The sequence below is a fragment of the Echeneis naucrates genome, chromosome 1, assembly GCF_900963305.1.
Source record: "Echeneis naucrates chromosome 1, fEcheNa1.1, whole genome shotgun sequence".
NCBI lineage: Eukaryota > Metazoa > Chordata > Actinopteri > Carangiformes > Echeneidae > Echeneis > Echeneis naucrates.
The window spans coordinates 21,604,888-21,676,976 of NC_042511.1; the positions used below are offsets into that span (position 1 = coordinate 21,604,888).

Below are 72,089 nucleotides of genomic sequence, written 5' to 3' on the forward strand. Positions count from 1 at the left end.
CAGCTGTGTGGCTACATCTAACAGCAGAGGAACAAAAAGCTTGGCCGGTCCAGTGTAGCTCTGTGAGCAGAATGTTTCTCCTTTTAGATACATGTCTCTGTCAAAGAGAATGTCTGGTTGTGGTTCAATTCTTTTGTGTGACATTAAGTGTAAAGCAATCCCTGAAAGAATAGGTTTAGGGTTAGTTATCTGCAAACAGAGTAGTTATTCTCTGAGCTGGAGATCAGAGCATTGGGACTTGGATACGTCAGATGTCCATTTAGGGTCAGATTAATGCTGCTTCAGATAGCCATGGATGAGAAAATATTGCTGAATTACAGCTGCTGTCAGTGGCCAGAGTGTCTTCTGTATCCCCTGAGGGGATTGTCTGCAGTGTCTTTGTGATGCAAGGCTCAATGTGCTGTGCAACAGTCAAGACCTGATGCCAGCCCTGGTTCATGCTGTTTTATTCAAAAGTACTTATACCCATCCAATCTTATAAGTTTGATACTTTCCTCTGTAATGTCAGATATTTAGTCACCATCAGTGGTCATAATTTAAACAATTGCTTTTAAAAATACAAATACAAATAAATTACAAATAATACAAAGTCACTGGTGCCCAAAGGTACAATGCATAGATCAAATTTGCTGTCCCTTTAGATTGGAGAAATACTGAAAACAGTTGTCAGTTGTTGACGGCTAACTCATAAAAGAAAATGTAATATATCTTAATTGAGTTTGTCTGAGCCATAACATGAATGTTGGTGAACTAAAGTTAATCTTTTCACAGAATGATTTATTGGGACCCTTAGTCATGGACACAGCAGACCATGTCAACATGACTGAGGAGGAAAATTCACAATTTGGAGTTAAATCTTTCAACTGCTGCTCCATTGCAGGCTCAATAAGTGAAGAGAGCCTTTTAAAGCTGGACGACAGCACAAAGCTGATTGGAGTTCAAGTTATTCTCATCCTTGCTTACAGCATTATCATATTGTTTGGAGTCATCGGAAACTCCTTGGTCATATATGTCGTCTACAAATTCAAGAATCTTCACACTGTGACCAATTTCTTTATAGTGAACTTGGCTGTGGCAGACCTGCTGGTGAATACGCTGTGCTTGCCCTTCACCCTTGTTTACACTCTTTACGATGAGTGGAAGTTCGGTCAGGTGTTGTGCTTCATGCTGCCCTGTGCGCAAGGCTTGGCCGTCCATGTGTCTACCATCACCTTGAACATCATCGCCCTGGACCGCCACAGGAGCATCATTTACCACATGGAGACAAAGATGTCCAAAGACATGTGCACCGTAGTCATCGCCATCACGTGGGCCGTCAGTGCCCTGCTGGCCAGCCCCCTCGCCATCTTCAGGGAGTATGGAACATTTGATCTGTCACCAGACAAATCCATTCAGGTGTGCACAGAGAAGTGGCCAGAGAGCAGCATAAACGGGAGCTTCTACAGTATATCAATGCTCCTGGTTCAATACGGCTTACCCCTGGCCATTAACTCCATCGCTTACATCCGCATCTGGAATAAACTGAAGACTCACATGGCTCTTGGTGGTCGAAATGACCGCCATCAGCGCAGGAAGAAGACCACCAAGATGCTGCTGACAATGGTGGTGGTCTTCGCTGTCTGCTGGCTGCCTTTCCATGCCTTCCAGTTAGCTGTTGACATCGACAGTACTGTGCTCTACATGGAAGACTTCAAGCTGCTTTTCACTGTATTCCATATTGTGGCGATGTGCTCGACGTTTGCCAATCCCATCCTGTACGGGTGGATGAACAACAACTACAGGTCGGCCTTTTTGTCAGTGTGTAAGTGCTACAGGCCCTTCAGCCGGAGCTCAAGACGCTCTGAAGGCCGAGACACACTACAAGGAGACGGCAGAGATCACACAGACTGCAAATCAACAAATGTGTAAACTAACCAGTGAAAGAAGATTCAGTGTAATCCATTTGTGGTCATGTGGAGTGTGCATTGTTTTTGTGTTGTTATTTTTTCTCAAAATGGGGGAAGATGGGAAGCATTTAAGGGTTTGAGGAAAAACAAACATTTTTCAACATAATTCAACATAACTTAATTACCATCAGTACTTCTAGGTCTAGGTCACACAAACTCCAGTAGCAAACATTAGTGCTCGTCAGCTCGAGTGTTTGTCAGTCAAACGATAATGGCCATTCCTCTTTGTTGATGCAGATTGCCTGTGTCTGACATAATGGTAATAATCATACATTTTATTCATTGAGCGCTCTCAACAATGCTCAAAGATGCTTTACTGGAGGTAAGTCAATAGAATACAGTAAAGTCATACAGAATGAATCAAATTATGTCAATAAAAACATGCTGAGAAGAAAAAAACAATATTAGCAAATAAGAAAGGATTTTTGCAACTGCACCTCTTGATGTATTAATGATTTGAATCTGAAAATAGATTTTGCAGATTTTACACAGAGCCCACTTAAAGATAAACTGAAATTGTCATATACAGATGTGCACCAAATTGTCTTTTACTGCTGACAAATTTTACAAATGCTAAGCATAACATGATCTTTTCACGGGTCTGTTTTCGGTCAATGTGACTGTCTTACTAAAGAATTAAATTCTGTGCTATGAGGTCTTAATACAATTATGCTTCTACTCGCAAAACAAATATAAAGTACTCATCAGTTATCAGTGAATCACAGAGAAAAACTCCTTTCAGTTTAATTCTTAATGGTCCATAGCAAGAAGGATAATTCACAATAAAAGTATGCTAGAAAACTAATAAGTAGCGATCCCATGCAAGACAAACTCCATCTATCATTTCAAATAAAACAAATCTGCATCATGTTCAAAATATAGAAAAAAAGCTCTTTAGATTAATTATAATGGTAAATGGTGAATCCATCAGTCCTTTTCCACTAACAGCTCTGTTTCTGCTTATTAATGCTGACATTACTGAGAAGTATGGAAATTTGTTCAAAATACACTACAGAACACAGTGAGACCTTGACAAGTCACTTAAAAAAGCAGTCTTGACATTACGGAGAAACCAGATAACCAATAAATTAAGTATTTATTTATTTATTTATTTTGCATCAGATCCAAGTCAAGTCAGTACTCTATTAGACTCATGAATGCAACTACAAACTACATAAAATCATCAATTTGAAAAAAAAAAAAGCTTAGTGGAAGATGTTTGTATATCACCTGGGGCCAAATGTATAAAGTGCAAATACGTGCTAACTAACAGGTTATTAAAACGCCCCCATATGAAGGCTGCATAATAGCTGCAACAAACCATACAATGGCTTCTTTGGTGTTGCTGGAAGACATCGTGCAATACAAGCAACAACAGACCTTCAGGGGCCGCATTTATTTTCCAGTCCAAGGTGATAACTGGCCACTGAGCTACCAGAGCTCAGGCTCCCAAATAATGTACGTTTTCTTTTTTTCCAATTTGAGTAACCATTGCTTGCTGTTCAAGGTCGGTGAAGCTGTACCTTCTTTAGTTGCTTCTTAAATGATTTCTCCTCAAAACTAATGCTTGTGCATGTGCACACAATTTCAGGATGACTAAAAAGCATGATGGTAAATCAAAAGACGTACATAGGTGTTATGTCTCATGTTTCCTGTTTTGCTTAGATTTCTAAACTCAAAGTCCTGAATTTCATTTATCAAGCCAAAGTGTGGCAGCATCAACATACTGTGTAACCTGCTGAGTAAGTCAGCAATTAAGCTGATTGTATGTGTATAATTAATAGCGGTTTGATTAGTCGGGCAGTATTAAATGAACTAATTGAACTAAGCTAAAAAATATAAAGCTGCATTAAATGATACCCATCACTAAAGCAGCAACAGTTTGAATACTTTTGTCATTAAGTCCACAGTCTTAATGCACTGGCAAAGTAAAACTAAATTCCTTACAGACATGTATAATGATTTACTGGCTGCAGCGTCTGGTAGACAAATGTGTTGTGGGGAAATTGTGATGGGCAGACGACAAATTGGATCCGGTTTTCCTTCTCCACGGTCACTACAGAGGGCCTGATTATGGTAGAGGTTGATGCATTCTGATTCATATGGATAGAAAACAGATTTGCAGAGCTGTGCGGTGATCTTCGTTGGAATTTAGTCATTGGATAATATCTCCAAATATTTCTTTATGAAGATGTGAAGGATGTGTAATGGTAGCACTGACTTCACCGACATAATGTTATTTGTCAGCAGTCGATTGGTTTGCAAAATTTACTGCATAATAAAATGGACGAATAAGAAATATTTTTATTGTGAATTTGTGGCATGAAATAGAGAAACTTGTGAAGTAAATACTACTAAATACATTACACTTCATTTCAGCCTTCTGTCATTTGTCTGGTTCTTTATTTTGGGCTTCATTTCTAGATGCAGAGGGTTTCAGTTGCTTTTGTGCATTTGCAATATGGGTTTAAAGAATAAATAATAATGATAAAGACTTTATGTCTCACACTCTCTCTTAACAGAACGGGCGTTATAAGACAGAGTTTTGTTTCCCACTTGCCTTTGTTTGCAGCAAGTATCCTAATTGACCCTACTTGCTTTTACAGTGATGATGGCGGTGCTCAGGTTTTGAAGAGCCCTTCCTGTTGACCAGGCCCTCACTGATTTACTTTGTGTGTACGTGAGGAGCTGAGGGACTGGGATATTAGCTCTACATCTCCATTTTAAGTAAACTATCCATGGCGTATTCAGCATTAAATCAATAATTGTTTCTTTAACCGCCTGAGCAGCTGCTTCTGGCACTAAATGGGGGGGGGGGTAGTTGCTAATCAAGTAAAGTGAACAATAGTTTTGAAGATAATTGAATTTATGCTTTTTGGCGATGGTCTTGTCTTTTGCTCTTCATAAGAGAAAGCACTTCAGCCCCTCAACATTACTCTTTCTTGGCGACCCATTCATTTCCTAACATATTATATATCAATTTTATATCTTGGGAATAAATATTGATTCCTTTTTAATGCAATTCTACTGGGAAAAAATTAAGTGCACATGGCCAACACACAGAAGAAAGGCTATATTTGGTTGAAAATTATGTCAAAAGGGACTCTTGTGTCTTTCTGTGTTCTTTAGCCAGTAGAATCAATTTAAGTGGGATGATGTAACTGTACATGATTTCTGAGGATGCACTAAAACCAAATTGATTCACCAAGCCAGCTACTCAGTTGGCCAGAAAATGTATCATGCTTTCATATGAGACATAAATTTAATGCCAAAGCACCAAAACACTGTGCTTTGTGTATTGAACAAACTACATTTTGATTTTATGTTTTTTGTTTGTTTGTTTGTTTTGGCTGTTTGATGAAGCTTCAAGACATCAGTGTAGGCTAACTTCTGTGGGGTTTTTTTAATTTCTGATCTAAATCAGTAATAATCCAAACCACTTTATGTTCAGAATTACAATGATTTAACTGCATAAATATATACATCCCAGATAAAGCTCAGACACTGGGCATCTCCTAAGCTCAAAACACTACTCAATTTGACTGCACTCTTTTGTTGTCATGAATGATACCACAGCTCCCTCCAGTGTCTCAACAGGACCTCTACCACACATCACCATCGAATACGGACTGTGGACTGCATTCCAGTGTGAACCTACTGTATATTAATACATTAATGCATTTTCTGTTCCTGACTGTTTCAACTCAACATTTCATTGCAGACTCTTGAGTAGTACCCTGATATGTTTCTTCGCTGACTGTGTACTGTGAGATCAAACAGAAATATGTTGTTTCTGTGGACCATTTTGGTCACCTGATGTTGTGAAAAGTGGTATTAGATGCTTTTAGGAGTTTAAAATGAATTTGTGCACTTTTGAAAACCCCATAGTGAGTGAATAGTGATGGGCCCACCAACTTGTGTGTCATTTGCCGCTAAAGCAGACTCAGTTGTGTACCCATCTGTAGCAGAGACCATTTCCTCCTCAGGCCATATACACCTTTCAATTAATGTAATTGTAACCAACTCCTGGATAAATACACGCTATCTGTCTAGGTTCATAGGGAGCAAGGAATATGAGTGCAATAACCACCACACACACCAGATTTTCATTTCACTGCAAAGTCAGTTTAGTTGGCAATAAACATTATGCAACATGACAGGAATGTATGAAAAATAAAAAAAATGGGCCCTTTAAGCAAAAGAAAATATCTGTATGTGTTTCTCACTGTTCAAGCGCTTTAAAGTTGGACATGGTCACTGTCAGTCAGATTAGATGAGGTTAGTGCCAATCCGGTTGTCTGGCACAATCCTACCACAAAGCAGACTGTTCATCTGTGATTTCAGAGTGAAGTGTAAATTGTGGTTCCAGGGATCAAACTGGGTAGCTCACCATTAACTGTGAATCTACTGGAATCCTCTGGATCATCCGCATGGATCTCTTTGCTCCACAAAGAAAAAAAAAGATCTGACCTGTATTTAAAAAACAGGTTTAGTCTATGTCATGATTTAGTCTGTGATTAATCTCTCTTCTACATTGCTCATGTTTCTTGCTCTGTTGTAGAATATTTTATAATTTCATAATATTAGCAATCAAAATACTGCTAAATTATTTTACCTGTATGAAATTTCATTTTGCAAATTCTCAAATGATATTTACTGCAGAATTATTTTATCCTGCTTATGCTAAGCATATTTTACTTCACACAAATCAGCACATAATCAGTATTAAACTAAGTTAGTTTAAACATTCATCAACAAGAAAAAAAATTACAAATTAACACTCCGAGTAAAATGATTCACATGTTTCAATTTAAGTAGAATATACTATGTTACTTTGAGATGTGTTCTTCAAACATTAAAAAAAAAAATCCCTTTAAACTCAATAGGTAACCAAGTCATGACACAGGTTACAGCATCAATGACCAGCAGCAGGGCTCGGCCCCGGCTCCGTGGAGAGCTTGGGCGACGCATTTACTGTTCGTTTCCAGCGCCAGGACTCCTCCTCAGCGTTCCTGCTCGTCGTGTGAGTGACTGAGACGAACAGGAAGTGCAAGCTCCCAACAATAGACTGAATTCCGCTTCTGATTGGCTGTTGATTGACGGTATGACGTCTGTTTGGCCGGCTGCTGTAACCGTGAGATGCTGCATTCAACTGTAGCTCGGATTTCTTCACATTTTACAAAATAAAACAAACTGATGAAATACTTATTTCTTAATTCTTTTTCTGTGAATTCACATTGTTAATACAATTTAGTTCATCTGGTGTTTTCACCTGGGTTACATAATGATCAGAGCAATCAATTCAATCAGCAAGTTAAAGGGTGATATGAGCCCCAGACTTTCCTTTCCCCGGCCACATTAACCAGCTCTGACAGGTCTTGAGGCGTCACCCAGGCCAGAGTGGAGATATAATCTCTCCACCTGGTCCTCGGTCTGCCCCAGGGCCTTCCCAGCTGGATGTACCTGGAAGTCCTCCTTTGGAGGTCAGGAGGCATCCTGACCAGATGCCCAAACCACCTCAGCTGGCTCCTCTCAATGTAAAGAGCAGCGTCTCTACTCTGAGGTCCTCTTGGATGTGCAAAAGCTCCTCACCATATCTCTAAGGAAGAAGCCAGCCACCCTTCTGAGGAAGCATATTTCAGTCTCTTGCACCTCTTGCACCTGTTCTTGCACCTGTTCTCATGACCATAGGTGAGGGTAGGAACAAAGATTTACCTAAAGATAGAGAGTTCACTTTCCGGCTCAGCTATCTTTGTGTTACCTCTCCGGGGGCCATCACCTTATCGGGGTGGAGAGGTTTGTGTGTCCCTGTGAATCTGGGAGCTATGTTGTCTTGAGCTTCTTGCTCCCGGTAGATGGAGTAACTTGGATAGGCGTGATTGGGAAGAACGGCCTCGCCGATCTGAACCCAAGTAGTGTGTTTTGTTGTTGGTTGGACTGCTGTGCTAGTCATGGCCTGGCCATAACAAACACCATGTTCGAGCATAAGGAGGCTCACAAGTGTACCTGGAACCAGAGCCCCCTAGGCTGAAGGTTGATTTTATTATTGTATCATCTGATCTTAGGCTGCGTGTTTTGGACACTCAGGTGAAGAGAAGGGCTGAGCTGTCAACTGATCACCATCTGGTGGTGAGTTGGGGCAAGTGGCAGGGGAAGCCTCTCGACAGACCTGGTAAGCCCAAATATGTAGTGCAGGTGAACTGGGAACCTTTAGAGGACCCCCTGCTCAGGAGGCCTTCAACTCCCACCTCCGGCAGAACTTTTCCAACATCACTGTGGAGGCTGGGGGCATTGAGCTCAAGGTTGATGGTTGTGGTTGATGTTGAAATTCTCCATTGCCAAAGCTGCAGCGGAGAGCTGTGGCCTTAAGGTCCTAGGTGCCTCAAGGGGCGGCAACCCTCGAACACTGTGGACACCAATGGGCCAGAAGGGCTGCAGCCTCAGCGGTGGTGGAGGCAAAGCAGCAGGTGTGGGAGAGGGTCAGAAAGGACAAGGAGAGGGACCACAGTTGTTCTGGAAGACTGTCCAGCATCTCAGGTGGGGAAAACAGGGAACCATCCGAGCCGTGTACAGCAAGGGTGGGACGTTGCCAACCTCAAATGAGGAGATAAGGGCGGTGGATTTTTAGGAACTCCTGAACCTGACCTACCCACCATCTGAAGCAGAGACAGAGCTGGAGGATGAAGGGAGGTCATTGGCAATTTCCCTGCAGGACATCACTGAGGTAGTCAAACAACTCCACAGCGGCAAAGCCCCAGGGATTGACGACATCTGTCCTGAAATTTGAAGGCTCTGGGTGTTGAGGGACTGTCAGGGATGACACGCCCCTTCAACATTGCATGGGGGGCGCGGGCAGTGCAGAAGTGGTGGTCCCCCTTTCTAAAAAGGGGGACCAGACGGGGTGCGACAACTATAGAGGCATCTATAGCACACTACTCAACCTCCCTGGGACAGTTTACTCCAAGGTGTTGGAAAGGAGGGTCAGGTCGATTGTCAAACTTCTGATTGAAGAGGAACAATGCAGGTTCCGTCCTGGCTGTGGAATAACGGACCAGCTCTTCATGTGAGCATCCTGGAGGGGACCAGCGAATATGCCCATCCGGTCTACATGTGTTTTGTGGACCTGGAGAAGACATATGACTGGGGCCCCCGGAAGTTTTTGTGGGGGTTGCAGTGGGAGTATGGGGTGAGGCATCACTTTTATGGGCCATCCAATCTCTGTATGCCCAAAGCGAGAGCTGTTTTCGGGTATTCAGCAGTAAGTCAAACTTGTTCCAAGTGAGGGTTGGCCTCTACCAGAGCTGTGCCATGTCACCACTCCTGTTTGTGAGCTTCATGGACAGGATTTTTAAATTAATGTTTCAACTGTTTAATAGAATGGGAGGAAGGGGGTATATTTAGATTTCGAGGACTTTGTGTGGACTGTAATAAATAAACTGTCTTTTGCTAAAAGATGGATCAATCCTGCTTCTACTAGGAGCCAGACTACATCAGACATCAGCCAGTGCTCCCTCTCTTATATCTTACCTTGATATTGCTGCACTTCAGTGTTCACAGACTGGTGTCCTGTTGTTCAAACACATGGCTGATTGTGGTGTGTCATTCTGGCAGCCGGTCGGTCCGGCTAACATTTCCTCTAAAAGGACAGATGACTAACCACGAAGGGTACAAACAACAGACCTCAATGTGGAGCTGATTGAAGCTCAAAAAGCAAAAAATAGACATGTAGTGATGTCAGGAGCCAGTTTCCGAGTGTCCCTCTGAAGGCCTGACCTGGACTTTGCCATTTTTTCCACCTGCTAGTCAGTGGATAAGCTCCGTATCCATCCAAAATTGCATTTCACCATGAAATACCTCTTTTTTTAACTTCTACTTCTTATTGTTAAATATCAAAAAGTTGTCACACCACTTATGCAGCAAATCATCCACCAGTCAGCAACTAACTTAACCAGTAAAACCAGTGTGTTTGGACTGTCTTTGCCCATTTTTGGATTAGTCAGGAGTTAGAGAGGTCACAGTGGGGTGAGGCTTGAGCACGACCACAACAGCTTTAAAATGACCCTTCAGATATCCGAGGGTGACATCATTGAGGCTGAGTTTTTCTTTATTTACTGTCTCCAAGATGCACTTTGACTTTTGCTATGTTCCAAATACCCATTACAGCCATAATGTGCATCTATATAAACGAACAGTTTGCACAGAAGCTCCCGAAGACAGTAAAACTGTCAACACTCAGCAGCCACCTTCTGAACCTCCATGGCTGTTTTCCACCACTGGTGACAGCTCTTAGAAAGCAAAGGAATCAAGCTTGATGCTGAACGTGCAGCAATTCTTCTGGAGTATTAAATAATGTTGGTGCCAAAGGAAATAAGTCTGGATGATGTAAATACCTCCAGGGGACTGCTCAAACATGCCATTTCACCGTAGGAATAGAGGCTCTTTATTGGAAAGACATCAAATTGAAATAATGTCGCTTTTGTTGTTCCTCCTGCTGAGCTCTTGGGAAAAAAAAAAAAAAACAAAAAACCCCACAACTGTTCAGATATCTCCTGCGAAATGTTGTACACAGAAGCAATTTACAGGTTAACACACTACGGTTACATTCAGAGAAAGCTGTATTTTTTTGCTGAAAGGTTATTGCACACAGACTCAGCTTCAAAGTGCACATGATCACTTAAACAGGCAAAGGACATTGGAGTGTGCGCTGAAGTGTGTGTCTGTTTGTATGTATGTGTGAGCCTGTGTAAGTGATTGTGTCTGCGTCTGTAGGAAAGGAATCTATGCAGATGGATAAGTTGTGATGAGGTCATGTCCCTCTGGTGGTCTCATTCTGGCCCGAGCGTGAATCTCGCAGTAAAGCTGCCCCTCCACAAAGAAATAGCCTTTCTGCTTGAGGTTGACGTCACAGTCGGAGCACACGAAGCAACCAGGGTGACGAAATTTGTCTCGTGCTTTAACCACCGTCCCACTGTGCCATAAAAAACAGAAATAGGGAGATGAGGAGAAGAGGAAAGAACAGAGAATGTATAGAAATGCTAGGTGCTAAATGTGCAAAGACATTTTGCTAGCAACGGCAAATTAATTCAGTTCACCGTTGGCCACATTCTCTGTCAGCGTTAGGTGAGAATGTCTTCATCACCTCTAACCGCGCTCAACAGGGATGTCATGGCGTGACACACAAAAATGACAGCTCAAACAATGACACCAAGATGAACAGACAGGAAGCAGCACGTAGTCTATACCAAATGACCAATAAGAATGTGATATTTTACTACAAACTAAAGCTAAATCAATAAAAAAAATCTATAAATGTACAAAGACTGAGGGGGCCGATGATATACACAAAAGCTACAACGACTACTGTTGTTATACGACTAATACAACAACAAATGTCATTCAGACTGACTAAAAAAAACTTAGAGTGCAATTTCATGGAATATCCTGGCAAAATAAACTCTATGAGACTTATAATGTTCATTGTTGAACTGATGGTGGTGTTGATGCATCTTTGTGTAAATTGTATGCACTTTACTGGGTTGCTGCAGTGGACTTCTGGTATTGTTCCTGTAATTTTCTCTCATCCTTTGTATGAATTGTCGCCGATGATTGGTTCTATTTTTACTCACACAATCCCATTTCCACACTTGTCACAGACGGGCAGTTTCTGCAGGTTTCCTGTGGGCGGAGTTGGTTTGGTCATGGGAGCTTTTACTGTCCTGGTCACAATGGGACGAGTGCCTGTCAACATGGGAGAGAAAAGGCACAACACGACAACACTGTACTAATGCACTGTATGACCAATACATATGAATCAAAACAAACCACTTCAGAGAACGAAAGACACACTTGTGTCCACAACATACAACTTTACATACATACAACTCTTTTGCAACTGAAATAATGAAGGGGACACATGGTGTGTTATACAGTGTGTGTTTTACAGATATATAATACAGGTTATGAGATTTATTCTTTATCTCTGTCAAATAATAATTCAAATATCACCATTATGAATTGTCAGATCAACACGGTCCTTTGAAAGTGTTTCAGTTCAGGTTTCAATTTCATTACTTTTCACACTTCCACTCGTTGTCCAGGGTGTAATGTGATCCAAGTGCGGAAACAGCATCCCAGTGTAGAAGCACTCAATTACCTTCACTTGTATGTAAAATACTCATCATGCAGAATAATTCATATCTAAAAAATAAATATAGTCTAATTACCTTTATTGATGTTAGGGCTTGAAAAGTGAAAAGTGTAAACTACTGTTTACTACACTGTGGGGAAAATTAAAGAGAGTGCAGTTTGGATAAAGGGGCCTTTAAAGCCCGCATATCTGATTGGTGAATGAAAGCAAGTGACATCACAGTTTTGCATCTGGTCCCGTCTCCTACAATCAGGTGAGAAAAGATAGAAAACGTTATGTTTATGTGACACAGTCGGCAGTCCCGACCAGACCCAAGAGTTTGTAGTAAGAATTGGTAAATATTTGCAAAATGTAAAATATCTAGGTGTTGCTGAGGAGAAACATGGTGTCCCCTTTGCCACCATTAAAGGTGCAAATAGTCCAGATTGTTCAGCCACCTGAATGGTGTCGACCTGTGAAATATATTTGTGTTGTGGAGGAAACAGTTTGTCCGGGATGAGGAGGAAGTGCTCACCATCACTATCAATAAAGTCCTGCAGGGCTTTGAAGGAGCCAGACTGTCGCGGCTCCTGAGGCTCCTCCTGGTCTTTCTGTAACATCCGGTACACATCAGAGTCCTCAATGCTGGTCAGAGCCTTTGAGCTGAGCAGTGCATTCACACACACACAGGCAGAAACAGACACACACGCACATATTTCGTGAGGAGGTATTGCCTCATGTTTGTATCAGAAGTGATGGATGACAGTATTAACTGCATTTCTTTTTTTTATGGCAGTCACCACAAGATAAATCATCAAACGAATAAAGGAGGTTGATTGATGAACAGTTTTGGCTGATATTTATCCACAACATGCCGTATATCAGGAAGCCTAATGAGATTGACATGGCTTCATGGGAAGGCCTAAGGCTGACACTGTCACACACCTGTGACCGCTCTGAGCTGTTGAGCTGACACTTTCAGACAGAGTGGCAGAGAGGTCAGTCCTGCAGAAAACAGGTGGACCAAGTCTGGGTAACAAGAACGTTGATGAAAAACAGAAATCCTAAAAGGAACCAGCTGCCCAGCTACGTATATTCACTGTCCTGTATGTGAGGGGATTTTTTTTTTTTTTTTTTTGGCCTCAGGGTGGCATCAGAGGCAACTATAAATAATGACAATACTCATTTACATTTATAGTCCTGAGGCATGTACATTTGAACATTAGCAGTTAGCATGGTAAGACATTTTAGCATGTTTGTTAGCCTTAATGTTTCGTACAGCTGTTTCATTAAACTGATGCTGGATGAAAAGTAGAGGGAGACTTAAGTTATTCACAATAAGACCAAATGAAATAATATATAACGCAATTGATTGAATACGATTTCAGATTTGTGATTGTGATCTCTATGGTAAAAACCTCTGTATAAGCCCAGAGACTAACACCAGGGATTGATCCCAGTAGCTGGAGCGTCTGTCCAGCTGCTGTTTAGACAAAGTCCCCTTGGACCAGGGACAGATGGATGATGTGATGGAGCTAAATAACTCCAAGGTCATGACAGTGATCAGTGATCAGTCACCTTTCAGGCTTCGGGTGGACGAGGCCTCGCATCTGGCCCTCCATGGCGTCCTGGATGTTGCCTGAGGAGTAGAGGCCTATGGGAGTATTGTAGGACGTGCTGACCACCTGACGCTTGTCATCGATGTTTGCTGCAGCGACAAACGGCTGAGCTTTCCGGTTGTGAGCTGTGCCAATCGGTTTATACTCCTGAACAGATGGGAAAGGACACACAGGGACGGCACTGAGACAACGTGAGGTGTAAATGTGAAGCCGAAGGCTTTCTTTATTCTAAAATGATATCTGTGAATCAGTTTCTCAAAACACAAACCTGCTGTTCTGCCTCTAGGTTGACTTTAAATGGGTGAGCTTTGCCTTCCTCAACAACACGAGGGGACCACAGCTTTGATTCATTCCTGGGAATTAAGCCCAGATCCTGGTTTAATAATTGACAGTACTTGTTGATTTATTCCTTTTGAAGCTGTTTGTGTGAGCGTGCAATCCCAATCCATAAAACATCATAAAAGAGCTTTAAACACTTGCTGAAATCTTAGTCTTTCTTGGTCACGCCATTGGTTCAAATTTTATTCAGTCATGTGCATGTCTAAACTGAAGAAGTGACAAAATGAGGCCAGATTCATGGGTCATAACTTTGTTGTTTGATCACTGATTGTGTCGGTGAATATTATATTATCTATTAATAAAATCCGCAAAAGAAATGTAAGCTCATGCTTGTGCCTGGAAAACAATTAAACTCAATGCAGATGGTTGGAGGAAAGAAAATCTTAAGCATAATATTAATCATATTAAGTGTAATATACAATCTTAATTTTAAACATAATATTTGGGAATACAAAAAATGTAAGTGCTCAAATATCAGGAGAAACGCTATACTGCTGCCATAAATATAATAGTTTACTGGATGATTTGGCTTTTAAAAATTATTCAAATAAAATAAGAGAAAATATTCACTTTGTCACAATATGTAGACATGCAGCGAGTGGAAATGCATTGGATATAAATGTTCTTGGTATGAGTGTGTGTAGATAGAACTTGAACGAAGCTGCACAAACAAGGACGTGACCGAACAGACAGCAAAAGGACCAACTGTACGACACTTAATCCAACACAGCCCCATAACAATGCACTTGGACAGTGGACACAACAGGTGTCCAACACGTAAGTGGAACAATATAAATTTTATAAACACTGTAATCATTGAACAGCTAGTGTAATAAATCACAAGCCGATTCAACTAGATCCAAAACCTGTTTGTGTGCATGTGTGTTGTGTGATTGTGTTTTCTTGCGGACAACCGTTCAACAGTCAGAGAGAGCTGACTGGTGGACTCCTTTATCTTGTTCTGGGCTTCACAGTGCAGCATGCCATTGGCGGGGACTCCTTCGATGGCCACGATGATGTCACCAGGACACAAGTTGGCCAATGAAGCTTTACTGCCAGGGGTGATCTGGACGAGAGTAGGGGAAAAGTGAGAGAGATTACTGTTTTGAAACAGCAGTATAAGATGGTGATAAAGGATGAAATGATGGACTAATTGGAGAAACATAAGAACGAATGATGATGATAAAGCTTACTGTAATTGTCTGTAGAAAAAATGATTGTCAGGCGATGAATGCATGGTACTGTAACTGCACAATCTGTTCAGTAGGATCTTTTCATTCATTCATCCATTCATCTTCTACTGCTTATCCATTTCTGGGTTGCTGCTGGAGCCAATCCCAGCTCACTCTGTGTGAGGGGCGGGGTCACCCTGGATAGGCCACCAGTCCATCACAGGGCCAACACACAGAGACAGACAGAGACCAACAACCACTCACACTCACACTCAGACCTACAGACAATTCAGAGTCATCAATTAACCCAAACATGATGTCTTTGGAAGGTGGGAGGAAACCCACACAGACACGGGGAGAACATGCAGACTCCACACAGAAAGGCCCCAGGCCGGGAAACTGAACCAGCGACCTTCTTGTTGTGGGGCAACATTGTCAAAATTAATTTTAGCTGCTGAGAAATTGTTAACTTGAAGCACAACCAGAGCATCTTTAAGAGGATAGCTGAAAACATCTAAACCTGTCAGATTTAAAATTTTAAATCAGTATCCTGAACAGATGAATGAAGGAGGAAGAGCATATAAAAGGGATCATTACAATGTGAAAATAAACTGGGAAACGAATGTTTCTTTTATTTCCTTATTTTTATTTATTTATTTTTTTTGGGGGGGGGGTTAGGGTTAGTTCTCTTGGTTCTGCTTCTCATCACTGGCACTTTGTGTCTTTTTACAGTAGCTGATGGCCCCTCCTTCATGTTTCTCTCCTCTAAATTACTGAACTGAATCTATACTTTATGTACTTTCACCACATGTACTGTCTAAAGCATTTGCCTCTCTTCTTCTGTTTCTCTTTAGTTGGTATGCATGTGTATAAACTGAGCATCCCCCATCACAGAGATAAAATAAACACATGCTTCTTCCCACTAAGGGACAGCATCCAGATGGAATATATATTCAGCTCGCCAGGAAGTGATCAAGATGAATAAGAACTCCCATAAAGACTCCAAGGCCACAGGGAATACCTCCGGAGGCAACTTCAAACCAAAGCCAACACTCCCACTTCCACTACACAGGCCGTGACCTATACACAACCATATTACATTACATATCAGACATAGGAAACTCTGCTAAACTGGGATGTTACACTGAAACTTGAATTAGGTCATCTGCCTATAAATAACTGTGGATGAAAGTGCTGAGGGGATGTCTCATGCTGCCAAAGAGGGAACAGTGATTTACAGTGGAGCATTCGTTGAAGCGCTGCAGCCTGACTGTATGTTCTACTGATGATGTCTGCTACCTGAATCTGTGCACAACTAAGCCCTTTATTAACTTCTTCTGTTCAGTTGTCTTTATTTGTTTGTTTGTTTAAAGTAGATTATCATTCCTTTCTACTTTCTTGTTTCTTATTTTGTCTTAAGATATGACTGTGGCTAACATTTTTTTTTTTATTATTGTAGTAAAACAATCTTTTTACATCACTATGATAAAATAAAAAGGAAAGGGAGATGATCCAAGAAACTAATCTGGTTGGCCCAACATATTGAAGTGAAATGAAAACATTGTATTCCAGCTGTTTAGCAGTGAACCTTAACTCTCACTCACTGTTTATGTATTAACATTGGTTCTAAAGGTCAGTTTGTCCAAAGAGAATTATGACCAAAAGCTTCAGTTCCCCTTAACTGTACAAGCATTTTAGCATCTTATAAGTCATTGTTTTGGTTTTAAACTCTTAGTAGTTTCATCTCACAACAGACAGCTGTCTTATATAGAAAAATAAATCAGGATCCGATAAAGTTAGCAACTCGTCTATGAACATAGTGAATCATGTAGCTTCTTAAGAGTCCGATATTTCCATCAGGAAAAGTTGGAGACCAAACAGAGCTAAAATTAGAATGAATATGAGATTTACATTCACTGAGTGTTTTTCCATATTTGCTGGATGTGCTTACATAGGACACACACTTGCAGCCATTTCTAGTTTATCTGGGTTTGTCATTTTTGTTTAGGTATTTAAATCCAGTTGGCAAAGAAAAACATTGGGAAATTTATGAGTGAGACATTAAGAGATGATAAAAATACAACATCAGATTTGTGTGGAGTGATGAGATAACCATGTTTCTGAAATAACTACACATAACATATATAAGGCCATATATCTGTCAGGTTTTCCACATTGTTTTTCACCATTTGACCTTTCATTGGCACTCCCTTAATGATGTCATCTTGTTTTAGTGGAGCAGTTTCTTGGCACTGACATACAGAATTATTCAAATACTTAGCAGCTCTAAAGATCTCATAAACTAACTCCTGCTTAAGCCTGGTTTAATCCACATTTGTGGTTTGTATACTGGGCAGCCCTTCTTGGGCCTATATGGTGTCAAAGTGGCAGGTTTTTCCTGCTGCCACATGTATTTCATTGCACATAGAAGGTGGGGCTCCTTGGCCATCATTGTGTTTGCAAAATAATCACCATATGCCTTCTGAGCAGCAGGACACTTCCAGGGCAAATTGTATGAAATCACAAAGTGATGAAACAGACCGGGGCTAACCGGTTAGCATGCTAAATCCACCAGAAGAAAGATGGGAGTTAATATTGCAGTTACTATCCACCTGTCATTCTCTTGCTCAGCACTGAATGTTTCCTGTACATTTGTAAATAAAGCTAACAACAGCAAAGCTACTGTAAATGACATGTACTACAGAGCATGTAAAACTTCTTGAAGTTAGCTAATTAAATGGGATTGTGCGATAACAATTAATATCGCCATAATAGTAGAGTATAAAAATAAGTAACATTTTCTATCATAAATCACAATTTCTGCTAAACTCAACAATATTTCAATAGAAATCTAGTTTTGTCTTTGTCTGTAGTGTCTACTGTTGCCCAGAGTTTTTAATGTAGACATAAATGTGTTCCCAGGTTGCTGAGAGCTAAATGACAGCAGAGCTGAGGACTCAAAGCTGCTCTGGAGCAACATTACAGGCTCGTAATGCCCCCCAGGACACGATGATGATGAAATAAACTAATCTGGAGGTCTGAATTCTGCGCTGTGCCCCACTAAGGCTGCTGTCCGCTGGAGAAAAAGATGACAATCACTTGTGTTTACTTTTCTCCACCAGCTGGGATCACTGGCAGGTTAGGAGGAGGATGTTCCTGACCAAAAATGGCAGCGAAGGGAGAAACAATCGCTCTCCTTCATCACATAGACAGTAAATACATTATAAGCTGTTTTTCAGGTAGATCAGTCTCTCCTTTAACACATATCAGTATATTCAAACAACTAATTCTTATAATAGTCCTCTTTACTGTCGTCGAGTCATACTGTATCTGCCTCTCCCTTGCCCTTCCTCTCCTTCGGCGTCCATCCCAGTCCTCCCTCATAACAGTTCTCATATGGACTCACTGAGTGTCCACTGACACAACAGGTGCGTGGCTATTGGGCAGAGCTCCTGGTTTGAGATTTAACTATGCTTTTGGTCAATGCTCCTCCTGAGATCTTTCCCTAAATATAGATGCACATAACCCCAACAGAGTGGGATTACTGTGTCTCTTCACATCTGATCCTGCATGTGGGACTCAGGGGATCCGGCTCACAAATGAGTCCAAATGCCAACGAAAGCATCACTGTTCATGCTCATTCAAATTGCTGTGTTTTGTTGTGCTGAAGCAAAAGAGAAGGGCCACCGACTCTGCATTACAATTGATTCCTTCCTCAATAATCACATCAATGATGAAATCATATCCTCATAAGGTAAAACTCCTTTAGTGTTTGAGTTTACACCTTTACGTCACTGCTGCTTTTATGTAATAATATCTGAATGGTGCTGCTCTGATATTATATCTCTGAGCACATTTGTCACCCCGTCTATATACCCTCCTCTTCTTATCTTCATACATATTTGGCATTCTTGTATTTGTTTCCTGCACTATTAGGTTTGTCTTCCTATGAATTCGATTATTGAGCCTTGACTGTCCTTGGAAAAAAAATGGCTACTACTGCAATGTACAAAGTACAACAACAAAAACATGCAAGAAATACAGATGTGCCTTTGAGAAACTGAGATAATGTAGTGTAATGAAGTGTTTATATATTTTAAAGCAATATTTTTACCACATGGAAAATCAGCATATTCATTTAGTGGCTGATAGTTTGATGAGAATATTAAGTCTAACTAACACAAGAAATACGTAAACAAACAAACAAACTTCCAAGCACTACTCATTTAAATCCTTCAGACTAAATTCATGCTGGTATTTAAAAATATTTAGCTGCGCTTCACATCAACAGGAAATGCCCTGTTAGTGCCAGGAAATGCTGCTTTTGATTCTCTGATGAAGAGCTGATATGTTGTATCTGTTATCTCTCAGCTCCAGCTGTGCTGTCAGTTACTGAGGATGATCTGTTACATGACGCGCTGCGTTGACCTAAGGCTGAGGTTTTTCCTTTTTTCTTTCTTTAAAAAAAAAAAAAAAAATCAGGTTTAATTGAGAATTGATTTACATGCTCTGCAGGATGGGAGTACATTTTCAGCAGGATTTTCCATGCTCCTAAATCCTTCGTCTGAAAGCCGCTCAGAGAAAAATGCTTGTGTCAGTGTGTTCGTGTCTGTACATGTCTAAGTACAGTGTAAGTTGCTATTTGTATCTAAGCCTCTTGCATTTAGTGTGGCACAGGTGCAAACCCCCAATACCACAGACTCTTTCTCAAATGGACTACAGACTGAAAGCCTCCAGGCTGCTCCACAAAAAAAAAAAAAAAAAACAATCACATTCACATATTCATTGTTTGGCATTTGAAGCAGAAACGATGCCTGACAACAACTCTGCCCAGACAACCATAAAAGATGTGCCAAGAAACTGAAGAAGAGTTTTGGGGAAAGCAAGTCAAATGTTTTACTTTCTGACGAAAACTGATTTTGCAAACTGAATTCTTTCTTTGACTCACTCACCCTGGAGATGGTCAGGGGCTGGTTGAAGTCCTTTCCTCCCACCAGGCGAAACCCCCAGGGGGCCGGACCGTTCAGCACCACACTGAGTGGCATGACCCTCTAAAGTCTTCGCCACTGTTGGATAACAACAGCTCAGACAGCCAACTGCACACTGCAGTAAAGAGCTATGAAAGTGATGGAGATTTTGAACCACGTTGAGGAGGAGCCGTTAAGGGGGAGGAGTGAGGGCAGATCCCTCCCCAGCGGTGAAGTAATTTATCTGATTTTGGGACCTGACTCTTAAGTCTGTATCCCACCAGCCCTTAATTGCCAGTTTTCCAAATTCTGATTCTGATTTTCTCTCTCACTGCTCCTTCATAAGTGTTTAGCTGCTCACATCAGGTGACAGCTCAGACAACACACTGCCAGCAGCTATGTGGACACTTGTAGACAGAGCAAAGATGTAAACCAGCACCCCTCTTGGTTGTAATCCCCGGGCAGCTCAGAGTCTGGCTGGCCTCCTCTGGCTCTGGTTGACAGGTCTTGCTGCTCCTGTCCTTATTTGGTCTGGAGGTTCAGCTCCACTCTGAGGCCTTGGAGGTCCCACTTGCACATTCCAGCCACTATTGATCTGGATGAGACCCAGGACTCACTCTGGTTAACAATCCAGTTTCATTTTGAACTAGACTTTTCACCACATCATTTGACCACAAATTAAATTTGTCATAAATTACTACTCTGCTCTGTTTATTTATTTTGTTTTTCAGATCTGCTATTCATCTGTATAATATCCAAATACAAAAACATTAAGTCAGATGTGTCAGGCTCTCACTCAATAAAGTTTCCATCATGCAAAATAGTGTGTTGGGTCAAGTTGTGCAAATTAAAAACTGCACCACCAGATCCATCACCTGCATCCAGCTTTGGAAGTCTTATTCTGTGCAAAGTGCTTCAAAGTGGAATAGATTAATCAATTATTGCTACAGTTACAAAGACGATTGGGGGGGGGGGGGGGGGGGGGGTTGGTAAATATCTCCAGCAGTGCTGGAAGTCCCATGAAAAACAGTCTCGTCAAATAAAATGTACCATGTTCTGCTGCTTGCATAATGTTTGCTGAAAACTACAAAACCCTGAGGAACTCCATGACTGTGACCTATTGTCAACAATATCTTTCATCAGGAGGACAAAAATGGGACATGGAGCCAAGTACTACTGAGCAGACAGATGGAATAATAAAAGCTGGGTCTTATTATGGATTTGTTGACACTAAGGAAACTATATTTAACCAGCCTTCTCCTTTTGCCCACTGGAGGTCAGCGAAAACAAGATTTTGAGCGGCTGTCTGGTTGTTATCAACTTATAGTGGATATCATAATTTATTATTTTTTTTATATATCTGTGGTTAACATTCTTAGATATATTTTTTTCCACATTCAGCATATCCAAGCGAAAACATTGTGCAATCTCAAAACAGTTGCCATGTCAGAGACTATCAGTGTTGTTCTATGTAGGTGTAAGACAGGCAAATGAGTATCACCAAATCTGTGTTTATAGTAAGAAACGCTGAAGGGTACCTTTAAACTTTTAGTTTTCCTTTTCAGTCACCACCAGACAGTTATCTCTATCTGTCAAGGTGAAAGAAAAAAAGAATATATTTCATCTACCAGCTGGATTTTATTAGCAATACAGCCTCATAAAATCATCCAACAAATACTATTGATATTGTATAAATACTAAGGTCCAAGAGTGTGCATTGAATTTGATATTAACATGAATAAGAGTTACATTTTCAATTACATATACAAACATGGCATAAGCCAAATGAATGTCTTCTGTCCCAAATCTGTTGCTATTGTTGTATCAAAGGCTAAATGAATGTTTTAGGGATGTAGAGTTTATGCACACACCGTCATACACTTTCCTGATGTTTTCTAGTCTAAATATGCATCAATGAATTTTTTGCATCACAAAAGAAGTTTACATATACATGGCTATTAAATAAGTGAGTTGGATGTAAGGCAGCAATCACCAACTCTACTTAATCTACCTACAAAAAGTTCAGTTTAAATACATCACCGATTTCTATGACAACAAATGACTGAAAAGGAAAAAAAAAAGAAAAAGAAAAAAAGTGGAAATTAGCTACAAAGATGCCAAAAAAGTGAAGAAAGAAAGAGAGGAAACCAAATGTGATGGTGGGTGAGAAAAAGCTCACTTTATAAAGAAAGTGGATGTTGGCCATTTAACAGCTCTCATACAAAAACAGCACAGACGCACAGTGTACACCTTCTGAAAGAGTGGATAACAGGGGTGACATGAAAGACAGTGAATGATCAAACAAAATATACTTTAAGGTGCTTTAACATTGGTTTTGTTGTCAGTGTCCATCCTTTGTGAAACACAAAATGAGAAACAACAACAAAACATACTCACTGAGGAGGACAAGCGGCGATGGAAAATGCAAATAATTCCAGATAGTACATGAACACATTAGCAGTGACACACTACCTATTCACTCTGATGACAGGAAAAACTGCAGTTACATGATTTTAGTTTTTCAATAAAATCCTATTTCATCGTGTCTGATTTAAATAAATTCCACATAAAACAAGACATCTGGTGACTCAACATCAACCCATTGTGTTATTTCTAAGCACCTACCTGCATAATGATACTAGACAATAAAATAACACATTCAAATGTGAGTTTTCTTCAGTCATAACATGTTAAAAAGCTACACAATGTTTCTTCCTCTTTTCCTCTTAATCTTATAACATAGTTTAGTCCAGCATTTGTCCTCTAATAAATATAATACCTAAAAGGTTGTTAACCTTTTTGCATACACTTCTCACACCAATGACCAATATCCCGCAAAAAGTCATAGTGACCTCATGTGTACAAAATCTGAAGTGAAATCTGAAATAAAACAAACACAAAATTGTGTTAAAAATTTAGTTAAAGTGCATCCATCCTAGTGTGAAAATGAGTAAGTCGAAAATATTTGTAATTTCTAATCTTATACTTTAAATCTAACGTATTAGGATTAGACAGTGAGCAGAACTTAGTCAGTAATGTATTTTATACTTCCTCATTTGCAGTGATTTAAAATAACTGCTTGATTTTGACTCATCAAATCTCTAAATTCAAACCAACAAATCAATACATTGGGTAACATAATATTGGTACATGCACAAGCTGTTCCACATGTGACTATGTGGAGAAACTCCTTTTACTGACATACAACAGGCCTGCTGACAGAATACTGTTTGTGCAACTCTCTCTGCACTGAATGTCTTTGTGAGCACAACACTGAAATGAAATGTTCTGAAGTTAGAGATACTGCCCAAAATGAAAATAAGAAAGAGATTGTGGTGATCTTACTGCCCTTAAACAGTTGAAAAAAAGAGAAAAACCAAACCACCTTGCACTGTTCACTATTAATGACTGTTTGCAAAGTTTGTTTCATCATTCCATCAGTTAAAGATTAAAGGTCTCTGACTGGAGCGCAAAGTTTGGGTTGTCCGTGATAGAAAAATAAGGATAAAAAGATAAGTTTAGAAAAACAACATTAGTTTGTAGAAGTCTTCCATTAAAGATGGCTAGTTAGAGCTAAATGTTCTGTCTGTGTGAAGCTGACAAGCCACACATGCACGGGAACACATAGATGTGCGAGAGGGTCTCTGTGGCCTGCCGCTTGGACTAAGAGTGAGGGTGAGGATTGAGGGCGTCCTGTATGTGGTGCTGCGCTGAGGGGTGATGAACCTGTCACAGAGACTTGGCGAAACTGGGGGGTGGCGGGGGTGGCTGGAATCATCATTGTAGCTGCTTTACGTAGTTTCCTGGGAAGGTTCCAAACAACTTGCTCCTTCGAGAGGTCCCTTCAGAAACAGAGAGTGGCACGATGAGATCTGCAGCGATAGTTAGAAACTAACACTTCCGAGCGACATTCACTGTAGAGAGAAGCAAAGGTCAAAGTGTCTCTGGAGTATCCGACTGACACTGTTCAGTTGTGAGAGACAACGTCCACGTCAGAGACACGCTAACAAATATGTGGTGGGACCACACTGCCATCTAGTGGGAGCTGTGGAAATCCCATACCGGCAGATAAAGCAGAGATTGTGGTGGATCAAAGAGGACAGAATGAAATATTGGAATATTTAATTACTTAAATATGTCAGTAATTAATTAAATACCAATTAATTTAATGTAAAAAAATATATAGTTATTTCACAATTTAATTAATAATTTCATGGTCCTGTGTTGCAGTGCTTCAGGAATTTATTTTATCTGTCAAACCAACCCATCATAGTCAGTGGGCGGGGCTAACGCAAACCAAGTCTAATCGATTGCTTTAGTGGGGCCTGGAAGTCTTTCAAAACATTGCCGCTACGGAGGATGTGCTTCAACTTTCTCGTGAGTTGGTGACAGACATTTTAGACCTTGCAGAGTACGTGGAAGCAGGACCTGCTGACCCAGAGCATGTTGTGTGTAAAGCAGAGGAATTTATTGAAGTTGTGGCGTTATTTCCGCACTTTTCGACCAAGATAATGACCGCAAATTTAGAAGTAGTACTCCATCGCTTCACTGGCACCAGGGCTCAACAGGCACAAAGACCAGGACGTTTGGCATTTAACATACCAACTACAGTTCTGGAGCACTGAGTTTTTTTCGGTATACCAGCTTGTCAAATTGCAGCAATGCTCAGAATGTCAACGAAGACTATTAGGAGGCGTGTGCAATAAAGCGGTCTGAGATATTTACAATAAATTCATGAGTTTTCAGTTTATGAATTGCTGGTCTCCTCGTAGTGGTTAGCACTGTTGCCCCATAATAAGAAAGTCCCAGGTTCGGTTCCCGGCCTGGGTTCCTTCTGTGTGGAGTTTGCATGTTCTCCCCGTGTTTGCGTGGGTTTCCTCCGGTTACTCCAGTTTCCTCCCACCATCCAAAGCCATGCACGCATAGGTTAATTGGAGACTCTAAATTAACCGTAGGTATGAATGTGAGCGTGAGTGGTTGTTGATCTCTGTTTGTACTTGTGTGTTGGCCCTGTGATGGACTGGCGATCTGTCCAGGGTGTAGCCTGCCCAGTGTGTGCTGGGATTGGCTCCAGCAGCCCTGCGACCCGGGTTTGGATAAAGCGGATGAAGATGAGTGAGTGAGTGGTCTCCTCCGGTTATTACGCCTAGCCTAGCATTATTCGTTGTTAATGTTTTTGTTTGCAAGAGTTGTGCATGTTCCAGGTAAGAATATGGCCAGGATGTTCATCCTTCCCGGGATTATTTCGCCATAACATACATTATACATTGTGGCCGTATTATTAACTGGAACATGCACACCTCTTGCATTGAGGCCAGTGAAAATGGGAAGCGTTTGTGTTATACTTGGCAGAAATATTAAATCTGCATTGAAATTCAATTGTGTCTAAGCTGAAACAAACACAAAAAACATTGGATCAGTTTTGGATCCATCTTTTGTTGTTGAATGTCAATTTTTCCAGAATCACCTTTGTGTGTTGTGAAGCCAGTTTGTGGGGAAAAATCTTTAATATGGTGAACATCAATGAGACAGGGCTCTGACTATTATTTGTATTGCTATGTTTAATTTTTTATTGGTATATGTGGTCCTATTGAAGGTCTGGGTCCACAGTTTGTCACTGTGTGTGTGTGTGTGTGTGTGTGTGTGTGTGTGTATATATATATATATATATATATATATATATATATATATATATATATATCTATCAGGTTCAGGTGGAGATAGTTTGAACTGTTTTATTAACAGCCGTGTGGTTTTGTTTGGTGGTTCAAAACCTGAGAGCTCCTTCTGAGCAGTAACATGAATCTAAGGGGATGTCTGATCATTAAATGTGTAAAAAATAAGAAAAAACTAGGCTACACATATATGTAATAGTTACATATAACTAATTATTTGTAATTATTTTACCTTGGCTGTACTTGGTTGGTTATTGTATGTTTATGTTTGCTTGTCTTCATGTGCATTTCTGCATATACTGTAATTGTACTGAGAGATATAAACCCTTTGAATGGGGTCACTTCAGTGGCTTCTCTGGCCCCTTTTATTTTTTCATGGAGATGTTTTCAGAAAAGACATTTATTACTTAGAATCAGCCCCCCAATATTAGTTTTTATTTTTATATTTTTTAATTAAGGGATGCATCCCCTCTTCTTACCAACAAACCAGCCATCATCGCACTTCTCCATCACGTCAACAATGTCTCCCTCCTTAAGCTCCAGCTCGTCCTCGTTGCGAGGCATGTAGTTGTACAGGGCTTGGTACCTGTGTTTGAAAAAGTGAGATTTGTGACTCTTTATCCAGCATTTTTCACTCATTCCCTATGTTCTTTTGCAACACAAATATGTTAAAACGTCATGCAAATAAAGCAGCTACAATAACTGGTAACAAGTGCTTTTCTACACTTAAGCCAAAATAGACATGTATTTATTGGAACAGTTCATAGCAATGTGTAAAGATCATAATAACATTAATAATGACTTACGGGTCTCCTCCACCATGGAGGGCATCCTGTACTAATCGCTGAGAGAAGGAAAAAGAGAAAAACAAACACAAAAGGTAAACCAAAATGTGGTATTTGTGGGGCTTAAATGAGGGTTTGAGGATTTTGAAGCTTAACGCTTTGATGTTCTCACTGAGAGATGCTAAGAGTTTAGTAAAACAGCATACTTTAGCATGCATGTTACAGAATATGTGACCATCAGTCACATATCAGTCATGAATGACAAGGCTATCTCTAAAGGTTTCCTCCCTGCAAATAGACATGAGAACAGTAAGTGCAAGGTTGAGTGAAGACATGCCCCCCTACCCTTCGACCTCTAATGGGTGACAGATAGGACCGCCGGGACAAGATGGGGCTACGAGGAGGTTTACCACCAACAAGTGGATCCTGTTTAACAGGCAGAAAGACCAGAAGCAACAGCAACCGAGTCAGCAGCTTTTAACTATGAGCTGAGGACACGCACTGTGGGCTAATGACATGCTATAAAAAAAATCATCCATCAACACAGATGTCATATATGGAATCCTCCTGGACACAGCACACACTAATTCAAGAATATTCTCTGCTTGCCATAAATCATCACAGAGCAGTTCATGTTAGCCTACGCTAAACGTTAGTTTGCAAAACACGTAGTAGTCTCTGATAGGTTACGTAATTAGCTTCAACTAATTATGATTCATGACTCCATTAATAAAATTTTGATTGTTTGCTTAGTTTATGAAAAGTTCATGAAGGACAAAAAATGGCTGTCACATTATTTCAGATATAGAAGGGCCCTGTCAGGTTTTTGCCACCACAAGCATGACCAGAAACAACTCTGTTATCTCCACATTCCAGCGTTACCTTGACCTTGGAAGACCTATGTCCTGGATGGGGTACAGTGGGGGGAGTTGGGGGAGAGCGGGTAGTAGGGAGGGAATGAGAAGCGGGATTAAGGGGAGACAGAGGGGGAAAGGGAATAGGAGACTCTGAGTCAGGACAGGATGTGAACAAATGGGATGGACAGGGAGAGTTTGATGGTTGAGGGACTGAGTGCTGTGTGAAAACGTTTGGAGAGGTTTGAGAGGAGCGGAAGGGGGATGGGGAGATGGGTGGAGGGGGAGAGACTGGGGGCAGGGGCGATGTTGTGAGGTGAGGAAAGGATGGGGGTCGAGGGGAGCAAGGGGGAGATGGAGGGATGGTGTTATGATCGTGCTGTTGTGAGTGTGAGGAAGAGGACAGAGGAGGCGGAAAAGAAGAAGTAGATGATGAAGAAAAAGGAGTTATGCAGGTGGGAGGTGCTCGTATGGAAGGTGAGGAGAGGCCAGGGTGAGAAAACCGTGTCACAGTGGAAGGAGGGACATCAGCCTAAGGAGGCAATGACACACACATCAAAACTGAAGCTAAAACACATAATGCTAACTTAAGAAATCCTTTCATGGCTGTACCTCTATCTGTGCATGGAGTCTTTGATTTAAAACTCTTGCATCCTCCTCTTTCTCTTGGAAAGCTTCATCCTCTTCCTCAATGAACAACTCAGTAAATCCCTTTCCCTTGACTGATGCTGGTCTTTGAAACTTGGTTGGTTCTTCATCATTCAGAGACCTTGGCTGCTTTCCCCAGGTGACAAACAGCGGCTCCACCGTTACAGGCTTGTGTACCTGGACCTCTAACTGAACGCTGCCTGTTTGTTCGCTGGCCGGAGCGACTGCTGGGAGTTTATCTGTTTTCTGATGAGATCCTTTTTTTAACTTAGACCTGCCCTGGGGTTTATTGGTTGGTGTAGCTGGTGGGGAATCTACTGGAGGCAGTCTTGAAAAATCAACATTGTCTATGCTGCTAGAACCATCAAGAATCAGAAACAATAGCTCATCATAAGGGTCTTTTACTCGCAGCTCAATGTCAGAGGTTTTGCTGCCCCTGTTTACTGATGCAGTGGGCTTATGTTGACACTGTGGACTTTGTGTGGGTGATTTTATTGGCTCTAGTGGTGTGCAGAAAAAAACCTCTGGCTTAGTGATGCAAAACTTTCGGGCTGTTTCAGTGAAGCTCCTATTGCTGCTGTATTGTTGAGAAGAGCCCGTTACTGGAGAGGTAAGTGAGAAATGAAGAGTAGGAGGAGGAGGAGGAGGTTGGGAGAAAGGCACAACAGCTGCGGTGTGACCTAAACTGAGTTTTTCTTCTTTTAAAGGAGTTCTGGAAAATGTGTAGGGTTGAAAAGTAAAGTCTCTCAGTGTTGGTGCAGGTGAAGGTGAATGTGAGGGTGAAAGTGAGGGCGCCTTAGGCTCCAGAGCCTTTAGAAAAAGCACATGGTCAGGTGGAAGAGGGGGAGGTGTGGGTGGTACAGGGGTGGTGCTGAAGGAGGGAACAGGAGAGGATGCCGATGGGACCATTGTGAGGAACAGCCACTCGTCTGTGACAGCTTGGAGGTCAAGCCTTCTCAGTGAGGGTTGAGGGGAGGGGAGGTCATGGGTGGTCGAGGATGGAGGTAGATGGTAGAAAGGCTCCAGGAAAGTAAAGTGAAGAGGACAGAGATTGATTTATAAAAACGTGAAAGACATGCACAGCATGTGTTTGGTATGTGTGCTCGCCTGAGTAGTGTTCAACAAGCTATGATTACTGTATTTGCTCTGTTATGCAGATCATGCATTTATTTGTTTATTTAATATTTTATATATATTTAATGTATCGACATGTTAAATAATGTTCTTTGAGTGTTGAAAATGAAAACATTTGTTTGCTGTTGTAATGTTGGCTAACATTTGTAATAAATGTAAATAATAATAAATATAAATCAATTACGAAAGAAGCTCAAGGTGATTATTGTTTTCAATTTAAAGCAATTCAAAATTAAATAATTAATGAAAATGTGTAACTTTAGTGTACTGTATGTTTGCAGCGACTTCCATACCTTGACGGGTGTACTGCTTGGTGTCTTTTTGCTAGGGCGACCATGTGGCTCTATGTAGTGGGCGGAGCCCTTCGATGGGGAGCGCTTGATGATGTCAACGTAAGACACAGGAAAGATGCCCTGTTTGGTTGTGTCTGGGATCTTTCCTTCATACCAGTTCTGATCCACCTGCCTTATCACAATCACTCGCTCGCCCTGTACACACAAAGACACACACACTCACATCACTTTAATTTATTTTCTAATCTAATAATTAATAATTGTCTCCACAAAACATAGATGGATAGAACACTGTGGAAATTAAGAAGACATATTCAAGACATATTGAAGATTAAGAAAATCTGTAAATACTCCTATTTGGTAAGTTTGATTTGTCCTAAATAGTGTACATCCCTGCCCACTTTAGGGCAGGAAGCTTTTAATTTTTCTTTTTAAATACAATTACAAATTGTAAATAAAATTGAAAGACTCCATGAGTATCAATAACAGACCGCGTTTCACACAACCTCTAAATACCAAGACTGCAGAGGAGATTTTCATCTTAGAATTAGGTACCAATGGCATGTATATAAGCAGGCTACCTTTCTGAGAGAAAGCTCCACATTTGTGTCAGCATTGAAGTTGTAGCGTGCCACTGCCTCTCCAATCTCTCTGACCTGTGCTGGTGGAGGAGGACGGATCGGCTGCTGCTTCTCTGTGGACGGCATCTTCTGTGTGAGTGAACATTGTGAATGGGAGGAGATGAAGTATGCAGTAATTAAGGCTCAACAAATGTACACTCTAACATATATAGAACCAACAAACAGACTGATATGTTTGTTGTGAATTTACCTCTACATATGAAATGGGGAATATTCCCACCCGTCCACGATGCTCTCCTTCATACCAGTTGTTGTCTATCTGCCTGATGATGTTCACCGCATCACCCTTTTTAAAAGTCAGCTCCCTATGACACAGTCATATGATTAAAGGATCATTGCAATCAACCTGGATCGACTGCATAAGGATTAGGAAACTGAAACCAACAAGTCACAAGCACAGCATCAGTTCATTAAATAACATCTGATGCAGATTGTCAGCCACCACAATGAAGTGAACTCCAGCACAAAAGAAAGCAGCTAAAGCAACGCACACCTTCGTAAAATCTCAAAAAAATTTAAATAATAAATAAATAAATAAACAAGCAACTAAATAAATAACAAAATCTATTAAAACTATTCAGGAGTGGCTGTGAAAGTAATGACAGTATCTTAAAAAGCAAAAAAGGTCCATGCAAGAAAACGCCTGTCAATGTGAAAGAATAACATTTACAGCAGCAGACTGGAGATGTCTAGATGTCCTGTTAGACACTCATGCAGAAAGCCTTACACCTGTGCATGTACTGTGGTTTTCCTGTACTCACTTAGCTGTTTGTGCCTTAAAATCAAAAATGGCTCTTGCAGGCTGTTTCTGATGGAGGAGAGAGAACAGAATGAGTTGTGTCATCTGTTTATGGGAGACCTGGGAGATGAGAGTTGCACACAGAAAGCCAGCAAGCATTACCAGGTATAACATTACACACAGCTTTTGATGTTTGCCAGAATATATGATTGTGCTCTGATGTTGTAAAACTGAAGAAAAAAAAATATTTCAGGTTGAAGCTCGGCACGCTATTTTCTTATGCCAACAATCAATTAATACATCTCATTTAAGTGTAAGTGAAAGGTGGTATATCAAAATGGTGATGATGTCTGTAGTGGAGACTGGTGCTGTGAATACTAATGACCAGCTAACGTTGTACCTCTCTGTCCGGAGTAGGTCTTCTACTCTGGGGGGTGTGGCGTCCATCCATAGTGGAGTAACTCCTGGACACATCCTGGTCTATAAATGGTAGAGACATATGGCAAAAGTCACAGGAGTCACCAAAGTAACTACAATCATGCCACGTGTATTCTCAGAATAGAAAAATATGCTTTAGGAAGTACTGAATGGTAAAGTGATGACACCATTCCAACAGGCAAATGAGGGAATGAAAGTCTGGGTAAAAACTGGTGATTTATTTCCATTACATGGGGAAAACAAAATGATTGGACTTTTCCCACAGTATGACACAAAGAGATGCATGCAATCCTTCAAAACGAAACAAGGAAAATACAGCCCAAAAAATATGACAAAACCATTTTCAGACATAAAAGCAAATGGTTTAAGGCAAAGAAAATGACCATGGGACAAGGAGGTGGCTCCATAAATCATTCTGAAAAACAACCAAAACAATATTCAAATTATACAGAGGAATATTCACATTCATTTACTTCATTCAGAGTAACACACCATAAATTCTCAAGTATTAATTCAACTACTGAGAAACTCAACCTTCATTTGAGACACTGTTCTCAATGTTTAATTCTAATTCTATATTTTATATATATTATATATTTTGCCATTATTTCTTTTAGCATTAAGGTACTTCAACCTAAAAATCAGGACCCATCCAGCAATGGTGGGTGGATAGTTTGAAAGGTTGGTTCAAACTGCATAATCATTCTGGTAGCTCTTTGATGTGACTCTTCATCACGTCATTAACATTATACTGAATGAAAGAATTGGGTTTCACTTGAGAATTTTTGGTGGCCAGGTGTGACCAGGTAGCTGTAGGTTGTATGAATACGTGGAAAAGTGCAGTAATGGGTGTGTTGGCTGAACATCAAGGGGAGTAGGGCAACAAGCGCAGGCTGAAAGACACTAAAGGTATGTGATTGATGTTGTGATTTTGTATGAATAATGTACATGTAGAGAAGAAAAAAATCTGTGTGTAGGTATATCTGGCTGGATGACAAAGTGTACATACATATACTTAAGTTGTGATATGTGCATTATCTCCACCTGAGTAACAGAGACCATTTCCATTGCCCTGCTCCTCGCCATATTCATTTGTGTTTGAGGTGTCTGAGTGGCGTCCATAACAGGCACTGATTGGTGACTGTAGCTGTGGTGATTGTAGTCGTGGCGTGGAAGGATCTTCTCTGTATGAGGCAAACCCAGTGGGGCTTCCATCTGGGTACAAAGATGCAGAGGAATAACCTCCATGCCAGCACCCCCTCCTCCCCCGCAGTGAGGAGCTTCGCTCAGGCACATTTGGCAGCAGTTCGGCCAGTATTCTCCTCAGGATACTATCATCAGGTGCCCTTGTGCCTCTTTGGCCTCTTTCTGCTTGAATGTGCTCATATATGTCTCTCAAGGCTGCATCTAGTGCTTCATAAATGGCCTGCTTTGACTTAGGTCTGCTACCTCGGCCTCCGCCACCACTGGTTCTTCTAGAGGTAGGTGGTGAGCCCTTTTTCCTGCGGAAAGGCACTGGGCTGACCAGGAAGGCCAGCTTGGACATCGCTAGCTGGGACTGTGAAATCTGTGTTTGGGAATGACTGCTGCAGCCCTGCTGTGAAGGTCTCTGGTGCTCCTGGCGTGCTCGTTCTCTCTCATGGCGAAGCATGGTTGTGAAACGGGTATAAGAGGCTGGGCAGTGGCCTTTGCAGGTGCTGATAAGATGGCGGTGTTGGTAACCCTGACTCTGGCCTAGATTTTGTTGACTGGGGTGGTGGTGATGGTGGTGATGGTGGTGGTGATGACGAAGGTGGTGGTGGCGGAGGGTTGACGAGCCATACAAGCTCTCAGAGGAAGTTAGCGAGCAATGGTCAAAGTCACTCTCACTGCAAAAGGAGGAGCCTTCCACCTGGATGAAGTCGCTTAGCTCTGATGCCACAGCATCTTGTTCACTGTCAGAATAATCCTGGTTGGCATGCGGGCCACGTGGGACGAGAGGAGCTGGAAAGGACAGCCCAGGGCCAGGCTCTGGCCCACGAGGCTGGCCCTCAGGTGGGCTACGAGGTCGATGCAAGTGATCCATTCTGTGAGGTACTGCTCCGCTGTTGCCGTTGTCTTCCTCTAGTAAAGATTCTATGGAAAAGCGCCGTTTTGGGAAGCAGGGTGTGGCCCCACCACCACTGCTGGCTCGAGAGGATGAATCACCTGGTGTGGTGGTTCCTGACGGCACCTCACTGTCACCCAAATTAGGCATTGATTTGGACTTCTGAATGAGACGCTCATATTCAGAAATGCGGTTTGGCACCATATCACGTGGCACCTCCACGCCCCAAGAGGGTGCCCAAGGAGAGAGGCGATGTCGGTGCAGGTGAGGTTGGCGCTCGAGCTCCAGGATACGTGCACGGACTGAGCGAATGACTTCGGATGGGATGAGCTGAGCTCGGTCAATCTGGTGCATTTTGCGATAGAGCTGGAGAAAGCCTGGTGAATCATGGGCCCGTCGCCGATGGAGTCGTGGCAATGAGCGAGCAGAAGTCGATCCAGCTGAACCTGAGGTATTCCCATCACACACCAGTGACCCAGCACTTTCTGAACGGGTAGCGTTGTGCCCACCTGAGCCAGAATGTCCATCATTGAGTAAATCATCACAGCTGCGGGATTTGAGCTTGGCAGGGGATCGTGGTACCTCCTCCACACTCCTCCATCTCTCAGCATCCTGGCGTTTAGTCTGCCAACTGTTCTGACAGCAAACAGACTGCCTGGAGGAGGAGCTTCCTTCCTGGCTAGTATCCTCTTGGCAATGGTCAGGGTCAGAGGGGACTGGGGGTAGATAGGGGCGCTGATACGGACCTGGGGAGGTCAAACTGTTTGAATACATGTTGCATGTGTCCCCACCTTTCAGATGTCCAAAACAGAGCAGCGTGATGAGAGAGAAGGAGGAAAGCAGGTTAAGCAATAATACACAGCAAAAAAGAGGGAAGAGCTTTAGAGGGGGAAGAATTAGACACAAAAAAGGCGGGGAGAAAAGATAGTTGTGTTGGGGTTTCTTCAGACTTCCACCAACCGCATTCGAGGAAATTTCAGACAGATATTACAGTGCAAATAACACAACATATAACATAGCTTCTCTGTTATTTGTGGTGACCACTGTGCATGTAAGGGGAAAGACAAAGCAAAAAAGGTAACAGGTGAAAAGGAGATTTCCATGTATGCATGCAGACCTTTGGCTTTGGAGGGTGAGGATGGTGAGGAACGGATGACAGGTTTCTTTAGGCTGCTGCTGGGTCTGTAGGCATCCACTGGCTTAGGAGAAGTAGCGGCTCTGCTTTGAGACTTAGCATTCAATTGGGAACTTGACGGCTCCGACTTCCTTCTCTTCCTGTAGTCACTTGCAGCACTGCAACACAATGAGGCATGAGGCATATGAAATTTGTATTGAAGATTGTTTTGTGAAAAGCCAGTTAATCTACACACAAAGACTGCTTGTAATCATGTTTAAAGAGCACATTCGGTCGGTAAATACAGACAAATGAGCTTTACATCTATTGTTACTGTTACATGCATTGCTGCTGTTGCCAATATTCATTTTGTTGGAAACATTCATATTAAACATCAACAATCTTTGGCACAAACAAAACTAAAAGATTTTATGTACGCATGTCGTATTTCATCCTATTATGCTTGTCCAAACAAGATGAGACAGCAGAGTTACCCTAACTTTTCTTTTTCAAAATGCCAAAAAAAAAAAATAAATAAATATATATATATATATATACCAACAACCAAAAAGCAAAACATTAGACCTTCTATTGAAAACAAACCCAGTGAATGTCACTTCTTTGAATTATATGGCCTATTCATCACATCCCATTTCTGCCCTTTCTGTTCACCGAGGAAAATGCGACTGAATAAGCAGACCATTGATGAAAGGCAGCCGGATGAGAGGAGGAAGGAGGAGGGGGGTGTTGAGGGAAGGATAGGCTGTGAAGGGCAGAATCAATGGATGTGCTGGGTTAATTTATTCTGGCTCTGCGAGAGGGAGTTGCAAAGTACCCTGCCTTCAGTGACAAAGAAAAGCAAATAAAGACTAACACTAATCCTTGCAAACCATTACTAATAGCAGCCACAGAGCCTATTTGCACCAGAGACAGGGCAAGAAAGCACACAGTTTTGATTCCGTGCTGAAAAACAACAACGGTTGTGGAGAGGATAGAGGAGGGGGATGGGTGAAGCAGACAGAAATAAAAGAAACAGAGGTTACCTTGCAGGTCTCTCCGGAGCCTTGTCAGCAGGAGTGATGTGCAGGGATGTCTGAAATAGGGCAGACAACAAAAGAGAAAAGTGAGCTCCACAAGAACAAAGACTAGAGGCAGTGCAGCTCAAAATGCACAGCCTGCATGCGGTTGTCTCTGTGCTACACTCAAAACTCCGCCAGTGTAAGGTGCTGAGATAGATGCTGGTTCCACATGGCACACCTGATTGCAAAGAAGCCTACCGGTGTTAATGCAGAAGATAAATTTCTACGCTCTCTTGCTGCAGAGGATGATGGTAAAGGTGAGAGAGCAAAGGATGTTATGGGCAGAGCTTGGGGGGGACAAATGTTGCCCTGTAAAATCTGGCATGGATCAGCTGGAATGGGTCTTAATGATAAAGAATGTTTAGACCTTTGGCAAAGGGCTATGGAAGGAAATACAATCATGTCAAAAACAAACAATAAAAGATGTCAACATTTTGTTTTGAGCTCAAAATGAAATCTAGATTTTTATGATATTTTCACTGACACATAAGCAGAAAAACAAACAAAAAACAGCAAACAAACTTACATTTCAAAGCTTATTCAAAAGCCTCACAAAACAACCACGTATGACTTGCTTGCTATGTTGAATTTGTGAGATTAAAAAACACAATTTTAAAATTCATGAATGAGATTACCTCAATATGCTGGCGAGCGGAGATGTCTGGATTATAATCCAGTCGTTTTTTAGGAGGCTTGAGCCCCAAGCAGCAGCAGTGAGCAGGAAGAGGAAGAGGAGGAATAGGAGGCAGGTGAAGATGAGGTGAAGGAGGAGAAGCAGTAGTGACATCAAGGGGAGAAAACAAACAAACAAACAAAAAAAAAAAAGAAACGTGGAGAGAGTGACACCCATTAGGGAATCGGAGTAATCACAGATGGGCTAGTTTACAAAAGGCTGCACATGTAATTTGCAGGTATTATGGAGATGTAGGCACACAATCTATGTGCATCACACTTTCACTTACAAACACAAGCACACACCTGCACATCAACACGCTAGTTCATATGCACAGTCTATTGTTCTATACTAATCTCAAAATATCAGCATTATATTTCAGAGTAGTGGTGCCAAAATAAATGGGGCCTGCTACATCACACACACACACACACACACACACACACACACACACACACACACACACACACACATACATACAAAGATGTGTCCATGTACCACACACACATGCAGAGTGTGACAGCAAGCTAAAGCAGACATCCGAGTGAAGCGCAGGCTGCAGTGTTGTATTCATTTGAATCCTGAATACTGTGATTTAGTGCGGATGCAAACTATTGTCAACTCAGTTGGCCAAAACATGTGACTGCCAACTCAATAAACACTCAAACACTGTACATACTGTGAGAGGCTGTCCCCACAGGACCGGTCAGTGCTTGAAGGGAAACCATCTACATTCTAAAGGCTTATTCAGTGATGTGAAACATCTAGAATATTGCAGGTAAAAATCTCAACACAAAGCCAAATGTGACTTTGGAAGATACTGAGTCATAGCAGCCCTACATGTGACATTTGCACCTGAACATTTTGAATAAGCCCAGTCATCACTTCATGTCATGCTCTGGAATGGACAGTGGCTTGTCCTCATGACACTTTGTAAATCAGTCATTTTGGGGTAATTTGATCCAAAATCTGCAGTGAGAGGCAGTCCCTGCCATGAGTCACTAGGATGTTATTACACCTACATCCAGCAGAAGGCAGTAAAGCCATCTAGTTAATAGAAACAGGACATTCCTCCACACCACAAGTGAATATAAACAAAACAAAAGCAGTAAAGGCAAATGATTATATGAATAACAGCCCAAATAAATTAATTTACATGTTAGCATGTGGAAAATAAAGTGCATTGACTGAGATTCTTAGAACATTATTTATCAACCAGTGATTTATTAGTGTTGACTCATTGATAAGTGCAGTCCTAAAAGACAGAAAACAGGTAATCTATAGCATTTGGAGCACACTGCTTTTGAAGCTCTTTAGAAAAATCAGTGCAATAAAGAACCAACTCAAAAAAACAAAAAAAAAAAACAAACAAACAAACAAACAACAAAAAAAACTGTAGGCTTTCTTTGTGTTTGTATGCAGTCTTTTAGGGCCTGCAAGCCATCAGACCAAAAAACCCAGCAACACAAAGACATAACACAGCCTGTCATAAGGGTTGGGGAAGGAGGGGGGACACAGCACCCAAGAAGTACCACATGCCCAAACAACTAACCCCACCCAGTCTATTGGTGGAGACATAAAACACAACCTCATGGGTGGGGTGGATGGAGTGGGTGTATGCCTACAGCAGGACTGTGGTTGAGGGAATAGCTATGGCCCTGACTTACCGGCCGCCCAAACTCCAGTTCGGAAAAGAACTTATACCAAGGCTCGTTCTCTAAATCTATGTCATCATACATCTGGGAAAGCACAACAGTGACAGAAAGAGGAGGCAGAAGAAAAGACAAAACAAGTGTGGAAAGAAGTCACACACAGGCAAAGACATGGACCTCATGGTTAGGAAGGGGCAAAAGGTGGCACAGGGAGATGAGCACAGGATGAATCAGGATGAAGCTTGATACTGGCTAGTGGGAATGAAAGTGATGAACCCATTTACTACTGATAAATACTAATGAGAAATATTTGGTTTGTTTGTAATTTTAAAGCTTTATAAAATGTGAACCATGTCCTATATTAGTTGGAGGTATACAATTGAGGTCCATTATCATACAGTAATTAAACTGTTTAGTATGCAACTTCAGCAACAAAAGACAAATAAATTTGAAATGCATAATAAAATTAATAAATAATAATAATTAAATCCAGGACAGAATCCCAATGTCACAGTGAATGAAAATCAGTATGCGACTTTGTGCAATACCCACTTAAAACTTAAAACAAACTTATCACCCTCACTCTAGTGCAGGCTTAGTGGATGACACATCAAAAACTGAATTTCAGGGTGAAAGTGAAAGGAAACATTTTTCCTCAGATGGGCTCATAACGTTTAACAATAAGAAGAAGAGCATATTATAGAACTGTTGGGAGAAGACATAAGGGATTATTTGCATGGGGTTAGGTTTCATTTTGCATTGGCAAGAATAGTGTGGTGTCAGCCAGCCAGCAAACTGACCCAAGCGCTACACACCGTGTTACTGTCACTTACTTATGTAACATGAGGGCAGCAAACTCATCCACTTCAATTATCTTTTTTTTTTTTTATATAATAACTCTTTCCTGCGACTCTTACATTTACATAATCTACATCAAATTATATATTGCTGTTGCTGGGTTTTTTTTTTCTTTTCAGGAAGCAAAGACATAAATTAATCTCTGTTGATATCACTTGTGGGATTTCAATACCAAACATCACACAGAGGGAAAAAAAATCATATGAGATCAACCTGCAATAAATTTTGTTTCCATAAAGTGCAGCAGGCAGTTAAGTCAAAACGCTGGTTTCTACTGTGCAGCAAGTTAATAATCGACTAATTTCTTGTTTAAACTTTGACAAGCACAGCTCTATCTATTTGCTTCTATTTATACACTTCAGTGCACACTACAGACAAAAGGTTTGCTCATGTTCATAGAGTTTTGTTATTACTGTAGAGATGATGCTTTACTACTCTGTCTGATCTTCCAGACATCGTCCCCACTCAGAGACAGTTTTTTATGCCAAATGAAACACTGCCAGGAAGTATTATGTAGGTGTTTTGGTGTAATATCTCTCTTGCTAAAAACAGAGTTCAGCTTTGAGATAAATGAGTCACCCTGTAAAAATAAATAAAGAATGAGACCTGGAACACAAACTGCCAATCTCACCAGGGCTGTGTAGATACGCACTGACATAAAAAAAAACTTAAGAAACAGTAGCACTTTTAGCTCTGAATTGAACCACCACAATAAAGGACATTTTTGGGTTGCCATCTTACCATGGAGAATGGAGAATAAAGATATGCAAGAGATGTTAAACATCAGATTAGCCAGCGTGGGTTCAGTTCTACTTCCTACAGACTTCCTACAGAGCTGACTCATGCATTATTGCCCTAGGAGCACTCTCTGCAGTCATCAAAACATCTGTGAAACCTTTATAAAAAGCTTTTCTTTTTACTCTTTTGCCTCATCTAGAGCACTCTCTCCATTATCCTGTCCTCCTCTCAGATACTGCCTGTCTATTATTTTTGCCCTCCTACTACACAGTAATTATCGCTGCTGTCTGCTTTGTCATTCAACTCCATGCAGCCAGCCAGCGAAGTATAGTATAGGATGTGGAACTGGGAACATTTGCATTTTAATGCCTACATTGTCTGCCAGAGCCAATGCCATGCAACACAGTAATGTCTACAAAGACTTTGGGAACCAGTTAGGTAGATGTAACATCATCTCAGCAGTGCTATTTCACTTCAACATCCTAAATGTGTAGCCCTCCTTCAAGCTTCAAGATGGATCTTTTTCAATCTTTTAAATTTAACAAGCCCTATTACAAAAATAAAGTGAATTCATTTTATAATCACAATAACTTGAATATTTTTCACGATATTGGTGTGTATTCACTCAAAGAAGCAAACATCACAGACTTAAAATGTAAAATACAAAACCATTGTTACATTCTGAGCTGATTTCAAATTTGGCTCCTAAAGGTTTTGCAGGTTTTTCAAACATGGAGGAAGGCACTAAAAGGATAATGACTAGCAATCCTTTGCTGGCAGATATCAGAATTCATTATGATCAAATAAGAGAACATATTTTAAAAACACTCACTGGTCTTTCATGCTCCAGAATAGAAGACTTCCCAGGCTCATATTCAAAAATACTCTTGGGCTCTGCACGGTACTTCCTTGTGTCCACTTTCCTGTCAGGAGGACCCCATTCATTCCTGGTGCAAGATAAGCACAATACAACCAGAAAAATTACAATCATTTATTTATTTATTTATTTATTTTCTTAAAACTAATACATGTCAATGTACCTTGGAATATGGTTTATTATAGAGATAAACACAAATATATTTAATCCAAATGAATTAGTTTAAGTACAAGATAAATTTTGTATTGACTGACTCATGATGGACATGAAATAAATGATAGAAATAGGTTACCCATACATGTCTGGGGAGTCTTTGTCTCGGTCGCTATCTCTGGCCCTGAGCTGTAGGAGTGATGGCATGGGTGGAGGTGGTGGGGGTACAGGGGATGGGGAAAGCTCCTGAGGCCCCAGATGCCCTCCATTGTCTGAGGGGCTCTTGGATAGTGGTCTATAAGTGTGTGTGCGAGGAGGTGGGTGCGCCATGGTGGTGCTTGAAGACAGGCTCTGGTCATCTGTTAAGGGCAGGACAGATGAGAAGCAATATGGCAGAGTGAGCCATAGAGGAGGGAGGAGAAAGAACTTATTGCATGTAACATAACTTTTGGTACACAATGTAGGTCTCACCATTGTTTATGACAGCATATGTTGCATTGTATGTGTCAGAATAGTCATCATCTGTGGAAGAAAGGAACAACTCCTAATTGGGAGACAAACAAGCACACTGCATAGGACATAAGCCGGTAGTTTCCTCTATGGGAGGAACAGCACCTTCAGTCAGCTTAAATACAGTCAGTTACAAAGTAATTTCCAATAGTGACCATTTTTCACAGTGGAGGGTATCAAAACCACCCAAGAAGCACAATGCACTGCTCCGCCCATTCAGAAGCTCAACTGCTAAAAAAAAAAAAAAAAAAACACGTTTTTTTTCTAATGTGTGTTTTTTGAGCTTTCATCAGGGAGATAGTAGCTCACAGCAGCAGCAAATGAATCCGACCAAAGTTACTAAACAAAGGTGCTTCACACATTTTAGGAAGACTTTTCAGTGCTACAATATGAGATACTCAAAGAATGAATAAAATTGTGTGGGAGTGGATTACTGCTATATAAATCCACTAGACAATGCAAATATTGAGGGAGCTGTGGGAATTCTGACCATCACAAGCCTGGATATATATATATATAGATATATATATATATATATATATATCTATATATATATATATATCTATATATATATATATATATATATATATATATATTTTAGGCCCACATCATCATGAAACAGCCTTTGCATGCCTGTGTGTGTGTGTTATGCAGTAGGAAGAGCCTGAGCAGCTTAGAACAAACAAGCCTTTTACTGATTGTGTGATTCTGTCAAGGCCACGAAATTAGAGCAGATTTCCCAGGACAGCTCTGTATCTATTAGAGGTTTCTCTCAATAAGTGCCTCCTCTCCAGACTCTTGCTCACATCTAATGAGTTCTGGCTATGAGTGTTTTTAGGTCTTTTAGTTTAGCAAGAACTGGTATGCAAGATGCACACAGATACACAGGCATTAGTACATGCATGTATGCGTGAGCAGTTACCCTCGCAATGTGACAATCAAATCACATCAAATAATCAGTCATTTCTGCCTTTCACTGATTCCTCAAAGCCTTACCTGCTTTGTGAACCTTGTGGATCTGTTTGAACATTGTTTTATACCAATCCTTAGGCCTGTCCACCGTCTGTGGAGAGAGAAATAATCGTAAAGATTTACGTTCTGTAAAGTGCTGCATTAAACTAGATGGATCAAGTCAGAAACTAGAACGGGTTGCTGTTGTTTAATGGACAGTAAAGAGCAGGGAAAAACAAAAACACAGTCTCAGCCTTTCTAGACATCTGCATTTCACTCAAAGAGCATTTAACTTGTGCTGAGAGCTGAATGCATTATTTATAAAAGATTCCCCTATTGTCATGAAATTAAATATTGTGCTATTAGGGAATGGTGATTAAGCTTGTTCACAATAATACTTTAGCATGACACAAGGACAAGTATATCATCTTTATATTAAATCATATTTATTACGATTATATTAGACAAGTTTAAAATGGGGTTGTCATGGTTCTCAGTTTTTGCCTATATAAATATAACCAAATAATCAATATTATTGATTGAACCCCCTTTTACTATTGAAAAATTAAACTGATGAAGCCCCTTCATATTTCACGTTTTGCGCTCTTTAGTCAGTTTATGTCTTTCACTGCTTGCTACCAACAACAAACTTGTTCTCAAAATTTTTATGTTGAATATTCAGCATAGAAAATGCTACAATATACAGATATGCAGCCACCACAGCCCTGACAAAACATAACAATTAGTCTGTTGTTTAATTACTACAGCTGTAAGATGCAATTATTGCCTCCCATTCAGAAATTCAATGGCAGAGGATTTGGTTTCACAGCGTAGAGGAAGCCATGGTGCAACAAAAAACAAGAAAAATGAAGCTCTGGTGCTGTGCCCAGAAAATCCTGGTATGTGTGTCTTTGTGTATACAGTACAGATCTAATCGCCACTTCAAAAAAGAGCTATCAAATGGCAGAGAGGTTTAATCCTCTCTTTATTCAGTTGCACTAAACAGTGTTGGGATTCTGCTCAGAGTAGAGGTATTTTGCTTCCACAGTGAAGGAGTGTGTGTGACTGTGCATGTAGTACAGACACAGCCAATTACCACTTCACTCTCCAGGGTTACCAAACAGAGTGGCCACAAAAATGTTTGTCCGCTCACAATAAGGAGCATCTGTTTTTCTTCTTTCCTGATTTTATCCTTTTCACCTTTTCTCTTTGCTATTACTGCCCATCACTCGTTCTTCCCATTTTTTTTTTGTCTCATCCTGTGGTTCAGTTTGTCTGCCTTTAACTGTCACTCTATAAGAAATGGAGAACTGAGTGAAGTGTTAATACATGAAAAGTCCTAGCAGAGATAACACAGAGATGCACACTTTGACTGGAAAGAATCAAGGACATGGCAGTTCTAAAGTAAAGACCTTGTCTGAGCTCATCTTTATAAGTAACACAGAGGGCGGTAGAGGAGATACAGAGATAGCACAAGTGAGAGAAAGGGATTTTAATATGGGCTCAAAAGCTGCTGACAGCTGAAAGTAATCCCCTCTCATGAGCATGATCACATATCATGATGACAGAAATGAGTCTGAAGACACCCCTTTGCTACTCTGCAGCACTTAACCAAGTCCGACAGCTGCTGCAAACCCATGCGTTTAGTTCTGGTGTGTGTTTGACCTCACCGTGCGGATGGCGATCGGGATGCCTGACTCGTCCACTGGGCCGATACCTTCATAATGAGGGGCTTTGATGACTGAATACTTTTTTTCTTCTTCTGAAAAGCGGGCAATGGGCACAGTGCTGCTGATGCTTGTGTGGCCCGATACCATAGACTCTCTGGTGAAAGACTCGCTGCCCTCTAGACAGACAGAAAAGGAGAGAGAGGAGAAACCCATATCAATTGTAGATTGAAATATTAAGAAATAATTTGGCTGTTCTTTCTTACGCTACTGTATAGACATTATACTGCAAATCTTAGATAGTACTAGACTACAAATAAATCAATTCATGGGTTAACATGGAACAACGATAATATTTGACTTCATATTTCAAATGCCAAGTGTCAGATCAATTCACAAAGATGCTGTGAGTGAATTTGCACACTTGTCGGCCACCCCCCCCCAAAAAAAAAGATTCAGATGAGAATCGCGATTCTCACTGACTATGATTCAGAATCGATTTAAAATGTCCCAAAATCTATTAAAAAAAAAAAAATCGGCACAAATCTGCAGGCTGCCTGCCTCCATTTTGTATGCGGGACGTCCGCACGTAGCCGGTTGTGAAACATACGCATGAGCGGTAAGCACCATAACAAGGAGGAAACTACAATAATAGAGGAAAGAGAGATTCAACCGGCCCTGTCCTCGTTGAAAGCAAAGATTTGGACTTACAGTTGTACTTATAAGTTTACATACCCTGGCAGAATTTATCATTTCTTGGCCATTTTCAGAGAGTATGCATGATAATACAAAATGGTAAGTGGTTGGGTGAAGCCATTTATTATCAAACAGCTGTGTTTACTATTTTTAAATCATAATGACAATAGAAACTACCCCAATGACCCTGATCAAAAGTTTACATACCCCAGTTCCTAATACAGTGTATTACCGCCTTTGATATCAATGACAACTTCCAGTCTTTTGTGGTAGTTTTGGATGAGGCTCTTTATGTTCTCGATGGTAAAGCTGCCCTTTCTTCTTGGCAAAAAGCCTCCAGTTCCTGTAAATTCTTGGGCTGTTTTGCAAGAACTGCACGTTTGAGATCTCCCGAGAGTGGCTCACTGACTTTGAGGTCAGGAGACTGAGATGTCCACTCCAGAACCTTCACTTTATTCTGCTGTAGCCAATGACAGGTCGACTTGGCCTTGTGTTTTGGATCGTTGTTATGGTGGAACATTCAAGTACATCCCCTGCCCAGCTTCCAGGTTGATGAGTGTAAATTTTCCCCCAGTAATTTCTGATAACACGCTGTATTCATCTTGCCATCAATTTTGACAGTTTCCTGTGCCTTTGTAAGTCACACATTGTCATTATGATTTAAAAAGAGTAAACACAGTTATTTGACAATAAATGGCTTCCCCCAACCACTAACCAGTTTTTCTCTTATTTTTCATATTCCCTGAAAAATGCCCCCCTAAACCTATGAGCACAACTGTATTTTGGTTTTTACCAAATGCCCAATATATATGATAATCTGTCATAAAATTAAGTTTTAAACCACTGCACCATTTTTATTATACAGAAGCACTCTATTATTGTTCCAACATATTTTATAGCTAGCTACTTAGAGTAGCAGCTGTGGTCCAAACACATTGGAAAAGGCACTTTCCTTAATATAAAAGAGGCAGCATATTTTAATGCACAATTATTTTTCATAAATAGACTTTGTAAAGAGGTTTATGTTTTTATTTTTAATTTTATTTTTGTTACTTAAGCAATATGTGATATTGCTTTTATGCAACAGTTGCAACAATTCCATCTAAGCATGAATAAATGTTTAAAATTTTATAAATGTGAAAGACACTTTAATGTCTCCGATTGTCACTCTCTTGCAAAGCAGACTGGAGTAGATCATGAGGATCCTTTGCACACCTATAGATTGAAGCAGAAATCATTATTAATCAAATCATTTTGAACCAAAAATCAATTTTGAATCAAACTGTAGCCCCAAAATTTGGAACTGAATCAGAATTGTGAGATCGTAAAATATTCCCACCAATAGTATTTTATTTGCTGTTTATTTGAAAAGTAGCGGAATGACTTTCTGACTTTATTGTGCATTTTTCTATAACTTGATGTCATGTTTTATCATTTAGACGAGACAAGAGTGCAGTAACTTACCTGAGCTTCTGCTCTGCCTTGGGAGCCCAGTGTGGAGTTGGGTGGGGGGAGGAGGATATGACATCGGAGAGAGAGGTCTCTGTGGATGGCTAGCACTTCCATTCATAGCATGAGACAGGACCTGGCCCTAAGAGTGACCCACAAGCCACAAAGAGACCATAAGGATACTGACACAAATGGAAGCCAAATGTATACAATCTACAATAAAAACAGTGTTTAAATGTGAAGAGATTAGTCATCAAACATTCATAGAAGCACCGGGTCTGATATTGGAATGGGGAAAATGTAGAGAGATATTGCATCTGACATTATTCATTGGAAGTGCTGAATCTGAAGAGTTAGTTTGGGGAAGGTGCTTTTATTGAATCATTTCACTCTAAAAACACAAAGATGAACAACAGTGAACACAGACAGCTACTTCACATTAAGATACATTTCACTATAAATTAGTTTTACAAAAACAAAACAGTAGATTTTACGTGATTTTAGTTTGATAAATACAGTCATTCAATTTAAAGGCCTTCGTGTTCACATCAAGAATTCAAGACAACTGACAAAAAAGCAGTTTTTTCTTTTTCCAGTTTAGTACTTGAGAAAAATGACAGTGACAACTATTGGTGTTACTGTAGCTAAAGTCCCTGAAACATATCCCAGTTTTGGATCAGGCAAACTCGCAAATATTTCCCTTGTTGAAAAAGCAACAAGGCCAATGGACACGTGTAGGTGGGACTAGGTTTATGAACTGGAAGTGTGTTTTAAAAAAGAATCACCATGCACCGAAGATTTTTGTCACTTTACAATATGGATGAAAGACAAAAATTAATAAGATATTTTGGTTTGAGAGCTGTGAGGCTTGGAGGGAATGGTGACAACAAAATGAAACTTTGGCTGTCATGATACACACCAATTTAATTAGTTGTTTTGAGATGAACAAAATACTCTAACATAATCTAATCTCATCTAACCCTGACCAATATTTCTACACCCAGGGCATTATGGTACACTTATGACAGGAAACTAGTTTGGTACTCAAGTTACATTATGAAATTCTTAAATTCCCACGAGGAAAGGTCAGTCTTCCAAGATGCTAACCACATGCATTCAGCCAACAGCTTCCAATGGGCTCGTTCACCCTGCTGCAACCTCTCTGAAAAAAGGCTCATTGTGAATTTTTGACATGAACTGGCCTTAAGGGAGAGTATAATTCAACTGGACTGCAAAGAGGGCATGAGAAAGAGAAAGATAGACGAGCACACATTGAGATCCAATGAGTAGACAGACATGGACATAATAAAGGGAAACACAGTGGGTTGAATTTAACTGTTATCTGACAGGTAGGTTGGAATTGGTGGTTAGCGGAGAGGTAAAGTAAAACTTTGGAGCAATAAAACTTCAGCCATCCAGGCTTTGCTCAGCCATCCAAATTAGCTGGGTTGAGGGAGGGAACCATTTGTTTTTGGTAAAAATGTGTGTTATGGCAGTGACTCGGATAATTACGTTAGTGACAGTGGCTGCTGCAGCAGTGGAGGCCACAGAGGTTGTTAGCACATCATCAGGGCCAGCAGTGGATGTGTAGGCAGAGACATGGCTGAGGGTGGGCGATGGCGTGGGTGAGGCAATAGGCGAATCCAGACTACAGATCTGCAGCTCGTCGAGCAGACCGGCCGTGGATGACGAATAGTGGCTGAGAGCGGACACTGTCACGGGGGAGGCCGAAAGTGACATGGAGCCACCGATGTTCACACTGCTGAATGTGGTAAAGCTCGGCCCGCTCACAACACCAGCTGAGCTGCCAACTCCAATAGGAACATATGGGGTCGGTGATAGGGTCTTTGTCATTAGACCTGACTGGTTGAGTGAGTCTGAGCTGTGGCAGTGGGAGAGATGTGCTGAAGGGCCAGGGGATGGAGGCCCCTGGTGTTGGAGGGGAGAAAGAGTTGAATGGAAAGGAAGGAAAGGAGGAGAGTGCTTAGTGATATCACTCACTGGCCACATTGTCACAAAAGTTGTGTGGAGGCAAAATGCAAGCCTGACAAAGGGTACAATGCTGTTGGGAAACCACACAGACATTTCACGAAGCTGTGGCATTGTCTTCTCAAAAATTATATTTGTTGTGAAGTGAAGATGCTCTGTTAGTTCAAACTCTGCGGAAGGCAACCAAGTACAAAGCTAGTAACACTGATATGCATTAATTATAACACAGTTATCACACACATATGTAGAATCACAGTTAGTTTGGATGCATGACAGAACCTGGATTAAACAAATGTAAGGGCAACAAAGACGAGCAGAACATGAAGTACACTGAACCAGAAAAACCTGATAAAAGGTACATCCTGACTATAGTACAGCAGATACTTGTGTGTGCGATGGACCTTGAATGATGTGATGCAACCTGTGTTAACCTTTAGTCACCCTTTAATGTTGTCTTATTGTGATGTCAGTTTACACAACCATTAGTCTTTTCTCCTGTTACAGTATGTAAACTGTCATGTACCAACAATTCTGCAGGAGTGGGTCTCGGTGGTACTGCAGGAGGACCCTTCATCAGCTCCACCTCAAATGCAGCTGGTCTTGGGCTTTGATTTGGGGCTTGACTTGGGACCATGACTTCCATTGTGGGATTTGGAGGTTGAGGCTCTGGATTTTTTTGACTCTCTGTTCCCAATTGGACAGAAAGCGAGGCCTTTTGTGTCAGGGGTGGACAGAGAGTGGGATCCCTTTGTGGAGCTTGGAAAGTGGGTGGGGGGGGACTTGGAGTTTGGGTCTTAGGTTGGTTATCAAGGTAAGAGGTGAGGTGAGCAGGAGGGTCAGGAATGGTAACGGGGGTTAGTTTGAGGGACGACACTTTACGCTCCTGTGTCTGTGTATTAGTGGAGGCAGATGCACAACAGTTGGTGATATCATCTAAGACAGTGTTCTGGTAATCTTGTTTGACTGGATCTGCACTAGTCTCAGAATAAGAGTAAGAAGATGTGCTATTAATAGTGTAACACTCTTTTAAAACTGAGCTCTTGTTCTTAGTTAATGCTAACATTCCAGTGCTAGCATCATTGGCCAGGGCAATGAGGGAGCTGTAATCTGGTGGATTAGGGCCAGTGGGTGAAAAGTGGAAACTATCTCTTCTTGGGGGTGGCAGTGGCAAATGACTGATATACTGGTTGTCCCAATTAGAAAGCAGCAGCCAAAATAAGTTGGAATAACAACAACAAAAGAATCATCAGTGAAACGTGACAAATCATCAAGTTACATACTTAATTTAGATCACAATCTCTTAATAAAAAATAAGTCAACCAGTGTCAGTATAATGCGTGAGAGACATTTTACCTGTGTTGGTGACTTCTTGTCCTGCAAGTTAGGTCTGACACTCCGGAAGCCTTTGGCAGCAAGAGACGAGCTGCTGGCGTCTCCATTCTTAAGGCCATCTGTTACACTGCGGGACCGCCAAGAATCTGATGATAATTTAAATATAATTAACATCAACCACTACAGTGTTTTCATTTAACTTTTGTTAACGTTTGTTGTTCCGATTAGAATTTTCATAGCCTCTTATGTGCAATGTCAAGAGACTACACCAAAGTTCACCAAGAGAGACAAAGAGAGATTTACCCAAGTCTGATGAGTGAGAATCACTCCCTGAAGAACAGAGAACACAGCAAAAGATAAGTAATGTGTGTGAATATAGTCACAATTATCACTGCAAATAAAACCACATTGGATTATATCCACAATAGTTACACAATATACTGCCTTCTCAAAAAATGCTTCTGAGATTTTTTTTTCTTTGGGGGGTGGGGGGAGAGAAAAGATAATGCGGCTAAAATGGTAGATAGGTTTGAAAAGATGAAAATGAAAACACAAAACAAGAAAATATAGGTGAAACCCAGAACAGAGATGGAATTTATCCCGAGGTGATACACAAGATGTTACTGCAATTTGAATACTCAAGACAGAAGTCCACAACCACTTATTCTAAGAAGCATCTCACATTTAATCAGAGTAAGTGTTTATGACTTTACAACTATGATTCTCCTCTTGTAGCTCACAACCAGGTCAAACATTCACACATTTTTTTGTCAACTTTAAGCAACCAAAAACCACAGCAATGCTTGTGATAAACTAACAGGTAGCTCAAATTCAAGCTTCAAGATGATGTTTTGATAGACAACATTAACAGACTGGGCATAGAGCAGATTGCTGACCAGTACGTGCAGTAGGTACAGAGGAGATGACAGTTTTGGCTATAGCATAGAGCAATGAGCAATAAAGGAAGAATGCCAACTGTTTCCCATTCACTTCCCATGAGAAGTATAAATGCTCCTCAGTTGCATTGCATAATGATGGTTAATTGCTGTTGCATATTTATGAACTTATCTATTAACCAAAAAAGACAATTTTTGAATTTCTATTTTTGCACAGAATATAAATTTTAGCACTTTCATGTTGATCCATCTCTTTTGTTGCTTCAAATTTACAAAGACAAAAGGTTATCAAGGATGGTGCCCAACTTCTGCTCTACTTAACAGCATTGGGCCAGCTAAGCTCCTTAACTGTATGAGAGAGGTAATATGCTCTCAGGCAGTTCCTTAATATTGTACAAAGGAATTTGGCAGTGCCAGAATGCCTACATGGATGCTAACCAGGTGCAGGTATGGCAATAGAAGAAGCTGGGTACAGCTATAGCAGTTCAAGTCAATAAAAATCATATTTTAACTGTGTAATGTGAAAAGCTTGTGGTTTTTTATCTTGACTTATTTTAAGATTTGTGATTAAATAAAGAAGGTTGAAGGGAGTCATATGCATTCAGCAGAGTTGGCTTCGGAAAAAAATTTAACCACTAATCAAGAAGCAGAACCGCAGAAGGCTAGCTGTCTAGAGAAGACACAGGCCAATCCAAGTACATTTCCACATATCAAAGAACTTCAGATCAAGTGAGCTGTGCTATGTCTGACCAATCAATTCTGACAAAAGGAGAAATAGCAACAGAAAAAAAAAAACCAAACAAACAAATAACAGAAACAGAGCCAGGAAGGAAAAAAAAAAAAAACAATAATTAAAAAGCACTTAAACAACAGGAAAAGCAGAATAAACTGAACATGGAGTGGAAGAAGTGGTACAAAAGAGTGTGAGGGCATGACAAATGAGAGCTGTCACAAAGAAGGAAGATTAATGTCAACAACCAGTAAAATATGATACCATTTACGACTGATTAAGGAAGCAAAACAAACACAAGATGAAAAAGACTCAGCAAATAAAAGAATTATACAATGAACTGATTGGAAAAAATGGTCATCTTACAGTCCAAACATTCCTTAAGCATACAGAGCCAGCCACAGACTATTTGCAAGTTTATCAGATATGCCAAAAGCAATATCAGATTGATGAAGGCCAAACATGAGCCTTAAAAACAAAAAGCTACCTTAATAAGACTTACCTCATATTTTAAAAAGTTTGGGTCCTTTTCTGGTCTATTTTGTTGTCCTTTCTTTAGGTTTTTAGGTTATTCTTGTTTGAGCATGTATTAATTCATTGTGTGATTGTGAATGTTAGTACCTGTAGCTAGATTTGGTGAACTCTGGACCCTCTTCATGGGAGAGAGTATGAAAGACAAGGCCACACTTTTGGTAGCACATCCTCCACTATCTGAGGAATCACAGTCAGGCAGGTTGGTTCATGGAGGCAGAAGCAGCAGCAGCAGCAGCAGCAGCAGCAGCAACAGCATACATGCACATGCATATACACAAACACACAACTTAGACAAACACAAATGCATCCAGCCAGAGACATAACACAAACCAGTGGAGGCAAGACATATTAAAAGAGCCCAAGTTTTACAAATTGGGTGGTAGCTGATAGAAAATGAGTCCAGGGTCTGTGGTCAAACTGGTGCACAGAGCATTAATGAAAATGGATAGTTCAAAAATGCCAGAGGTTTGGGACAAGAATTGGACAGGGATTTTAAATACCTTGAAGTTTTAATTAAAAAAAAAAAAAAAACAAGACGCAAAACCACCAACCAATTGACAATAAAATAATTACCATGAGGTATTGTTTATAGTGGATAAGTTGATTTGGCTAAAAATTATAATACCTCTGTACGAACACACTTTTGACATTCACAGGTAAGTTCTGTGATAAAATAAAAAAATAATAAGTCATCAGGAGTTTTGAACACAAACAATGAACAAGGCTATTTTTGTGTTGTGTTCCATATATGTTATACAGATAAACAACCTAAATAATCAGCTTAAGTGTCAGGACAGAAGTTTGGAAATGTATTGAAGGTGGAATACATCACTGTTATTAAAAGCAGCAACCTTCAGATACTTTATGATGCTTTTAGCCACAATAACTGAGGCCGAAAATGGACCAACACCAAAATGGTGAAACAGGGTCAGGCTTAGAGTTACAGACTCATGGCTGTGGCAGAGGAAAAGTAGCAAACATAGCAGCTTTTAAAATAGCGAGGTGGCCTATAATGCCTCAACACATAATATTGACTTATTTTATTATATTTTTATTATTTTATTATTATATTTATATTTATATTTAGTATTAAATGTAAACAATGGCTTAATGGCTTTCTGTTCAATGAATAAACAAACATTGACAACATAATCATGGAGAAGAAAAAGAAAGGAAAAAACAAAAACTTGGTGGTTTGTGTGTACTTACCTGTATTCATATTGAAGAGCACTTCTTACTGATCTGCTGCAGGGGGACACACTTTCCTGTAAAACAAATAATTACATTTACAGTATGTGTTCCTCCTGGGGATACTGTGATTAATAATTAAGTTATAGTATTTCTGATTATTACCCCAATTTTTATTTTCATATGTTTTAAATTCAAAGCAGAATTATTTTTGGAAATCTGTCCGTTACCTGCTGCCCAGTCGGTCACAGTTTTTTTTTTTTTATTATTATTTATTTTATGCTAATCTGAAGAAAACCTCAGGACATGAGGATGTGACAAGCCTCTGGTAAATGGGCTTCATCAACAATAGCATGAATAATAATAATGTGAAGTGAACTGAGCTAGCATTTCATTTTCCTTGTCAGGCTAAAGTGGCATCAGGCTAAGATGACAGACCTAAGATGCGCCCTGTCTTTTCTTCACTTTTTGCCGTGTGTCCGGGTGTTATGACAAAGACTGCCCTCCCTTCCATTCCCTAAAGCCCTAAATTGACCCATGCTGTGAGGGTCTGGCATGCAACATACTTTTAATGAATGTAATAGAATAGATATGAATGATGATTGTTATTCTTCTACTGCTCATAAGCTTTATCGGGCAAGACTAACATGTAAAATGGACAGAAAATGACTTTATCGGCTTGTGATTTAGTGAAATTGCAAAGGAGAAAGATCTTCTCATCTCATTGCAGGACTATAAGGTTTGCCATTTCCACATTTTCTCGTGAATTATTGTGCAGCACAAAAAATAATAATTCCAATACATACTAAAATGTAAAAAAAAAAAAAAAAAGGAAAGAAAAAGATCGTTTCGGACAACCCTGAACCCATGGATCTGGAAACATAATTTCTTCCAGCTGAGTGAGAGGCTTAATAAGCTTAAATTCTTTACAGCACATACATGGAACATAAATGGCACCGATAAATGACAGAGAATGCCATGTTTACTTAACTGTACCCATATGTAATACTTTGCTCTTGCTATCTAGAGATCTTCTGAGAACTGTTGCAGTATGGTGTGCGATTTATATGAAGAGAGCACACATCAAAAGGCACTCTGTCACTCTGTGTCATTATGAGATTTAGCGTGTGTGACAAACACTAAGTGACAACCCATAGTAGCTACAACAGGGATCATAAATGCCTGGTATGTAAATATCAATAACATACACATGCTGTTATTGTGCATGTAGATGGCTCCAGAACCCTTTGACTACTCTGAAGCATTATTACTCAGAAGATTTCAGCATCGTGATTTCCACAGATCACAGACTGAAATAAAAAGATGACATGGTCACAAAAAGGATAACGTGACAAATATAATTTGCCTATATACACTGCGCAATACAAGCAATGACAAAATGACTTAAAGTCACATGAATCCAACTGTACACCTGGGTTATTAATCATAGGTTACCGGGCAAATATGACATTTCCGTTGTAAATAAAACTTAAGTAAATACAAATGACTTCGCTCTCCCTCTTTCTACATTCAGATATTTCAGTCACATTTTGCATTTTAAGCATGATCTAAAACGACTGAGAAATTCACTATAGCACTACAATGAGTTGGGGAGGCATTGCACACCAACTAAAAAAGGATCTGATAGTTGTGGTAATCTCTGACCAATACATTTTTAGAGAAAGTATGCAGCTATATCCTAACATGAATTTGGAAACTGCTTCTGTATTTAGTTATACTGACGAGTGGCCCAGCAATCAACCTCATCAATAACATTCCTGTAAAAGTAGTTTCTTCATGATTGCACCTGCTGTTTTCCTAGGTCAGTCACGAGAATCTTAGCTTTCAAAAACACATACACATAGTTAATCTGTATTGTATTGAAAAGTTCTGAGGTTACTATAGATTTCATAACACTACAATTTTTTTGTTGCACATCAGATGAATTAACTAAAGATCTGTCATCCCCATCCCATTATAACAACTGATTTAGACCAATACTAAACTTTCTTTTTAAAACAAAAGCAACGCATACATTACAATGGAATACAGTAAAAATTATTGCTTCCTACTGTGACAACAGTGCATGTCAACACACAATAGCAGTTCAAGCAATCACAGCTTCAAGCCACCATCTTAGAACAAGAGGCTTCTCATTAACACTTGAAGCCGAGAAGAATGTAAATATTTCACCAGCCTATAAATACTCTATTCTTATTGCTGCTTTGTAAAATAAATATATAAATCTTGTAAATTCTGTGGCTAGTACTCTATGCCTTCATTATCGCAAAGTAGTGATGTGAGCAATCAAAATGTATTACTTTTTCCAACACAAACTGGCTACTTAATATTGAGTTCAGCTGGCTGCCCTTAAATAAACTTGCATTCATGCTACTTTACATATACCATACAGAAATCTCATTTTGATATTTATTAATAAATCCTCATCCCTCCATATATACAAATAGCTTGATATCAACATCTTAGGACCTCTAACCGCAGTTAATGCTGATGAGGAGGAAATACTGTTCCATTTGGGACGTTGTGGGATACTTCCAGACCCTCAAGACCTAGTCCTTACCCACACACAGTATGCCCTCGTAAATCTATCTCTGAGAAACACACATGGGCACTGGGGTAAATCATGAGTCTGGCGTCGGGGGCTGTCGGCGTCCAAATGATGGTCAGATTATAAACAGGATCATGTTTCTTGAGGACAGATCAGCGGCGACACAGCAGCTGTGGCCATGGTGTAATGTTATGGCTGGGTACACGAAGAGAGTGCACTAAGCTCTACACCTCTGAAGATCTCAGACTGTCTTCCCACATAAGACCTTTTTAAGCTTTTAAATGCAAAATTTGACCATCAGCATCAATTTGGCATGCATATCGATGACAATATGAGCATACAAATAAGAGAAGCACCATGTCATTTCCCAGAATGTGTCTACATTGAGTTCTGAATGAACATAGTAAATTACTTTATTATAAACAAAAGACATTTTCTCTCTGAGTTGTTTCCATTTTCTTCTTTTAGTTTCTCTGACCAAAGCTTTTTTCTTTCGAGTCATTTTACATTACTTCGTAGTGGTTTATCCACCATCCGTAATTTAGGTGTTGGTGAGCCGCTCTGGAGACTAGTGTGTATAATTACTGAGTGTAATAGCTGTGGGACCACAAACACACAAGTCAGATATGTATAAGCCACAGAAAGCCGTGAGGTCCAACACCACGAGGCCATCAAGTCTTATTAGTCTGTTGAGTGACCAACTGGGACCCATTTGGTTTGTATCAGTGGACTAATAGGCTTTGAGCACTGAATATTTAGACACTAAAGACACTTTTGTGGCTGTGATAGGATGCACCTCATTCTGTCTAGTTTTGATATTGGTTTATCATGACTTGGCCAGTTTCCTTGGTTCAACATCAAAAATTTTAATCTGAAGACAATAGATGAATCACAGTGAAAAGAGGCTTTCGTGACAAACCAGGGCAAAATGAACACCACTAGAGACCAAGATGAAAGCAGACCAGAGAATGGAAAGAACTGCTATCTTTGCCCTTATTAGGAAGGTTTTTATACTTAAATAATGTGCGCGCACACACACGCGCACGCACAGTGTGATTATCAAAAGAAAGGAAACAAATAAAAGGGTGGAATGAAAAACAAACATGTCCTCAAAGTTCAATGGCTGGGATTCCATTTCTCATTGGCTGCCTGCCTTGGTAAATGCAAAATAAATAACAATAAATACACAAAAATTATAATAACAAAAATCTGTCAATCAGCATTTTAAAAAAATGAACATAATCCTTTCTCATTTTGTACAAAGCTATGGATTATAATTCACAACTTGATCAGAAGATAACTGTCACTGGCAGAAACCATTCAAAGATCACTTGAAACTTTTCAGCAGACTCATATCTTCGTGTGATGATATGATATGATGAAGTATGAGAAAATAATTTTCAATTCATTTTTTTATGCCCAGTTCTTTATTTGACCTGGAAATTGCTTGAAGTCTGACATATCCAGAATAACAATGCCTAACATAGTTAACAAAGATTTCCTCTCAAATCTTTCACTGAGGAATTTCTCCTCCATGCATAGTTTGTCCTATTTACAAAACAAGAGAGATACAAGAAGTACGCATATTTGACCAGGACACTTATGAAATGGTGTGCCTGCATCTGCAATGGGACTAAGTAAATGCCTTATTGTGGAATAAACCATCATATGAGTCAGCACAAAAAATTTATCAGTTGTTACAATAATCCTACGAATTATAAAACTCATCAAAACTACGTCAGTTTTTTGTCCCCCAGGTAATAATTTTATAGAATTATTAAATTTTTTACTATAAGATAATTATTAATATAATTAATTTTAATAATTTCTAAGTGCCGTAAGATGACAGAAGAGAGTGAACAGTCACTGGAGATGAGGTGACTGTGGCCTCAAGGTTCCTGACCCTGGAGTGGTCAAGTCAGACTGAGACACAGCCACGGGACATCAACTGATTAAGCTCCTTAGCAAATCTATTTAAAGACCTCACCAAAAACTCATAGAATAGATTCTATTCAGCTGTTCCTGTAAAGAAAAGATTGACAGTTGTTTACAAGCCTATTAAGATTTCAAAAAATTATGGCAAAAATGTCATTGGACACGAGATGCAATATTAATTTTCAATACTGACTCGCCGTAACCAACATCAGCTACAAGCCTAAGGATAAAACCAAAGCACAAAGCAGAGCAATCTCTACAATCTTGCTTTAGTAATCACAGAGAACAAATCCCATTTCAACGAGGAAACAAGCTGTCCCTGGAGATCCAACATAAATCTCAGTCCAGACATAGCTAGCCCTATTGCCAAGCTGACTGGGAGAGTGACCCCTCCAAAAAAGGCAGAATTTTGAATTGCTTCAATCCTTAATTACTGAATTGGAGCCAAGTTATTTTAGTGGTGCATTTTTGTGGTAAAAATGTGGGACATGTAGGGTTGTGATGTCAAAAAAAAAAAAGAAAAAGAAAAAGAAAAAAAGGAAAGAAAATCCTGGGAATCAAAATAGCAGTCTCACTATGGCTCATTTCCCAATTTCCCATTGTGCTTCAAGTATTCATCATTGACCTCAAACAAACAAGTTAGCACTTCAACAAGGGAGAACACCTCCTTTACACTCACATCCTAAGGCTTTATTTCTGCATCACAGTAAGCCATCAGACACTGACAATTTTGACTCTTTATGTAAAGCCACTATAAGCAGAAGTAACTTGATAACGCTTTCCATTCCTTCTAAACCCCTAAGCAATAGCATTACATCAGCTGCTGCAAAGACTACTTTCCAAATTTTCTTTCACACCAAGTTGTTGAAATGATACTGGCTTAACAATCAGTATCACAGTTTATCAGTAGCTGTTTAGAAGAGTGGATTAATTGTTTCATAAATAAGGAGGCCATGCTGGAAAATATACTCATTTAAATTAGCTTTATTTGTAAATGTATCCAAAGATCTGTAATCCAAGTCTTCTGTGTTCCTTTTTGGTAGCGTTATCAGATTACTCCCACAGTGGTCTCGTCAATCAGCAAACCTTCTGACATCCAAAATGAAAAGGAAATTATGTTTTAAATCGACACCACAGGGTGTTTAACAATTGCAACAGCACCGAGACATGTGCTAATACGTGTGTGATCCTCAGGAATCATTTTCCTACTTATATCCTGGTCATTGGCCAAAAAAGCAAACTAAGAATATTAAACTTTTTTTTTTTTTTTAGAATTGCTGAGTTAGTAACCACCAAGTTTTGAATGCAAAACTAATACTTCAAATTGGTCTCCCTGCAAGACATAGTTGTTGTGCAGGTCATGTTATTTTATCAGCACAATGTCAGTGTTTTACCATCACATTACTGCCACTATTTGAACAACAGTCATTTCTAACAAAGTCTCTGTTATCACCTTTGTTTGTTCAACCTTGCCACTCATTAGCAGACCCCCCCTCTGGCCATATGAATGGATAGGGGAGGTCAATACAGTGACCCTGCATGCCCAGTTACCCTCCATACTGCAAACAACAGAGGCCCATGTGTTCTGCAGATTGCATCACAAGCCCACTAACGAGCAGAGCCATTGGCCTGAGAGCACTAATGCAATTATGCAACACAAGGCCTGCTACTAGAATTGGATGTGACAATATATGGGTTTGTTATCTGTCCATTTCTATCAAGAGCTGCAGATCCATTTACTGTATACTTCTCTGATGTTTGTGTAGAGGAAGAGAGAGAAAAAGGGAGCACAGACAAGAATGACATAAAAATGCAAATGAGACATTGAACACAAAAATATCTAGATTATGGAGAGGAGGGTTGTTTATAAAAAAGGAAATATGATTGATGAAGCATTAAATAAATGGCATAGAACGGCTAATATCAGCATGGAGTATTATGTAATCTGTCTGTGAAAACAAAGCATCACTAGTCAATAGGGCCTCTACAGCTGCTCCTGTTTCATCTGTCTATGTGGTATAAGTGTATTGCTCAAGAACTAATGACAGAGTAAGAAATTAGGAAATTAGGTTTCCTTTTAAAGACTAAAGGAGAATGGTGAAGCTGTTGCTATAGGAAAAAAAATGTAGACTGTACATCATACCCTTCCACAGCCTACTAAAGTTCTTTATGAAGGTCAGGTTATCACCCTCACCTACACAAATCATGACAAAAAGAGGGCAAAATACAAACAGACGTATAATAGAGACTGAGTAAACAAAATAGAGATAAAGCACCAAAAAAAAAAAAAAAAAGACCAAACTCTTCCTTGCAAATGAGAACAAATAAGTACAAAGACAAGATTTTCTCTTGTTTGTTTCAAAGACAAACAGCAGTAAGAAAAAAGGATCTCTTTAGTCTTTTTGTCCTGCATCTAGGCAAGGCATATCTCTTGTGAGATGAGGGGGTAAATTAAACTCAGACCACAGGGGACGAGTGGAAACTGACAAGATTTTTTATGCTTTCACTTGAGATTTTACAAAGAGCAGATTTGACCAGTCATTTAACAACGCCCTCGCAACTTTTCTGCATTCATTCACAATGTTGCTGGCTGTTTCTATTTACCAGCACTTTGAGCTATGAATTCAACCAGCACACTAGGGCAACATTTAAAGTGGATTCTACAAAGCAAGAGGAAACATTTTCATAAAACAGTAAAAATTAAAAGAACAATGTTTTTGAAGGAGAGGCATATGCTGATCTGCTTTCATACAGCATCCATGTGAAAATGAAAAGACAACTGGTCACCCAAATATTTGTGCTTGTAAAACTTCAATTGTTCAATCACTGATCACCACAGGGGGAATAGGGGATTGAAATCTGAAATCAATCACCATCTCTTTAGTTTTGGACACGCTGATGTACAAAAACTGATGACTTACACCAACCCGTAGAATCAGTCAGTGCAGGGCTGTTGTCCTCGTCCTGACAAAGCAGCAATACAATGGCTACGTCATCAGAAAATTTAACAAAATGCCACTTCTAATGCCAACTCTGACATATACTTGTTTGTATGATGAACAAAATTGGTGAAAGAATGCACTTCCTATGGCGGGACACGAAAGTGTCAGATAAAGGCTGATGGTACTGTAAGGGTACCAGCGGTCAAGTCAGAACTGATATCAGGTTACCATATTGAAAGATTTGATATCTTGGAGAGAATACTAACTGTTCACTATGTCCCAGTTCACTGTTTATTTAGAGACCATGTTTATTTTAAGTTAAAAATAAACAAATAATGTCAAAGTAGTTGCACATTTGATGTAATACATGTACTAAGGAAGCAAGGCTATCAGCTGGTACTAAGATTACATTCTCCATACATAGTCTGGATTCCCCAGGTACCAGTGTTAAGTGTCAAGCACAAAGATAAGAAGGAACTTGATTAGCAGGGTGCTATATTTACTGCCATTAAAAAGGACCCTTTACCCTCTAAGGTGGTTCTGTGCGTAGGGGAAATCTGTTAAGAGATACTTTCATTTTAGGAATATAAACGGATTTGCGTAACATTAAGAATATGACAACCTCATCTATTTATGCGTGGGCTTCAATTCCATAAATTCCAGAAGTCCAGTGCACTTTTTTAAATGAGGGCAAATGAATAAACCAAGTATTGTTGATGCAATACTGCAACTTGTACCAGTGAATGTTTTTAAATATTTACATTATTTAAAAGGGTATCTTGTATGCCACACCAAGAAAGATGCCTTTTTACTGAAAGTACCAGAGAGACAATAATTCAAGATCCTAAAGGCAATGTTGAAATGCTTTTGTCCTTTTATATATCAGCTTTTTAAACAAATATCCTGTATCAGCAGGGAATGAGGAAGAGGACAGCCAAAAAACAGAGATCGGAAAACACAGAATTGATGTTTTTAGTTTGCTGAAAAGTGGTAATTTATCTCCTAAAAGTCCAGTTGAGCTCCCTGATTTTCTGGGAACACACAAGTCAAAATATTCAACATTTTACTCTACATATATATATATTAAAAAAAAAAAAAAAAAAAATACACTGTGACTTATTTTGGCCTCTCCCCAACAGAGTAAGCACTCCCTAGCTGAACATCCCGTATGATACAGATCCAGCCACACAAGTCTTTTGGAACTAAATTTTTCTGCATAAATTTACAGGGAACAAACAAACGTTCTCTCAATATGTCAGGCCCAGAATAAAGGGAACCAAGAGAACGACGCAATGAACCAATGTTGGGAACCACCCCTTACTGTGTACCCACGGGGTCAAGGTGACATTCCACAACACCTCTGAGACTGGCCCTAATGGAGGGATTGGTACATGGCCTTTGTTGTGTGGGAAAGAGGAGACCACAAAAAAGGGTGTAACAAGAGACAGAAGTATGTAAAAAGGAGAGAGGAAAAAGAGATTCTGGGACAGAATTCTGGAAAGGTAAAGAGGTAAATGTAAACAGGGCAGAAAGTGTTATAGTGACTGAGGTGAAACTTTTCTTCCATTTAATTTTTCAAAAGACATTGTGAATTTCTGCTGTGTAAATGTATGAGTTTACTGTTAACATCTAGTTTTAAAGTCTCCTTTAATTAAATTAATTACATTTAATTAATAAATTAATTAAAGACTTGTGTTTTGTCAGAAGGCAGTGATAAACCTACAGCGTATTTACATAGAAATAGAAATCTATAAAACTGTAATCCCAGTTATTTGGTGATGCTATTTCGGAGGTGACTGCGGAAGAAACCACAAACATTTTACTTGACACCGTTTCCCCTGTTCACCATCACAAAAATTCCTGCCTTGGCCTGTAATTGTGGGTTTTGGCAGAACAGATAAATACAATTACATTTTCAATGTTTGGGTTGTAAAAACTATTCAAGACTCTAATTTGCTTTCCTTTTAAAGCATGGTTTTGTTCATAGCAATAGAAAGTTCAGACAAATCACAAAACAACAAATACCAACAAATACCAATCCTGTACAAATGTGACATTCAAGAAACATTTAAAAACGCATCAGAAGTCTATATTCTTTTAAAAGTAAAACTGTCAATTAAACTTTTATTGTTCAATCCATCCACAAACTTTTGTCAAAAAAGGAATTCAGTAAATACAAGGTCTACTGTGATGTGGCACAAAAATGCACAGCAGTGCATTATTTACTACTGTCCTGGGAGTTTTAATACTAAAAGCCTGACTTCTCAACCAGCAGACTGCAGGTGCAACGATCCATCAAGCAGAGAAAGAGTAACTCTTACCGTCATAAAATCACAAGACTGTAGACTTGTTAAGAAGAGTCAGGTATAGGTGAGCACCTTCCTTCCTCTTCCCAGGATAGGCCTCTCCCCCTGGCCAAGCTGTATTCCCAGATCTTTCCCCGTTTATTGCCTGGGAAGCACAGAGACAACAGAATGAGGAGAAAGTGAAGAGAACCAAAGAGAGGGAGTGACAGAGAACGAGAGTTCCCTGTTTGGGTGAAGCAGTGATCAGATACGGCTATTTTCAGACTCAGGCATGCTTGTTTATGAGACTGGAAAGTTACCCCCCAGTGTCGAAGGGAGGGGGCTAAGTGACAGGGCTGACTATCTCTATTTTACCACACAAGTTTGCATGTGTGCGCATACCATGCAGTATGCACACTCATGCACGCAAAGACAGGCTATTTAAACTCACACATTCACCTACTGTACATACAACAACACTGTCTTATACTCATGTACCAGGTACCATGTACATACATATACATATATATGTGTATATGTATGTACATACATACATACATACATACATACATACACACACACACACACCAGGTAGTTACACCTTTGATGAATTATGCTGAGTAGCTGTGTAGGGGAGGGACAGAGAGTATACACATACCCATCTTTGCTCTTGAGCTTTAATGTCACACAGAAGCCAATGTCATTGGGTGGGGCTGTGTGAAGTGGCCTCCTCCACACGCAAACTGACGGAATAGTCAATCTCCTCTAACATGAGATTTTCTTTCATTTTCAGCCACTGGCACTTTGATTGTCTGTGTAGAGGGGTCACTCAGTGCTGAGGAAATGTACACATCACCCCTTCTGTTTTTTGTAAATCACAGTCGTGATTCATGTCGTGTAGTCATGTAGACTAGTTTTATGTCCACTCACTTGTGTCAATAATCATCTTCCTGCTGTGTAATTCATATGGGAAAGTATATTTGGAAATGACCACACACATACATACACAGGTCTGAATATACATAGGAGGGAGGTCAGTCAGAAGCACCTCTAGACCCCAGACTCCATGCTATTCCCAGAATGATGATGTAACTACTTCTATTAGGATCTCATATTTAGAGACTGGATACCTAAAACCAACCAGGCAGCTACTGTGCAATATGCTATTTGAATCACTTCCACCTACTCCTTCACACTCATATGACAATAAACAAAGCAGGCACAAAAGTCAGCAACTAACAAATGACTGCGTGGTAGAGTGCATGGAGAGTCACTAGTCACTACAAAAGTGAACTGATCAACTCATGGTAAAGTAGCTCCATTAGCACCATGTGAATTGTGATAAGAGCACTGAATGGTGACTTATTTGTTCCAACAAAAACAAAACAAAGTTATGAGGATTTGTAGTTTTACTGATGTTGCCCGATATTCAATTTTGTGCCACTGTGTGAAGTGCATTGAACTTAGTTCCCTTATTGCATTCAGATGGGAGCCCTACATTGTATATGATTCAATTAAAGTCTGTCAAAACTAATACATGTCAGCAGTAAGTACTTTAAATGTTGGAAAAGTCACAAAAGTAAAATACTAACTTCTAGACAAGCTCAGCCATCACCCTGTTGTCAACCATTAAATCAAACATTGATGGACTTGAGCTGAGTTGTCTGGGCTTGTCACTATCTGCATAGGCTTTCATCATCCCAATGATGAAGTGGTAATGTAAAAATCCAATCTACAAAGGCACACATGGCTCCAATGATAAGTACAACTATGTCCCTCCAAACACTCCAGCCTCCAAGACCTCTTGAGTTCTCCAGGGTTCACGAAAGTGATCAGTGTGTCAGCAGACATGATCAAACAGCAGCTAGCCCTCAAAGTTGTTTGGTCACATGCCAAGGATCAGTGAGGTATGGTGAAAAGCTGACGAGTGACAGGTGCTAATGATATAACCTTGGGACCATAATCAGTGGAGTATCAGGGGACCAATAAAGTAATGAAGAGGCAAAGCACATGAGCTTGAGTAACTTAATATTGCCTTTTTACCTTAGATAATATGTTTAAACCTGCTTTAGACTTTACAGAAGTTGACCAACTAGAGCTCCATCTCAACAATTGTCACGTAAAATTTCTAACGTTTGTGGGATGTCATTTTAAAAATTTGGATCAGATCTCTCATGCATCTGTCACGATGTGACTTTGGCAAGTTCCTCTAGAAAGTCTTGCATGTGAAGGAAGGCTTTATAAAAATAATTAAAAGCATCATGACATAGTAATAGCTTGGGAATGATCTCATTAAACTACCAGAGCAAATTATTTTTAGAGAAAGTGACACACACTCACACTCAAAAGCAGCAACACTTTGACCTATGAGCCACTCTAGACGACAGTAGCCGCGTCGACATGGTCTCACCCGTACAGTTTCAACACCTAATTCATTATCAGCCTCTGCAAGGTCCTGCCATTTCCAGTTAAGTAAGTGGTGGGATATAAAAAGCAGAAGAGCTGTGCATGTACACATTGGTAAGTGTCACTTGCTGGAAAACACTTAAATTTGAGGGAAGATCAAAAGAAAAATAAATGCAAAACTACACCGCTCAACAGGCCCAGCGCCAGTATGTTCTTTGGTTGTACACAAAGTGCAGAGGAGTCTGAGCGAGGATCTCAAATGCAAAAAAAATATCTAATTTAGGAATACACAAGTAGCATATAACACATTTAAATGCAGCTAAACATCAGAAAAGGTCAATTACATAACATACATTGTAACATTATACATAATTGTATACATTACAATAACATTGGTGATATGGTTAGATCCCAATCCTCAACTCCTTTTTTTTTTAATTTATTTATTTATTTATTTTTTATTGTAGTCCAATACACTACTGCTCATGACTATTACCGACAAAATGTATTAATTAAAAGTGAGTGGACTAATGTCATATTTAGATAGCAATTCAACTACGATAAAAGACAAGAATGACCATTAAAAAACTTGCATCTATCCATTTCATTCATTACTAATTTCAGAATTTAAGAAAATCTACCGCTTTGGCATGTATGACAAATATTATTTATGGTGGTCACTTCACCCTTCTGAAGTCTTGATTGACTAAAAGTTCAAGAAATTCATTTCTTTCTAAAAATGTGCAAATTTTACCTTTATATTCAGTGTTTTTTTCAGCAGCAGGGGCAGGCTCTCCGGGTGGCCGTGGCAGTGTAAACAAACGCCACTTGACTGCAACCTATTTATTGGCTGGCCAGTTGAAAATGGCTTTTTCCCTTACAATCGCTACAACCCACACATGTCAGCCATATACAATGTCTGATAAAGGCTGAAAAGGGTTAGGGTTAGAAAGTAAAATAAAATAATAAAATAATAAAATTCAGTCAGTAAAAGGCTAATGATACCTAATGATACCTAACTAGCGTCATCTTCATCAGTTGTCTTTCTCTTGTTAGAGAAATATTTGAACGAACTCATACGAAAATGCAGTTTTCAGTTTAGTTTACCTATTTTAGCGTCACTGAGTTAGCAGCGGGCCCAATTAACTTAAGCTACCAGTATGTTACGTAATGTTAGCTGGCCATCAAAACTTTGTGAACGTCTGTTAAACTTGTAAAATCCATTACGAGTTAATAGATAGTCAAATTTTCAGCACTAACAATGGAACACCACCTATTTTAACACACAGCAGCTCTATAAAAGGGGAGCATTTGTATGTCATTGTGTCCCATCTAGTGTGTGGCATACCAAGTGTTGAAACCTATGAATAATATTGTGGTATCCTATGCAAGTCTGGTTGAGTAACCAAGACTGATCATTCTGGTGTTTTTTTACTACCAAGAATAATTTCAGGGAAGAGAAGTGGTTCAACAGTTTAGAGTTAAAATAAGTTGAGCAGTTTAAATCACCAATACTTCAGAATGAGTTAGTGACAGAGCAGAGAGCAAGGAGGTCCTGCAAGCGGCCCCCATTATCAGCCAGACTAAGAATTAGGCAAGCTTTTTACACACCACTTGAGCCATGACATCCATCTCTGAAGAAGAGGGGAGAGTTGAAGATAAAGGAGCAAAAAGCCAGCAGAGGGACAAGGACAGAAGAGGTATCAAAGCAAGGGGAAATTAAAAGGAATGCGTGTGAGAGAAAAAGTGTTGGAGAGAAAGAAAATTAACTATGAGACTAAGCCCTGACTACATTCTGTACTTTCAGGAGAAAATGCATCACATTCTCCTATTCCCTGATGGTCTGCCTTGATCTTCTTTCCTCTTCTCTCTCTCCTTTAGTGTGCCTGACTGACACATATGCACACACTCACTCTTTCAGTAACTCTAAACTGGCAGGTGCAACTGAGTTAACGCTAACAGAGACATACTTTCTGGCTCATTTGCCATCAATCAAGTCAAAATGTTATGAGCTCCCATTCAGAGTGTATATATATTTAAGCCCCTTTGAGAGGCTGTTTATTGGGGGAGCAGCCCCTCATGAGACAGATAGCAGCCAACTGTTGCTTGTCATATTGCCTCTCGCTGTGTCACTTCCTCTCCCACAGACAAGTATGCAATAAAATACTATATGACAATCACAGTCCAGGAAAACCTACTGCACACACACAGGCCAGGTAAGCTACACTGGGAGTGGTATGAAGTTCCCGGATTGATAGTGTTACACTTCTGCATGCCTCCCCACTCTCCCTGTTCACCTAGCATTCAAATAGGTCCAGCAGATACCAAGCATCACTGCTGGTCTTCTGCTTTGAGATCACCCTTCAAAACAAACATAGTAGTTGAATATTACTTACAGTTTTCTGATATGTGGATAGAAGACAACAACAATTGTAGTCTTAAATGTTAAATAAACACGCTACTGCAGTAGCACATAACACTCAGAACCACATAGGTTTTCAACATTAACCTCTAGAAATAAGATCCTGTTTGATTTTCACTATAGGTGGAAGGCAAATGCAACAAGCAATCAGCAGGAATGAAGAAAAACTGTATCTCAACACTGACTGATCACCCTGTGAGGCACTTCCCTTCACAATACACCATACACATAAGATGTAGCCAAGGTATTTAGTGGTTATGTGTTTGTGTTTTTAAATTGCTTCACAATTCTTAACATTGAAAGATAAGCCTGCAATGTAGACCTAACGATGCTAGCGGTGTATTTATTTATTTATTATTATTATTATTTATTTATTTTTTGCATTAATGAACGCTGACAATAGAGATTATCCCAAGCATCTGGAATGTAGGTTTAAAATCTCGAATGGCTCAATTCATGTTATTTACCATCAAGCAAGCTCTTAAAAAAATAAAATAAATCTCACACTTGTCTTTTGAGACTGCAAATATTAAGCGACATTTCTTCGCCACGGCTTACAAAAATGCCTGTGGTTTCAGCACGAAACATCAGCCCAACCCAGACCGCATCTTCCTTTAATATCCTGGAAGCAGCAATCCAGCGGAATGCACTTCAGAGGAAACAGAGGCGACCTTACCGCATCCCGGATGGGCTGATTCATGTGCTGTGGTCTGGTCTGGTCGATTGCAAGTGCAGGGTCATTGTTGTCTGTATGGTACTTATAAACAGTCATTTTAGCTCCTCACAACACGAAACTGAGCTGACGGTCCGATTCGGCTGCTAAAAGCGGCGCGGAGGGAGGAAGATAGAGCTTTTAGCCCCACCACCACCTATCCCGACCACACTGAACGACAAAATCGCTCTACCTACCTTCAATCGACCACCAGTCAATTCCTCAACATCTCCTCGGGTAAGCAGCCCCCCTTCCCCCGTGCCAAATGGCCCAAGTCCTCAATCCAACAAGCCCCAAAAGTACGCACGCGAACGCGGGCGAGCGACGTCGGCTCAGAAGCTAGCAGCGCGGCATCCGGTCAGTGCGATGAAACCGTACACCTGTTTTTTCGACGCGCATGGATGTTGCCGGTGTCGGCCAGCTCACTAAAGGCAGCTCCCTCTCACGTTGAAGGTGGAGTGGTGTTCACTGCTGGGGCTCGAATAGCGTTGAAGCCGGCCGGCCGCCCGGTCTGTCTGTCCTCCTCCCACACACTTCAGCACCAACCGCCAAGAAGTAACGACTCGGCGGCTCAATTAGTTACCGCAAGTCTTTCTTTTTATTCCTTCCTTCCAAGCGGCAGTCGCTCCGCGGCCCCACACAGCTCCTCCGGCTCTCCTGTCCCTCCAGATATGGACTGAACCTGCCTCCTGTTTTCCGTCTTGTTTCTTTTTTTTTTTTTTTATTAATTTATTTTTTATTATTTATCTAAAGTATTGTTGAATGATGCCGCGGCTTCGTGGGCAAAATGGCCTCTGTCAGATTTTTTTTTTTTCCTCCATTCAGCAGCAACAGTCCACCGCGAGCTTCTTATTGGGTCCTGGCGTAGCCATGGCAACGGCCGCAGTTCAATCAGCGGCGGCGGCGGAGGACTCACCGTCAGGCCGGTGTAACCTGCCGCCCTCCGCTCAGAGGAAAGTGCCACTTTACTTCAATCTCCATCAATCAGAGACGCTGCAGGCGGTCGGTTACTCTGGTTATTCTTTCTTTGGTGTCAACAAACTCTTAGCCCCCTAGACAAGCGTTTCATTGAAGGAGAGACACGCATTTAACAGCACCTAAACATCACTGCAGTTACCCTTTATTATGTAGAACAGGGTCTATGTTAAGACAGGGCATGCCAAAATTTGTCATTTTGTGAGTCTCAGGGGAAGAAATGTTGCACCCCCCCCACAAACAACTGTTTAATTATTTACAGACTGGATGATGGTAGAGCTTTATAGTAAATTCTAGCTATCTTGTAACCAGAAACCACAGCATTCACACATTTAACAAAGTGCTTTTTTTGGGGGGGAGTTTTTTCCCAAAGGAAAGAAAATGGGCAGTTATTTTGGTGCACTCGAAGCCACTAAATCAACTTAATCTATCAGCATTAGAAATATAGATCTGCAGACTTGGAATGAAAATGTGAGAGCAAAAGGTAATGAATTCTTAAAATCTTCAGAAGCCTGTCAAAATTGGTCTAGTGGTTTCATATGGAAACAGAAACAAAGGCAAAATATCACCCCCATTCATGTGATGAAAATGATGCCACAGGAATGCATGAGCTTTTATGTCAATATCCAACAAATACATTCACTCTAATCCTTCCAACTGTGTGTTAACCCTTTCATCTCTATAATGCAGTTCAAAGCTAGTATATAATTCCCCGAATAGCAGCTATCCTGTGCTGCCTTATATAAATCCCAACATCGAATTAGCTTGCCTTGTAATATACCCTTTTTTTCAAATAATAAAATGTTAAAATGATAAATTTCTTTTAATCTATATATTACTATATTACCTGATTTAAGTTTACATCAAAAATAAGCTTTATAACATAACATTTAGAATGTAAATATCACTATAAGTTACTTCTACCCAAAAGTTTTAAAGCTGCAGTGATTTATTTTTTTTTTTTTTTGATCCCTCATGGACAGAGAAACCATTCCTCTGTCAACATTAAAGGTGTACAAATTTAGACTGTTATTGATAGCTGACCTTTGTAAGGTGTCAAAAAGACTACATTTGTATGTGTGTGTGTGTGTGTGTGTGTGAGCGTGCACTTGTGCATGCATGAGTTTGGCCTTTGATCACCACCTCTTATGCTCAGTATAAGTGCCCCTCACTGAATCTTACTGTTGTCAAGTAGGTGTCTTTTTATAGGTGGTATGCTATCCACAGATGCGCTCTTAGCAATACATTCTGACAAGGCCAGGGAAGGTGATGACGAAACATTATGTCTGGTATGCAGGGGTCCATTAATGATACAGGTGCATACATACTAAGGGTGGGGCTTAGGATAGCGCAACACTAGCTAATGTCTCATGGACAGTGTAACCACATAAGGTCACAGGAATCTTTACTGATCCTCTCTGAGAGCCAAGCGTGGGATTTTAGTTCTGGCAGTGGAGATACCTACCGCTGTGCAACATTCATTTAATGGAGTCAAGTGATGACGAGCGCAATGCAAACTTTGGCCTCAGATATAGGATATATCTAGGCTGGTCATGGCCAACAATACCACTATCCACACAGGTATTTATTTGATATGCTTCATCCGAATGCAAATGTGTAATAATACTTCCCTTAGCTGTATTTCCCTTTTAGGTTTGTGACATGAATCTTATCTTAGAGGGCATGAAATCATCAGCCATGTGTCATGCTTTTATGGCCGTAGCCACCAATCTTAATCCACATCATGTCTGCAATTATCTTACCTCCAAGCCCTCATATATACTAGCAGCAACAGCCTTAGAATAGCCCACAATATGGGAGAGCATGCTGGCACATGGATCTTGTGAGAAAATAACTCTTTTATCTGAGCAATGGCACTCTCACATCTTTCCACTGTTGCTTTCCAAAGAGATCCACATTTGGAACAGCTGATACTGAGGTCCACTTGTCTGGCTAATGTTAAAGTAATACAGTACTGCTGAATGAGGGGGATGGCACGAGTGCATGAGGACATTGTCCGGCAATGACATAATGCCACTTCTATTTACATTCTAGGCTTGCTTTGATGTCTAAGAGCTGACCAGGTGAAATGCCTCAGTAAATCTGTGTGAAAACAAGGCCGCTGATGTAGAGTCCTGCATCATCGCTCTGTTTAGCAGTTTCACTGAAGAAAGTGCATGGTCATGTTTTACCTTCCTTCCTATTGTTGTAGGCTTGTATTTTCCTGTTAACACTGTTGTTTAATTTTTTACTTAATCAGCCCTTCTTTGTCCCATACCTATCTAAATTAATCATCAGTGACTGCCAACTTTTTAATAGGATATATGATCCCAACATTATGCTGAGAAAGTGTAGATGAGGCTGATTTCTGTCAGCCTACTGTACCATAATTCAACTATCACATCAAATCACATCAAATCTGAACCACTGTTCACCTTGGCCTCTGTCTTCCTACTGTGCTACGTCAATCGAAAAGACTGAACATTGCCCAGTAAAAATGCCAATGCCACTGCTGGCACTGCAGTGTTATGACAGATGCTGGGAAGAGGCTGACACAACAGGACATAGAAAAAAAATGGCTGTTGAGTGAAGATGAAGAATAACAGGACAGTGTGAAGGATGGAGAGGCACAAAGAGGCAAGACAATGTAAGGCAAAATTTTCGCTTAGGCAAGTTGACATCAACATTTGTTAGCTTGTCTAGACATGATTACCTCATGGGAACCTTAACTGCATGACAGTGCATATTATGAGTGTCTCAAAAATACTTGCTACTTCATAAAGAATTTTTGGGACTCCTTTGTGATAAAAAGCTTCTCATTTCTCAGTTCTTCTCATTTACCAATGAATGAATGAAGAAAATTGATATAAAAAAAAGATTAATTCAATAGTATTCAGTTTGCTATGGCTCATTGCAATAACTTATAATAAAGATACTAATTTCCTCTTTAGTCTTTAAAATGTATATTTATAAAATTATATAATTTATTTATTTATTATTTATATTTACATAAACATATCTTTATCCTATATTGTACCATATAACAGAAATAAATTTGCCGAATAGATCCTCTGAAGTATTCTGCAAGGCCTCGTTGGTGCTCTTGACAGGATCCATCTGTGGTCTGCTGAAAGTCCTTGCCAAGTCTTTTAAGCCCAACTAATTTATATTTTGCATGATAACAATGGATCAAATGACTATGTGTCATGTGAAAACAGTCACTTGTAATGACAGCCACAGCCTGTTTTAGCTCATTGTTGTGGTTCCCAGCAGCAGCAGGCAGCTATTTAAGGCT

General features: G+C 40.1%; 3 protein-coding genes across 3 annotated transcripts; 1 reads left to right on the forward strand and 2 right to left on the reverse strand.

Moving 5' to 3' along the window:
- Positions 1–795: 795 nt before the first annotated feature.
- On the forward strand, positions 796–1,908 carry npy2r (neuropeptide Y receptor Y2). Its single transcript, XM_029510435.1, has one exon. It carries the CDS (start codon positions 796–798, stop codon positions 1,906–1,908), a length of 1,113 nt encoding a protein of 370 aa, XP_029366295.1.
- Positions 1,909–10,121: 8,213 nt separating this feature from the next.
- Positions 10,122–20,315, reverse strand: LOC115043965 (PDZ and LIM domain protein 3). The gene is made up of 7 exons (XM_029502771.1): positions 20,155–20,315; positions 14,945–15,096; positions 13,960–14,044; positions 13,651–13,838; positions 12,608–12,735; positions 11,573–11,684; positions 10,122–10,914 (listed from the first exon to the last, which is right to left on the reverse strand). The coding sequence occupies exons 1-7, from the start codon at positions 20,245–20,247 to the stop codon at positions 10,725–10,727; spliced, it is 948 nt and encodes a 315-aa protein (XP_029358631.1). The 5' UTR covers positions 20,248–20,315; the 3' UTR covers positions 10,122–10,724.
- A 1,514-nt stretch (positions 20,316–21,829) lies between these two features.
- sorbs2a (sorbin and SH3 domain containing 2a) lies at positions 21,830–51,538 on the reverse strand. Its single transcript, XM_029510268.1, has 22 exons — positions 51,448–51,538; positions 49,504–49,530; positions 49,222–49,346; positions 47,392–47,808; positions 45,895–46,021; positions 43,738–43,913; positions 42,113–42,179; positions 41,078–41,128; positions 40,752–40,965; positions 40,409–40,523; positions 37,996–38,067; positions 36,291–36,347; positions 35,620–35,669; positions 34,580–34,755; positions 31,339–31,418; positions 30,961–31,058; positions 30,390–30,504; positions 30,140–30,268; positions 29,559–29,753; positions 26,651–26,688; positions 26,324–26,430; positions 21,830–24,011 (listed from the first exon to the last, which is right to left on the reverse strand). The coding sequence occupies exons 1-22, from the start codon at positions 51,482–51,484 to the stop codon at positions 23,947–23,949; spliced, it is 2,538 nt and encodes an 845-aa protein (XP_029366128.1). The 5' UTR covers positions 51,485–51,538; the 3' UTR covers positions 21,830–23,946.
- Positions 51,539–72,089: the final 20,551 nt, after the last annotated feature.

Bases quoted from the DNA above. Each gene is read 5' to 3' on its own strand.
- npy2r (XM_029510435.1), top strand. From the start codon at position 796: ATGGACACAGCAGACCATGTCAACATGACTGAGGAGGAAAATTCACAA.
- LOC115043965 (XM_029502771.1), bottom strand. From the start codon at position 20,247: ATGCCACTCAGTGTGGTGCTGAACGGTCCGGCCCCCTGGGGGTTTCGC. The intron at 15,097-20,154 runs GTGAGTGAGTCA...ACTCTCGTCCAG, and splicing joins AGCCCCTGACCATCTCCAGG to ATCACCCCTGGCAGTAAAGC. The intron at 13,839-13,959 runs GTTTGTGTTTTG...CCATCTGTTCAG, and splicing joins ACCTAGAGGCAGAACAGCAG to GAGTATAAACCGATTGGCAC.
- sorbs2a (XM_029510268.1), bottom strand. From the start codon at position 51,484: ATGAAGAGGGTCCAGAGTTCACCAAATCTAGCTACAG. The intron at 40,966-41,077 runs GTGAGACCTACA...TGCCCTTAACAG, and splicing joins ATATGCTGTCATAAACAATG to ATGACCAGAGCCTGTCTTCA. The intron at 31,059-31,338 runs GTACAACGTTAG...CTCATCTCCCAG, and splicing joins GACCTACTCCGGACAGAGAG to GTCTCCCATAAACAGATGAC.